Consider the following 72089-nt stretch of genomic DNA (forward strand, 5'->3'; position numbering starts at 1 on the left):
AGTTATTGCTATTTCGGCTGCTCTTCGGTATTGATTCCACAGATTCTTCCACAATTCTTACTCTCTGATGTTCTCTGCAATCTTTTCCTCTCCTGTGCCAACCTTTTCATCTCAGAGTAGCACTTGCAACCTATGCCATCAATTATTTGCTCGTTGTATTCCTATTTCTGTCTTCCTCTACAGCTTTTACCTTCTTCAGCTCCCTGTAGTACTGCCTTAATAAATGTCCTGTCGTCCCGTCCCTTCTTCTCGTCAGTGTTATTAGCCGCACGTAACAATCAAACTTGTTGTTCTATAGGCACATCTTGTTAGAGAAAAGATCCGAAGCGATTATCTTATTCTGAATTAGGATGAAGGTTAAACTCCCTGGCAGATTAAAACTGTGTGCCGGACCGAGACTCGAACTCAGGACCTTTGCCTATCGCGGGCAAGTGCTCTACCATTGAGCTACTTAAGCACGACTCACGCCCGCCCTCACAGCCTTACTTCTGCCAGTACCTCTTCTCCTACCTTCCAAACTCCACAGAAGCTCTCCTGCGAACCATGCAGAACTAGAACTCTTGGAAGGAGAGCTTCTGTGAACTTGGAAGGTAGGAGACGAGGTACTGGCAGAAGTATAGGTGTGAGGACTGGGCGTGAGTCGTGCTTCGGTAGCTCAGATGGCAGAGCACTTGCCCGCGAAAGGCAAAGGTCCTGAGTTCGAGTCTCGGTCCAGCACACAGTTTTAATCTGCCAGGAAGTTTCACATTAGCACACACTCCGCTGCAGAGTGAAAATCTCATTCTGGAGGACGAAGTTTGACCGAGATGGAAACGTCATGAAGCTCTTGAATCAAGACTGCTTAGCGCTCATATTAGTGGTGTACAAACCACTATGCGAATTAGTACTCGAGAAACGAGAATAAATACATATGTTGCATATTGATGTTTCTTCGCTGTGAACAAAGTTACAGATGCATTGAAGGCAGTTGTTTTCATAAACTGAGCCTGACGTAGTCGCGCGGACAATGACGTCATCCCACTGCAGTACGCCGCGGCACTTCCTGAACACGGCGGTTGACGTGTACGCCGTATAACATCCGGAGATGGTGGCCGCGAGATAGGGAAGAGTGGAGAGAGCCATCAGCATACAATTGCTTGGGCCGCGGATACACTCTCTCCGAGACGGCAGCGCCGCTGGTGGCCTATGCTCCTTGCAGAGAAAAGACAACAGGCAGTCTTTGCTGGGCTGCCACGGTTCACAATGTGTGCACAGTTTTCCATTGTTCACTTTACGTTTCTTTTTATGAGCACTTGAAACCAACAGATTCTGTTACTATGAAAGAGGACTAAGAATTCGTTGATACCGTACGTTAGTATGTTGCTGGTTGGAGATCCGGTACAAGACTCTACTCATCTCAATTACATTATCGGTACCGGTATATAGTGATAGAGCTATGTCGCGCAATGTATCTTGAGGCCTATGACATAAATTTAACCTCAAAATAAGTTGTGTATTACATCTTTAGACGTGGATATCCTAAGGCGTGGCAAAAAAGGGAATACCCACGAAACATTTTTGAACGTAAATGATTCGGGTTGCAGTTCTTTGTGACAAGTAGAACGGCCACCAGACTGCATTAGTACTGTGCGTCTTCTGTGTTGTTACCAAAGCTAGTAGTGTACACAAGATGCGCGAGCAGCGCCACGTGTTGAGTCACCACTGTGAGCTATACGGACATGCCGTGTACTCGTGCGTGACAGCGTTATCAGAACGTGGCGGTGTTGAAAGTGGCCTCGATGTAGGTCTCCATTTGCCGGGCATGTCTAATCGTGCAATATCCAGATATGTGGGACATTCGGATGTGACAGGGGCCCGATGTTATACCGTACGGACAGGCGAGGGTAGGCAGACTCTTCGTCAAGATCCCGGTCGACCGCGACAGACGACCACAAGAGAGGATCGCAGTATTGCGTGCCAATGACGTGGCAGTCGCTTCACATCTGAGCGCACCACCCGAGAAGACATAATGGACTTCTGTGTCATACCGCGCCATCGGTCGAAGACTACCAGCTGTCAGACTATGGAATTGCCATCCGTTGCATAGATTACGACTAACACCATAACACAAGGGACAGTTTTACTGGTGCTGTGATCGGGAAGCAGGAACGGCTAGTGAATACCGTAGCATTCTGTTCAGCGATAAATCGTGGTTCGGCATTTTCAGAATGACCATCGTAGGCGAGTATGGCGATGATCTTGAGAGAGGTTCCATTCTTCCACTGTTCTGGAGATGCACAGCGGTACTACTTCTGGCGTCAAGGCGTAGGCAGTCATTAAGTTTAATTTCTGGTGACACCTTTTAGTGATTGAGGGCACAACGGCACGCCACAGACATCTTGTGTCGTTATGTGCTGTCTCTCATGCCACAGTATTCCAGTGTCACTTTACAACATGACTGTGGACGTCCACACCTGGCACCTATCTCTGTGAACTGTATGCATGATGCTCAGGTACTCCTGTGGCCATCAATAACCCCCAGATGTATCTCTGATAGATGTGTGAGACGAGTTCGAACCTCAGTTCCGTCCCAGTGTCATTATCCAGGATTTGAACAACTAGTTACATCAGTTGTGGATCAAGTTGCTTCAAGAGAGGGTGCAACGGGTTTATGACTCCTGGTGGTGAAAAAACAATTCCATTGCCAGTATTTGGCCGGTAAGGGAAGAAGAGGAGGTGGCATGAAGTTGCTGATCGTCAGACATACCGCCAACGTCCTGATTTGACCTCTCCACAGTGTCTCATGAAGTTAGGGAATGTGACTCTTTTGATGGTGATCCGTTCATCGGATTGGGTCGTGAAGCTTGGCGGTCCCCAAGGCGCTATTCGTGACGAGTAGGCTAAGTGCTGGCAGCAGTTTTCACACACTACCTTCTCATCATCAAAAATTCGTTCAAATGGCTCTAAGCACTATGGGACTTAACTTCTGAGGTCATCAGTCTCCTAGACTTAGGAACTACTTAAAAACCTAACTAACCTAAGGACGTCACACACATCCATGCCCGAGGCAGGATTCGAACCTGCAACCGTAGCGGCAGCACGGTTCCGGACTTCTCATCATCAACATCATCATCATCATCTTCATTGCACCACAGAAAACACACACAAAGTACACGCATACAGTATTACAAATAATCTGTAAAGGGACAGGTTGTAAATAAACAAACGGAAAGTGGCTTTACGTCACCTGAACCGAATCAGTGCTTGCTCCCAGGCAAGAGGGAGTTCAAAATGGCTGTGAGCACTATGGGACTTAACTACTGTGGTCATCAGTCCCCTAGAACTTAGAACTACTTAAACCTAACTAACATAAGGACATCACACAAATCCATGCCCGAGGCAGGATTCTAACCTGCGACCGCAGCAGTCGCGCGGTTCCGGACTGCGAGCCTAGAACCGCTAGACCACCGCGGCCGGTAAAGAGGGAGTATGTCTTTATACTGACATGCAGACTCGTACGACCAAGTTCTCTGTAAATTTTTCTCGACTTTGGAATCAGTGAAATGACATCACACACCCTCTCAGCCTGCGAAGTGTCTTTTCACTTCCTCTTTTCCTCGTGTGTGCTTCACTTTCTTTGTCTGTCAGTGTATGCCATTTCTGTGCCCATGCAAATTACAGAATGTAAATTTACGAAATAACTTGAGATTATTAGAAACTGAATTACTGTGTATTGCTTTTAATAATACGAAACTGAAAATTTTAGGTTGAGGCGACCAATCTGCGTAGAAATCAGGCCAATAGATTGGGATTGTTCAACTTCAAAGGTGGCGAAGCAGAAAAATTCAGAGACGAACACGGAGGCCAGTTTTCCTTTCTTCCGAAGGTTGGACAGGGAGAACGGCGTGACGGCCACAGGCTATGGTGGACATGATGGCGTAAGTGAATGACGTATACACAAGAGGTTTCAAGTGAAGGCAAAACCATTAGTTCCGGAAAGGTGAGCCCATCGATTTCCCTGAACTAAGAAGTATATAAAACGGTGCGTCAAGAATTGAAATATTTGAAAGATACACAGGCAATAAAATTTCCGTGACATTTGATTGGAGAAGAAATAATCTTTCGTCACATTTTGTTCTAGTAAAATTATTCAGACTGAGTAACATAACAAAACTGACGAATAAGACGTCACTGAATGTAGGAAGATTACTTACTGGCGTATCAGGCCGCGTTCAGAGCAAAGCTTAACAGGGTGGCCCGATAGCATGTCGCCGGTGTCTGTCGAATCTGAGTGGCGAAGTACGCTGTGATAGAAAATTTTGGTCTTTGTAGACTGCCTGGTAAAGGGTACTTTTTACTAAATCATATATGAAAGTCGGCTCCTCTCCGTCTCACGGATGGAGCGTAGGAATAATCAATGCTTCTTCTTGGGCTCCTGTACATGAGTGATTGTTTCCATAATTTATCTACACAGACACGTACGGGGCTGAAAAAAAAAAGATTTATACGCTGAAAGATAGTCTTCCAGTTTTCCAAGCACGTTCTTGAGAGACGTATGACACATTGATTCGAATTCTGCAGGTTAAGATTTTTGCACGTTTCTGTTCCACTTTCTCTCCAGTCAGTCAAATCTGCGACCATTCGCGCCACCTTCCTCCTATTGACAATGTTTGAAAACTGAATAATAATTTCCGGCTCATTTTAAACCAATCTTTAAAATATTTTTAGCTTGGAAAAAAGAACACACAACTTGGGAATAGCTATGCAGTTCCAAAGCATTGACTGTTGCACAGCGAGCAGCGCAGCGCCGCGAAACGGCATCAAGTAAGTAGGCGCTGACCAGAGCGCCAGTGAAGAGTGCGGGCTGCGCCACACATCGGGGAAGACAAGGGCTCAGCGCCGCCTGACAACGCTGACTTAACCAGCCGCCCATAGCTGGTCCGCCCAGTTTGTATATTAAACATATGCAACCTCTTGGCTGTATGCCTTATATACTGAAAATTGCTCCTGTCAGCGATGTTCAAAACGCTGCCTCTCAATTTATTTATATATTTACAGTATTTTTTTCCAAAGAACCTTATCCTAGGGGGCATTGACCCGGTCGTCTCAGTCTAATTACGCCCTGCCATTCTAGCTGAATAGTTTGCTTAGTTTTGTGGTGATTCTTTTCGACACATCCTCTTGGAGTAAACAACATTTCGCGACGCGACGCAGTTCTATCCAATGAGGGTGTCTCTGCAACAGCCCACGCTGTTGCTTAGCAACAGTCCGAGACGAGGGGGTTGGCGAACAACATGAATGTGTCTGTTCGCGATCAGCAAATCTTAACAAAACCAAGAAATACAGAAAGAACGCGGAGCAACGACAGCAGCCAGAAGGTAAATCGTCAATAAACATCTGAGATGCGTCAGTAAGCGGCACCCAGGAAAATGGCGTCAAATCGACTCCCCCTTTCTGAGGAATCATAAAGTAAATTCTCGAAAGCACGTGCATGTAATGAATATGGAGGTATGCGACTCTGCAGCTATATTCAGCGCAATTCCATTCACGAAACAAATCATGCAAACTGTTCTTTGCGGCTTGTCTGAGGCAGTTACTGTTGGAGAAGCATGAATGTTACGATCGTGTAATTACAAGAAAATTGTAATACTCTATTACAAATTATACGAGTTGAGTATTAAGTTTACCCTTGAGTACAAAAAAAATATTTCTAAGGAACTACTCTACATACAGCTACGCGGTTTATTGCAAAACTCATAATGTTTTTTATGTATGCATTTCCGCATGCTCTTTGTTACCTGTCCATAGGACGTGTCTAGGCGATACACAATTTCTCTCCATCTCTTTGGCAACATTTATTCCATCACCGCCTATGCAGCATTTTGTATTCGTGCCGTAAACGTTTTCACATTAGGAAATGGTGAACTGAAGACTTTATATCAAGGAAACCGCATGAGAAAAGTCAAGAGGTGTTATGTCTGGTGAATTTGGTGCCCACGATTTTGGACTGTCTGTACTGTTCTCTCTGTCCGGTAACGTCCCATCCAGTAACTTAAGAACAAGTAATAGCCAGTGTGTCACGGTACCATCTGGTTGGAACACTAACCTCAATTGAAATTCTGTAAAGCAATGCCGAACCGCATCCATAAAAAGTTCAGGAGTAAAGCTAGCAGTTTTAAGAAAGAGCGCACAAATGATGGAAGTGAATGCGTAAAATCTTCAGGAGTTAAGCTACCATCTGCAACAAACCTTGTAGCTGTCTAACCCTGTACATTATCCTACGAATTCTACGTGACTAATAATCCCTGCCGGCCGGTGTGGCCGAGCGGTTCTAGGCGCTCCATTCTCGAACCGCGCGACCGCCGGGAATGGATGTGTGTGATGTCCTTAGGTTAGTTAGGTTTAAGTAGTTCTAAGTTCTAGGGGACTGATGACCTTAGAAGTTAAGTCCCATAGTGCTCAGAGCCATTTGAACCAATAATCCCTGTATTCGCTCTATTGACATTGTGTCATAAATTGAGTGGCACCGTAATATCTTGAAACACATGTTTTCCATGCACTTATACGTAACATATGTTTATGAGAATTTCTAATTACTATGAACGAATTTCAAACATTAAGCTGTATTTTTATGTGAAAAGTAATTTACCTTTAAATCCGCAGCTGTCTTAAAAACGAAATTAAATGTATTTTGAAATTATTGCTTCTGCTTACGTACTATGATATAAGGCAGGTCAGCTATCATCTTTCGCGACACGGTACTACGTACCATCAGTCCCAGTGCAGTGTGCCCAAATTGTCTTTGCTTCTCGTCTCCCTAACAATGAATCTATGAGGTCGCAGGAATTCCAGCTGCTAATATGTTGACTCTTATCACTGCCAACGTTTTACGATAAGTGAAACTGTGTGCAAGAGGCCTGACACTGAAGTCGTCGTTTGTTTAAAGCTGTTTTTCATTTCGGTGATAAGTAATTTCTGGCAGAAGTATCGTATCTTCTTACGCTATTGTGCATCCCCGGATCTAACACAGTAAATATTAGTGCTCTGAGAATACTCTCGCAGCAGCGACTGACGGGTGTAGCTGTTTAGATAGAAGTTAAAATGACTTCAGTCTGATAATCGCTTGTCCTTGGTCACTATCAACCTAATTTTTCGATATTGTGTGTAAAGATAATCTTCACTGAACTCATCAATAAATTTATATCATTTCAGATTCAGTTACAAGAAACATTTCTGTGATTTTTAACTCCGCATATTACGTCTGCTTTCACTGAGTATGGAAATGCGCTGAACACGGCTTAGTTTGCTGGCTAAGGTTCACTAAACGACTCCAATACCTTTACGTTAGAATAGTTTTCTAAATTAAATTTGACTTTTTAGTACAGGGAAATAATTCATTTAATTGGCTGATTTTACTACTTTTTCCAATTTAATTTTTCTTTATTTATTTCCATTTACTTCTATCGGGATACCTCATCCTCTCGTGCCCCAGGGCAATGCTTCGGTTGTCTCAGCCTAGTTACGCAGACGTTGGTACATACTGTGTGTCCCAGAAGGAATTCTCAGTATCCAGGGATATGACAGGAAAGATCATTCGAAGCAAAACAGTTCAGTAAACATGAGCTCTAAAATACATGCCTTAAGAACTAGAGCACTTCTTCGTCTTCGATGCTGTAGAACAAATCCCTTCTGCTTGAAGCTCTTTTCATCCATATTTTGGGAGGCGGCAGTACGGAGAAAAAAAAATTTAATAAACATGGGTTCTACAACGCAAACCTTAAGAACTATGAGCACTTGTTCAGTAAAAGAGATGTGTTTCACAGTGTCGAAGGTGAAGAAGTCCTCATAGTTCTTAAGGTATGTATCTTATACCCCTGGTTTACTAGATTGTTTTGCTTCGAATGATCGTTCCTGTCGTATTCCTGTATACTGACCATTCCTCCTGGGACACCCTGTATAATGGAAGACTAAGTAGGAAAAGAGACCTTTGGTTTTACAAAAGGGAAAGACACAACAGTTGCTATTGGACTAATTACAGTTCTTGGTGAAAGAACTGTAGAAGGAGGAAATTGAATGAGTTTGTGCTTAACACATCTAGAAAGGTCATTGACCGAATGAAGTAGGACAACATGGTGAACACTGTAAAATTGAAGAAGATAAACTGGGAGGCCAGATACTAACAAAGCAGTTGTGTACAAGACAGCAAATTACCATAAAGATAAGACGTGGTGTGACTGACTGGTTTAAAAAAGTAGGAGTAAGACAGGTTGTTGTCTTTCACCAGTTCTGTTCACTAAACATACAGACAGCGAAGATGGTGTGGCCGTGCGGTTCTAGGCGCGTCAGTCAGGAACCGCGTGACCGCTACGGTCGCAGGTTCGAATCCTGCCTCGGGCATGAATGTGTGTGATGTCCTTAGGTTAGTTAGGTTTAAGTAGCTCTAAGTTCTAGGGGACTGATGACCTCAGAAGTTAAGTCCCATAGTGCTCAGAACCATTTGAACCATTTGAACAGCGAAGGTACTTGGATTCTGAAAAGATGTAAAACTACTGGAGGTAATACTGAACCTAGGATATATGTATGCTATGTGTAACGAATTTAAATTTATGAGGGTCTTTTCTGGGATGTAGCCTTGTACGGGAGTGAGAAGTGTGAAACAGATAATTCAGCTAAAAAGAGAATAGAAGCTTTCGAAATGTTGAGCTACAAAGTACTGCTGAAGATTAGATCGTTTGGTCCAGTTGTTAATAAATAGGTACTGAATAGTATTCTGTGGGAAAAGGAATTGATGGCTGAACTTGAATAAAAGAAAGTATGAATTTACAGGAAACATCCTGACATCGTGAAGTATCAGTAATTGGCCAAATTGCTTCTGGACTGAAGTGTGGGGGAACAACTGCAGCAGGAGACTACGTCTTGAGTACAGTTCAGATGCATGTAGGTTGTAAGAAGTTACACAGACACGAATAGGTTAACACGGCTCGGACTAGTGTGGAGCGCGTCATCAAATCAGTCCTCCGACTGAAGACTACAACAACAACGAAATAGAGGTGTCCTATCGAAGTGCTGACTTGTTCGCTGCTAAGTATATTCGTCTACACATATGTAGTCGAGCGACGCTTTTTTCCACATTTGTTGAAACAGGTACATGAACAGCGAACTCTGTCGGTGGAGCAATTCACGTGACATACGGTGACATTAGGCACAGCTGGTGACGGCTGGGTTGCTTTCTCTGACATTCTCTGGAGACCCCGCTTACGGGCGCATCTCCCACGCCGCTGTTCCGCCTTAATAACTACCGCCAATACGCCGCGCGGCCGTGAAAGCTGGGAAGGAAGCAGCAGCCACCATTGTCGTCTCGCTACATAAGTCGTAGCTCCTGTCTCACCCATTTCCACTACTGTGTCTGGCAGTCTATGTGAATATCCAGTTGGATTTACCGCTGTATTTAAACAAAACTCTCGAGGTCATTAGAGACGGAACACAAGCTCGAACTAGGGAAGGATGGCGAAGGAAAGTTGCCGTGCTCTTTCGAAGAAACCGTCGAGGCATTTGCCTTAAGTGATTTAGGGAAATCACGGAAAACCGACATCAAGATGGCCAGATACGGGTTTGAACCATCGTCCTCCTGACCGTGAATACAGTGTGGTAATCACTGCGCTCCTCGCTCGGTGTGTGAGTTGAGAGATGTTGTATCTGTAAGAATGACATGCTAGTATTTTCTTCATTTTTATTTTTAGTAAAGTTATTTAGTTTTCTAAGTGCAAATATATTAGTCTGCCTATGGGGTGCGTTATTTGTGACGAAGAAAAGACTTAATACATATGAAGCACAAGGTAAAAATGCTGAAAGTTTGGAGTAATCAGTTTAGTAACTAAGTTTTCTTTGTAAAGCAATATCGATATTTTGTCTCATATACTTCACCTGTCTTTCCCTTCTTCATCTTCGCTCCTCCCAGGAACGAGCTGTTAAGTTCCAAGTATTAATGTAAGTTTCTTTAAGTGAGAATAGCGCTCATTTTCGTTTAAACATTGCGTCATGTTCTTTTATGTTGTATCAATAATACCATTCGTATGTTATTGTCAAGTATTACAGTGGAAGCGCGGGTGAGTCTTATTGTTCGAATAGAAATAGCCTGCTTGAGCGATATCTGCTAGCCGCCACTGCGGCCTTATTAGCGAGATAACTACGAATTGGAGTAATTACGTAGCACCTGTTTGTAATTAAATTCTCGAAATCAGATTGCTCAGTGCGTACGAAATTGTCGCACTTAAGATATTCCAAACGTCATCTGTACCGAAAATAGAATGTCAAGTCAGTTATTCCTAAAGAATAATATCTCGTGACTAATAGGAATTCCATATGTAGATCTCAACTCCCCCTTTCTAAATGGAGAGTTAAACAGTTATTTGATTTATTGCACACATGACATAACTTTCATGCAAAATTCCCTCCCACGAGCTCAAATAGTCAATACTGAACATACCATACGAAAGAAACTCCCTACAGGCCTGTAGATTGGCACTCAGTATACACAGATCTTTATCTCAATAGTTTTTATTCCATATGCGTGTCGTGTTTCACAAAATTCATCTGCAGATCTGTGATACAAACACAAATGAATCAGCTATTTACGAAATGCAAACCGAGAATCGAGAAAGAATTAAAACGTGCCAGAGCTATAAGTATAACTATGAAATAAACAACAGTCCAACAGCTCAGTCAATTGACGATGTACTCAAAGTACTGTAGTGTCAACTGGCAACTGGCCATCAGTCCAGTGAAGTGGAAAAGGAAAATTCGTAGTCATTAGGTGCATTAGGTGGTGGGAGTTTTTCACCAAAGGTGTTAAAATATAGCTTATAGATGCGCATGATGCGATTCTATATACATAAAAAGAAGATAAATTAAAAAAACAAATAAACGACATAATGAAACCACTAAGAGCCACTGTAATGAGTGGTCTCTTGAGATCGTTATTGAAGTATACGGAAGTAGTGGAGCACTAATCTAAAAAAAATGGTAATGACAAAGTTAATGCCAACATTTAACCTTGCAGTGATAAGTATGACCTCTTCATACCTTCACTTACGTTTGTGTTTGTATTGCACCGAAAACACCTGCAGAATAATGCAAATGTCGCCTGTATGATCGGTTTTCTTGGTTTCCATTTGTAAGTTGCTGGTGTGTGTGAGCGACTTTGGTGGTTGTTTCGGTAGAATATTTAACTGAATATTTCAATATGGCCCTGCATATCCGACACAGTCAAATGGTGAGCCATCAAATGGTTCAAATGGTTCAAATGGCTCTGAGCACTATGGGACTTAACATCTATGGTCATCAGTCCCCTAGAACTTAGAACTACTTAAACCTAACTAACCTAAGGACAGCACACAACACCCAGCCATCACGAGGCAGAGAAAATCCCTGACCCCGCCGGGAATGGAACCCGGGAACCCGGGCGTTGGAAGCGAGAACGCTACCGCACGACCACGGGATGCGGGCGGTGAGCCATCAAAAAACCGATAAAAAATTCATCTGACTTCGAAATTAGACAAGGATCTCAATTAGTTTATTACGTGTAAAATCAGAAGAAATGTTTCAACGACAATTTAGACAAACAAGCTACTATTTTGTCAAATCTGGACAAGGCATCGGGAATGTGATTCAGATAGACACGTATTTGGATAAAAAATTTACATTTGCGGAAGACGTACCTTGTTTTCCGAAGATTAATATATAGAGATAGAAAATACTACAGAAGGAAGTACGCATGCATACATTGCCGGGGCTGCAAGCACGTTGAATATCCAATTGCAAAGAAGTCTTCAGAATAAAGATTGAAATCTGCACGCACCCCCCGACCACACACAGATCGCTAAAAAGACTCTGTTGTCCACCCACGTCCACGAGATACAATCTGTACTGTGAATGTAGTCGGCCGGCGCCAATGCGGCTTTCCTTCTCAGTCCCACCCAACGGTCTGACATGATCATTGGCTCATGCGTGGGCGGCACTTCCACCAGTATTAATGGTGGCATGTTTCCTGCGGGTCTTATTGCCCCTATTGCTCATCCCCTAGTCCACGGCCAAGTGCAAACTGCTTTCATAGTGAATTCTCATTTAGGTGTATTTGCAGTTGAACATAGAGGAGTTGCAATATAATAAGTTAAGTACTGGCCGTCACTGGTGCTGACAAAAATTTCTTTTTGCAGTGAATATTAATTTAATCCGATTTGATCTGACTCTCTCTTTTGGGCTTTGCATCAGTTACCTAACAGTTTGTAAAACGGTCGCGCAACACATCACTTGCTGTTGACAGCAGTGTTGCCCACTTCACTCCTCAGCCTCCAGCTTTCATTCATTAGTACCAGATAATGCATTGGGCCTCTTTTTCCAGCAGTGTTACTCGTACATGAACTTTGATACACAGCAGTATGGATTGGTTTACTGATGAAGCATCCCGTGATAATGCTTCTCGTCTATGGCTTCACTGAAGGCACTGCCAGAGTGATACAACGAAGCTACTGGGAGCTGTTACCGTAGCGATGGGAACCACATCTCAGTATTTCTGCATCTCTGCATACGCACCAATGAGAAATTAGATTCTTCCATGACATTAAGAAAATACTGACTGTGTGAGATACGCCAGAATACCAAATCTGGGAGGGAATATGTTACATGCGCCTAGCGTCAACCACGCCACCAGTCATCGGCACCTCTGCACTCTAGGTAATCAAGTTTTCCGATTTAATACAGCTGCTCTCTTGTCGTTCAAAGAAGGTGGAGTCATTGGAGCCAGTGGAACTCCTTTGTTCAGTGAAGTTTGCAAATTGTTTCCTACAGCCATGTGCATAAATCGAGTATTTTTCTTGCTTTTCTGTTGTTTACAAATGGAGCCAAGTGTACAATACAGGGCATATTCATTATTAGGGATATCGACGTACATGATGACAAAAAGTCACAGATACTTGTGTGTCACTTCTATCAACAAATCTGCCCTAATGATTTGTGGGGTGCTATTATTAACAATTAGGTTATTGGCCTCCATAAATTGTCCTCTGACTTCCTACAAGATGTGCTGTTCAGAATTCGTCAGATTACGTACTTCAGTGTCAACGAATATTGCATTCGATGATAAAAACCGAAGATGTCGAGTTTGGACAACTATGAGTCGGTCTCGGTAGTCCTGTTTCCTGACCAGATTGGTGTCAAGACATGACACCAGTGGAATTCATCTTCTGAAAGACTGGGGGAGCCTAGTTTACGAGCCTTTCGTCAATACCCTGCTGTCACCACCATACACCGCGCCAATGGCACCACCAGCAGAAGTTAGTGTTTATGTACGCTTTTCCATAAACACGGAACAAGACTTTGCTCACGTACACAGGCGTAGACGAATATACTCAACAGTGAACAGGATGGGGCACTACTGCTGGAACAGAAATTGGTCGATAAATATGAAAAACTTAAGCAATATCAGAGAAACAATAATCTCAGACTGTTCAGGATTCCATAGAAAAGCAGGGAGAATAGTAGACAAATTAGAGACGAATGTTGTCTGCGTGAAACTAGGCCTACAGGCGATAGTGAATGACATTGACAGAAGCCATAGAGTGGGGCATAGAACGCCAGGATCTACAAATAATCTCAGAGTTTTCGTGATTCCAGGGGATACCAGGCAGAGTACAAAGAGTACAACTGAATTAGTGACGAGTCTTGTCCGCGAGAAGTTGGCCTGCAGGTGGCCCCGAATGACATTGACCGAAGACATGGAGTGGGATGTAAGACGCCAGGATCTACAAAACTTAGACCAATAATAGTGAAGATAGTGTCTTGCAGAAAAAGATCTAAAATCTTCAGAGCAAACAAGAAACTCATGAAATCATATCCGGTAATACTAGAGGATCTCATCTCTGAAAGATTAAGCATTTTGAACATCTATGTTTTGAGATTTTGGTAACAAACTGTATGGACAAATGACAGCAGGATAATGGTGAAGACCGAAAATGGGAAAAGATCGATTTGCAATGCAAATGAACTCTAAAGCCGGTGATTTAGGAGCTAAGAATATGTCAGCTCTTTCTGCCACTGGTTTTTTTTATATTTTTATTGTAGATAACAGTCAATCTTAAGTTAACTAATGTGGTAACTGTTTAGTTTTACTTTATTACTAATTCCTGTTTTTTATGGTTTCTTATTTACTTTGTCAATTCCAGAACCAACTTAGTCTTACTTCTATTTTCGTTTTAGCAATTTTTTATCATATTATTGTTGTTACTCATCAGTAGCACCATTTATGGTACACTCTGTTTCTTTTCCATTTATCTTGCTTTCAATAACGTTGTGTACTGATGATTCTAGCTCCGTTTAGCGAATTTCTCTTCCTCTCAACAGTCGCCTGTTTAATGACCGCTGTAAAGCCTCCTGTCCTTGCTACAAAACCTCCCTCCTCCCTGGAGATATTTGCACTTTCATTTCCGAGTACCCACACCCTTGCAAACATCCTGCACTGTACACTCTTACCTCATCAATGCTGTCACAGAGTGGCTGATTTCCAGCCGCGGAATTCTCTTGAGCTTTGCACCTAATCGTACCGAACTCTGCAACGCGCATAAAAATGTGTCACTCTAATAATGAGGATAAACAGGTGGAATATGTGTTCATAGAGGTCAAATCTCAACAGAAAGATCTTGACATGCGCCCTCTACAAACCACCTATCCTAAAGTAGGTGGGTTCGCCTGCTCTGAAACTTCCCTTTCGAACCTCGAATCGACATATGAGCCTATACTTAACAGATCATGACAGTAATATGAATTTTCTGAACAATGGTCTTTTCAGGTTCAAATTTCAGCAGATGCTTTCTTCTTCAAACATATCACAGTTTCAGCTTTCTGTTGCACATCATACGAACAGTTGTCACACTCTCCTAGTTCTATTAACAACGAAATCTCCAAACAGAGTAATTAGTACCTCTTCAGTATGTGCACCTGGTATGTCTGTCCATGACATAGTTTTCATGACTTACTTGTTAGAATGTACCAAAAAGAAGCCACAACAACTGACTACATAACACAAATTAAGACGCATTAATTTATCTGAACTCGCAACTGGGGTGCAAGTAATAGTTTTGGGGACGTCTTCTACTCTGATTTCGGACATAAACGAAAAACGTTTGGATCTGCTAACATACGTACTGAACTATATGACAACTATGCTGCCTTGAAGTCCGGAAAAGTAAGATGGAAACTTGCACCTTGGGTAACTGAAGAACTAGAGTGGCTCACGAATCTCAGGCACGCTACATATCGGGAATACAAACTGCACCCCACGCCTGAAACTCATATTGTTTATCCACAGATGCGGAACAGAGTCAGTCAAGTTGAAACTTTCACATGTCCATACATTAACCGACCACGGAAATCGATCAAGTGTCCTATGGAAAAACCTGTGTGGTCTTGGTATAGGCAAAGTGAAAGGTGCAGCTGATCCAACAGTCCCAGCCGAAGAATTGAACCAATACTTCATATTTTCTCACAACCGCATTTCAGCCACAAATGAAACGCGGACTCACTGATGACTACATAGGGATAAACGGCTGCAGCCACGAAAACGTCTATCTAAAGAACGTTACTTACAACACTGCCAAAAAAACTATCATGCAGGTCAGATGAGCGTCTATCGGACACGGTGGCATCACGGTCCAAATGATGAAGCTTATTATTGACCCACGTTTGTGCCCCACTATAACAGATACCTTCAACCACTCCTTAACACGAAATATTTCCCCTGAGGCCAGGAAACACGAACTAGTTAGGCCACTAGCTAAAGAGGACGTTGCCGCAAAACCCTATGATTACCAACCTGTTTTCATTCTTCCTGCACTGTCGAAGGCCTTAGCATATACAGGGTTATTACAAATGATTGAAGCGATTTCACAGCTCTACAATAACTTTATTATTTGAGATATTTTCACAATGCTTTGCACACACATACAAAAACTCAAAAAGATTTTTTAGGCATTCACAAATGTTCTATATGTGCCCCTTTAGTGATTCGGCAGACATCAAGCCGATAATCAAGTTCCTCCCACACTCGGCGCAGCATGTCCCCATCAGTGAGTTCGAAAGCACTGTTGATGCGAGCTCGCAGTTCTGGCACGTTTCTTAGTAGAGGAGGTTTAAACACTGAATCTTTCACATCACTATGCGTGAAAATTGCCCGCACGCGTTCAACCGTTTCTTCGCTCACTGCAGACCGACCCGTTGATTTCCCCTTACAGAGGCATCCAGAAGCTTTAAACTGCGCATACCATCGCCGAATGGAGTTAGCAGTTGGTGGATCTTTGTTGAACTTCGTCCTGAAGTGTCGTTGCACTGTTATGACTGACTGATGTGAGTGCATTTCAAGCACGACATACGCTTTCTCGGCTCCTGTCGCCATTTTGTCTCACTGCGCTCTCGAGCGCTCTGGCGGCAGAAACCTGATGTGCAGCTTCAGCCGAACAAAACTTTATGAGTTTTTCTACGTATCTGTAGTGTGTCGTGACCATATGTCAATGAATGGAGCTACAGTGAATTTATGAAATCGCTTCAATCATTTGTAATAGCCCTGTATAGGCCGCGACCAGCTAACAAATTACTTAACCACATTATTGAGTTACTGTGAGAGACTTTCTAAATGAAAATTCTGATGAATGGATGACAGACGGGGTACTATTGAATGTCCTCCACTATCCTTAGATGTCACACCAATGGATTTTTCAGTCTGGGATACTTTAAAAATTAACGTTTATTTCGCCAAGAATCGTGATGTTGAGCATCTGAAGCAGCGGATCCAATCAGAATTTAGAAACCTTCAGTCCCAGAAGTTTTGCGACAAAATTTGTAAATCAGTGTTGAAAAGATGCAATGTTTGTCGAGAAAAGCATGGAAACCACTTCAAGCATATTTTTCAGGTTCATTGAATTTTCCATGTATTTCCTTTTGATAATCAGTTTGTATTTTCATTTGTTCATTGTAATTGTACCAAACGAATTTTTGACAACTGTCTTATGGCCCAAGCAGCGTTGTAGTACCAATTTTCGGAAACTTCCTTTCTTCTCTATTTCTTCAGACATTCTCTTCTTGCTATATTCTCTCTATTTAGTGCATGGTTTTTAATACTTAAATACGAATATTAATCTACTATTTTTTTAATATCATTTTCTAGCCTACTTCCCTCAACATAGCCTGGTTTAGTTAAACTACATTCCATCGCTTTACTTTCGTTTGTACTCAAATTACAATCTATTTTTAAGACACTATCCATTCCACTCAGTTGCTCTTGTAAGACTTTCGCCATTTCTGTCAGCGGCAGACAGTGAAGTTCCAGAACTACAAACCTGTCTCACTACCTTCTCAACCAGTACTTCTCTTCCATGTCTTTCAACTGCTACAACAACGGTCTCATTTCTATACAAGACGGAAATAACATTTTGCTACCTTCAAAAAACTCAACGCGTGTAATCTAGTCCACATAGTCAAAAGCTTTCTCTACGTCTACAAAAACTATAAATTCAGGCCTGCCATTCTTCAGACTATATTCTAAGATAAATCAGACTGGCTTTTCCGACGATCTCAATATTTCTGATGGAATGTCATATACCCCAGGGATCTTGTTTCCAGTCAGGTCATTCAGTGCTCTATCAATTTCTCCTTGCAGTATCATCTCGTACATTTCATCTTTCTTTGTGTAATATTGTCTAACATATAGAGCCTTTGTTTATTCCTTCTACTATTCAGGCTTCTGTTATTTGCTTAGTACTCGCTTGCCATCTGAGCTCTTGACATTCATACAGCAGTTTCTTTTTTTTTTTTTTTTTTCGAAAATCTTCTTCCATGCTTTAACTGCCTTGCATTTGTCCTCTAACCATTCCTGTTTGGCCATTTTGAATTAATTTACTATATTTTCGCCGGCTAAAAACATAACTAATGTTGCCATTCCATGAGAGTGAGTGATTATTTAGTCGCTGCATCTGTGCATACAGCTGAACATCGATGTAAAGGTCAGTAATAGTGCTGTGAATACGTGTACAACACTCTTTGTGGATGTTTTTATTGATATACTACTAGAATGTCGCATTAATCAAATGTTGTGTACATTTAATTACGGTGAGTGCTTCACTATCCCGAATGAGATAAACACCATATTATTTGTCACGTTTATTACACGCCTCAATTACGTAAACAGTTACCATTAAACTAAGTCCACTCCACAATATTTGTGTATATCTGCGAACGCGTGAAAAATACAGACTGACAATCGTTTTCGGCCTGATCCCTTATCGGTTGTCAGAAGGCACTTCGTTGCGAGGTATAAATATAAAAAAATTCCTTAATGACTATTCCTTTCACACCCCTGCAAGTGCTTTTCAGACGGTTCCTTTGTTAATAGTTAATATGACTTTTAATGTTATTCGCATTGCAAAATGAAATTAATTTAACTAATGGAAGAAGTCCTCTTACTTTTTCCTGTATTACGTTGCACATGCAGAGATATAATTCCGTTCTCAGATTGTTTCTTGTCATCTATAACACTGATCAACGATTAGTTCAGTTCGAGTACAAAGGAATTGAAAATCGGTTTTGGCGTGTTCTTAAGGTTTAGTGTGAGCTGTTACAAATTATAGACTTTTAAACAACGAAAAATGCGACAGCTAAGAGGCAATTTAAAACGTAACGAGGAAATCCACTTGCGTTTTCTCTAAATAATCGAACAAGGTAAAGGGCATAACTTTTTCTTCTCCCATGCTTCAATGAATAATTATGGCCCTCTATCTTTAAATACAGTAGTAGATATGTCAATTGGATAGATGAATTGCAACTACAACAAACATCTGGTAAGATAATTCCATATAGAATTTTAGCGAGGGAATTCTAAGTATAGCATTACTAGTCAATATTACATGAGACAAACAGATAAAATCAAGAAGACCAAATTAAATACTTCTATCCATATGAAGTTCTACACATTCAGTTAGACCAGCTCTTAAAACTCCACCGCATGCTACTCTGCTGAAGAATATATACATTAACGCTTCAGCGTCAGTTATAATTAAACAGAATGGAATGAGACGTGAGGCTACGAAATTTCGTATCACAGCCCTGAGACCCGTTTACAGGACCCTAAATCTAGGAAAAGAAGCAGAAACTGGTGATAATGGAACATTCTTAATTCTTTTTGCTTAAGACATTCTATTCGCTCAAGCGCAAATAAACTTTGACTAGTAGACCTGGGCGAATAATTCGCACTCGATTCTGATCAGTCATCGATAAGTATGCAGAAATGGAGAAATAAGTAAATGCAAATATTTATTAATAAAATATATTATATTTTGAATAACGGTAATAAATATTAGTCCCACTGTAAAAAAAATCTATATCATTACCTACAATATGGTTAATTAAAACATGAAAAGCAAATATTGCCTTAGAATAATTTTATTTTTTGAAACTTCTCTATTTTACGAAATTTGTTTGAAAACAGTGTTAGCGGTCATAATGTGATCATTGTTTCCTTTTTGGTTGTAAGTGTCCTTAGCACAAACCTAAATATCACTGAATGGTCGAACTCGTGAGAAAGCCACGTATAACTGTCCAGTGCGAAGAAACTGATCGAGTATATGTAATCATGCCCTACGAAGCGTCTGACCTTGTGCTTTATTGATAGTGATAGAGAACGCTATTTTTAGTGTGAATTGTTTTATCATTTGGAACGATATGATTGTATCAGAAAGTCTAAAATTATTATCATGTACGAACACAGTTTTGAAGATTTAATGAACTAAGGAGTGGTGATTTACTCGCCTAAGTGACTTACCACTAAGCCTGCAACATTAATTAAGCCCTGATCTCCGTTAAGCTTTCTAATTAATGTAAAAATAGCATTTTGCTTTAAAATCAACGGATAAGTAAGTAAACCGGACGGATTTTTCGAATTCTACTGGATACAATTAAACGTTGTTTATTTCTTAAAGTTTGATAAAACCAGAACTGAGATAAGCCTTTGCCTTCCGAGATAAAAAAAAAAAATTTAATGGTGTGGAACGCCCTCTGGTTGAAGGTCTCCCTCTCAGTCTGCAAACTGTGCCTGGCGGCATCGTGAAAACCAGAAATACACAAGAGCAGACGGACAGTTTTTGGTTCTTTTGTAATTATTCATTTGTTTCCAGTTAGGTCATTCAGTGCTCTATCAACTTCTCCTTGCAGTATCATCTCGTAAATTTCATCTTTCTTTTTGTAATATTGTCTTATATAATAAGAAATAAATTTTTTTGCCTATACTTACCTCTAACGGTAATGCAGGTTAATCGTATTGAGTTGGGAGAAGTGTAACGTCACGTTTCAAATGCTGTCAAGTAAAAGTTAAGCAAACAACAGTCAAATTGAGTTATAAAAGTAAACAGTATTATCTTTGAAGAGGAACACTGCTGTAATTCAGTTTATTAGCGTATTACATAACTTTTGCTTAAAGATAGTAAACAACTTCAATCGCTGTTGTGCACAATAGTAAAATCAGACTGGCAGTAGATTGTACCTTCTAAATCTTTTATATCGACGTGTATGACCGAAATCGCGTGATAGACTACCCTTCTTAAGAAATCTAAGCAACTACAACTGCTGTCGTGCATGTTAGTTAAACAGATTGTCAACAGATGGCACATTCTGCGTTGTTTCTATAAAAATATTTTCTATGTAACATTTTTTAATTAAAATAATACCTTTAAACTATTTGTCTATTTTTCGTCATTATTGCTGGACGAAGTCTTGAAAATGATGTAACATTCGCTAATTTTAATTAAGTCATACGGGAGGTATGGTGTACTGACAAGAAAAACACCATTTACAAATAGAATATATAGTGATTACGGACGAAGAAACTTAATAGAGAAAGTTTGAAAACAGGTTTGAAATTTTTTATAGTAAAACTATGAAACATACCTGTTTTCAGAGTGTAATTATATCAGATTTGAACATCCTTGACTCAAAGTATTTCACTCGTAGCCCAAAAGAAAACTACCTTCACTACTTTTGGTTAACCATATTAAGCTTTCAAAATTTATGTTTCCATTGCGCTCGAAGCGCAAAATTTTACAAACGTTAAGTATTCCCTATGTTTGTTTAGGGCAGTAAGACAGAGGCTTTTATTGCGAAAACCAAAAATGAAGCGAACAGTGTGGAAGTGATTATTGTTAATTACTAGAAGAATGAGGCACACAAATCCATGAACCAGGGAACAAACAGGAATGGTGGATATAATTAGATTGCAATGAAATTTTAACTGAGGTGGGCGGAACATGTAGCTATGCAAATAGGGTAGCTGATGGGCCAAGAACGCACACTGTTGGTGGTGGTGGTGGTGGTGGTGGTGGTGGTGATGATGATGATGATGGTGATGACATTGATGGTAATGATGAGAGTATAGCAACAAAATTCGTTTCACCTGATAAGAGAAAGGCGTATGAAAATCGTATCTCAAGGATTGTATCAGTATTTAGAAGTGAGAAATCACTGCAGTTTTTGTATGATCTTCTAGATACGTAACCACTGTTTTGCACAATAATAGCCGTGTATGTCTAACATATTTCCTTTATAAATAATTTTGTTGATGAATGGTTTTGTCCTTAGATATACGTTTCGTTTCTTTCTTACGGTTCTGTACCCCTGTCGATAAGAATGGAACCCTGATAACATCACTTTCTTGTCTGTATGTCCGAAAGTTAAAATTCTTTTTTTCAGGAACGGATAAACGTATCAGCTATGGTCTAAGGCCGCTTGCCAGTGAAATAAATATAAGCTTCTATGTCAATACAACCAAAAAATATGGCATTTATTTCACATATGTTGATACTCGCAAATTCACTCATCAAAATATGTACGGTGCTTCCCATTGACTTAGAATCATGACATTTTGCAGTAAGCAATGTTTAAAGGTAAAAGTAAAGGAAAAATCCGAAAACTGTTAATCCGTAGTAATATCGCATGAAAAAGTATTTATTTTGTTATTTGTTACGCAAGTGTTTGTCTGTCCGTCCCCCTGTTAAGATGCGATCTTCTCATGAACGGGTAGACATACCAAGTTGAAATTCACGTCACATGCTAAGGCCGTATAGTCCCTTGGTGGTGTAAAAAACTCATTCAAATTATAGGGTACTTCCCGTTAACCTAGAATCTAGAAAATTGGAATGAAGCAGGATTTTACAGTATAAGTAACTGAAAAAAGATATTGTTAATTTGTAATAATATCTCACAAAATATCTCTTCTGTCATTTACTGTCCGACTTCAAACATAAAATTAAAGCACTCTCGAAAGTTTTGGCGTTCCCGTGACCGATATCATGTCATTGTCAGTATCGATAACAGGCAAAAATCGTTAAGATTCTCGATTCCTGAGATGGATATATGTAGAAATAAGTTTGTACTGAATCCTCAGAGTGCGACTCCCACTCACATGTGGCTGTTATTTTTTTCAGTCTTCTGGCTTGTTTCATGTCGCCCACTGCAGCTGCCTCTCTGTGCCATCTTCTTCACCTCAAAGTGTTGTTCCAAATTTCATGAAGATTTTAATATTATTTTCCAAGCGACTTTCAATAGCGATCATATAATTTAGGAATATGGATGACACAAGGCAGTATTAATATTTCTTTGTTATTACTACCGGTTTCGGTCACAACATTTCCTCGATTTGAAAAAAGACTAATACAATACTACTCACAATCTTCATAACTGTGCATCTTTAGCGAAATAGTAAATGTTTTAACGCGGAATAAGCAATGATCCATTAAAAAGCAATTTCTAACTGGTCGTAATGTTTTAAGAAACCGAATCGAGGTTATAAAGAGTAGACTGCGAAATTACAGAGCTTATCTGAAGAATGTAAGTTTCAGTGCAAAAATTACACCCGTAAGAAGCATTTGGCAGGTTTTACAATTCAATACGTGCTAATCAAACACCCGCCGTACTGTACGTAAAATAAATGGTTGCTTAGCTTAAGGAACCAGCCTTCCCAAGTCTGCCATTAATTTGGGCACGTGAACAGACGCAGGCATCGGTTGACGCGGTACAGTGCGATGATGCCGACATGTTCACCACTCGTCAACAGCCACCACGGCGTGGCAACTAGTGTGGCCGTATGCAGAAATCACAGGTCGTTCAAAGATTGCGAAACAGTTTTCCTAACGCAAAATTTAAATCTTTTACATGCTATATAGGCAGCCACTAGCGAGAAAATTCTTTCTTTCTAGACTCACACTCCAGTTATTTCAACAAGACAGGGCACAAGACGAAGCACGAAGCTGATCAGTCATTGTAATAAGACACTCAGACATGAAAAAGCTATTCAGAATAAAACTTCAAGAGATATTCTCAAGGAAGGTGAACAAACCAAAAAAGCAATTGATACAGGCTCATCATTTTCTATAATCAACTTACATTCGTATAAAAAATTATGATCGTCAAGATAAACAGAATTTCAGATTTTGTTATTTAGGTACAGCGACGAACAGTTTTCGGATAAAGGTCAATTTACAAGTTACTTACCAGACAAGTAAGATTCATAGTTGTCATTCCACAAAAAGCCATAATCTTTCTGGGCCTTGATCTGTTCAACACACTAGACTTCACAATTCATGAAGGGGTGATTCAGAATCTTACGTTCCAAAGGAAAATTTACAAAAACTCTTGCAAAAATGTGATACTTTTCAGGAGCAACGAGTAGCTTTAAACAACGCCAGACATGCATCGCTCTGAAGGCGAACAGTGTGTCAAATTTTTCTGGAGCATATCACATTCCGTTTGGTTTAAAGTATAAAGTCAAACAGGAACTTGATATCCTCCAGGCTACCAAGCGTCATAGAATCCATTATCAGTAGTCAACAGGTGACCACACAAAAACTTGAAGGCTCATTTCGGATCTTAGGTGACTTCAAATCGACAGTTAATGCATAATCTTTCATTGAGCCGTATCCAATTCCGAAACGATAAGAACTAACACCTTAATTACCTGGCGATACGTACTTTGCAAAACTTGATCTCAAGTCCCCTGCGGACGGAAAAATGCACAGATCCGTGGCTGTAATTACTGTAATTGGTCTATACCGATACACAAGATCATCATTTGGAATAACCGGTGTGCCGAGTTGGTTCCATCGATATTTAGAACAATTAATTCGCAAAGCTCTGCAAGTTGTGAACTGTCTGGATGACATCATTGTCTCAGGAAAAACTTCGGCGGAACTGTTACGTAATTTGGAATCTGTTCCGAAAATTCTGCCAGCGGAAAATTTGAAGTGTAACAAAGACAACGGCATATTCTTCCAGTCAAAAATACAATACTTGGGACATTTATTGTCTGCACACTGCTTCAGGCCGCACTGGGACACACTAATTTCTAAGGAAGTTCGTCCCACCGTTGCTTCGATATGTGAATCACTTCACAAATTATTACGCAAATTCGTAAAATGGAATTGAAACAGTAAATGCCAGTGTGCATTCGATAAACAGAAACAAAGTTGTTAGATGCTAAATGTTTCACGACGTATGATCCACATAAAATGTTTGGAATTAGAGTGGGTGCAGGCGATAACGCATTCGGGAGCGTTTTGTTTCACCGACAACATCGTTTTTAAGGCCCAGTACGTTCGTGGCGAAAACACTGACGATCGCTCAGAGGAACAACAGAGACAATGAGACGGAGGCTCTTGCAATTATTTTCGTAGTTGCATGAACATATTTACGGTCATAAATTGATTCTCCGATTGGGTCAAAAATACTATTGCAGCAATGGGCGCCACATTTGCCAAGTTATAACTAAGGAATAATTTTCAAGTCCACTGCTCAAGACGTGGTTCATGGTGTGGGTTCCTGTAGTCATGTCCTAGTTCATGAACCACGGGCAACGTATGAGTGGCCAAGTAAGTGGTCCCGACAGTCGGGGTACCAGTTACTTTGGAATAAGGCTGAGCATCTCGGACATATTCTGAGTCGTGGTCACCTTTGTGCTCATACGGCAAAGACTACCAAATCCACCGGTTAGTCTCTCAACCGTTAGGGATAAAACCCAATGGGACTCGGGGCAAGTAAGGCTAGCAACCTACTTCCCTGGTACTATAAATATGATGCTGGCAACAATCAGAGCAAAATGCCTCGGACCTTTGGAGTTGATGGAGTCCCACCTCTAACTGACAAACCAGGGACTCCTAAGATACGACTTCGCAAACAAATGGTAATGAGATGGGGAGCTATTAATATCAATGGGAGCTACTCTGGGAAGAAGGTAGAGCTGGCAGAGGCTGCAAGTAAGATGGGGCTGGACGTTTTAGCTGTTAATGACATTCGGGTAAGGGGTGAGAAAGAAGAGGAAGTGGGAGAATACAAGGTCTACCTGTCAGGAGTCAAAGCAGGAATAGCACAATGGGGTGTAGGGCTTTACATCAGGACAGAAATGGAACCCAGCGTAGTTGCAATAAGGTATGTAAACGAACGACTGATGTGGATAGATCTGACAGTGTCTAGCAAGAAAATTAGAGTTGTGTCAGTATATTCGCATTGTGAAGGGACAGATCAAGATAAGATGGATAGTTTTTATGATGCACTCAGTGATGCAGTTGTTCGAGTAAAGGACAAGGACAGTGTTCTGCTCATGGGTGATTTTAATGCCAGGATTGGAAATCGAACAGAAGGGTATGAAAAGGTTATGGGTAAATTTGGAGAGGATATGGAGGCCAACAGGAACGTGAAACAACTCTTGGATTTCTGTGCCAGTATGGGCTTAGTAATCACAGACTCCTTTTTTAAACATAAGAACATTCACCTGTATTCTTGGGAAGGCAGGGGAACCAGATCTGTCATTGACTATATAATAACAGATCAGGAATTCAGGAAGGCTGTGAGGGACACACGTGTATTCAGGGGATTCTTTGATGACACTGAACATTATTTAATCTGCAGTGAAATTGGGATTGTGAGGCCGAAAGTGCAGGAGGTCAGGTCCATATATAGGAGGATAAGAGTGGAGAAACTTCAGGATAAGGAAATCAGGCACAAGTACATAACAGCGATCTCAGAAAGGTACCAGTTAGTTGAATGTAGTCAATTACAGTCATTGGAAAAGGAATGGACAAGGTACAGGGACACAGTACTAGAAGTGGCTAAAGAATATCTTGGAACAGTAGTGTGTAAAAGTAGGATGAAGCAAACAGCTTGGTGGAATGACACAGTTAAGGCAGCCTGTAAAAGGAAAAAGAAGGCGTATCAAAAATGGCTACACACTAGAGCTCAGATAGACAGAGAGAGTTATGTTGAAGAAAGAAATAAAGCCAAACAGATAATTGCAGCATCCAAGAAGAAATCTTGGGAAGACTTTGGAAACAGGTTGGAGACTATGGGCCAAGCTGCTGGAAAACCATTCTGGAGTGTAATTAGCAGTCTTCGAAAGGGAGGTAAGAAGGAAATGACAAGTATTTTGGACAGGTCAGGAAAACTGCTGGTGAATCCTGTGGATGCCTTGGGCAGATGGAGAGAATATTTTGAAGAGTTGCTTAATGTAGGTGAAAATACGATCGGTAATGTTTCAGATTTCGAGGTAGAACGGGATAGGAATGATGATGGAAATAGCATCACATTTGAGGAAGTGGAGAAAATGGTCAATAGATTGCAGTGCAATAAAGCAGCTGGGGTGGATGAAATTAAGTCGAAACTCATCAAATACAATGGAATGTCAGGTCTTAAATGGCTACACAGGATAATTGAAATGGCCTGAAAGTCGGGACAGTTTCCATCAGACAGGACAAAAGCAGTAATCACACCAATCTTTAAACATGGAAACAGAAAAGATTGTAACAACTACAAAGGTATCTCTTTAATCAGCGTTGTGGGTAAAATATTCTCAGGTATTGTTGAAAGGAAAGTGCGAGTATTAGTTGAGGACCAATTGGATGAAAATCAGTGTGGGTTTAGGCCTCTTAGAGGTTGTCAGGACCAGATCTTTAGCTTACGGCAAATAATGGAGAAGTGTTATGAGTGGAACAGGGAATTGTATCTATGCTTTATAGATCTAGAAAAGGCTTATGACCGGGTTCCTAGGAGGAAGTTATTGTCTGTTCTACGAGATTATGGAATAGGAGGCAAACTTTTGCAAGCAATTAAAGGTCTTTATATGGATAGTCAGGCAGCAGTTAGAGTTGACGGTAAATTGAGTTCATGGTTCAGAGTAGTTTCAGGGGTAAGACAAGGCTGCAACCTGTCTCCACTGTTGTTCATATTATTTATGGATCATATATTGAAAACAATAGACTGGCTGGGTGAGATTAAGATATGTGAACACAAAATAAGCAGTCTTGCATATGCGGGTGACTTAGTTGTGATGGCAGGTTCGATTGAAAGTTTGCAGAGTAATATTTCAGCGCTAGATCAGAAATGTAAGGACTATGGTTTGAAGATTAGCATCTCCAAAACGAAAGTAATGTCAGTGGGAAAGAAATATAAACGGATTGAGTGCCAAATAGGAGGAACAAAGTTAGAACAGGTGGACGGTTTCAAGTACTTAGGATGCATATTCTCACAGGATGGCAACATAGTGAAAGAACTGGAAGCGAGGTGTAGCAAAGCTAATGCAGTGAGCGCTCAGCTACGATCTACTCTCTTCTGCAAGAAGGAAGTCGGTACCAAGACTAAGGTATCTGTGCACCGTTCAATCTTTCGACCAACTTTGCTGTATGGGAGTGAAAGCTGGGTGGATTCAGGTTACCTTATCAACAAGGTTGAGGTTACGGATATGAAAGTAGCTAGGATGATTGCAGGTACTAGTAGATGGGAACAATGGCAGGAGGGTGTCCGCAATGAGGAAATCAAAGAAAAACTGGGAATGAACTCTATAGATGTAGCAGTCAGGGCGAACAGGCTTAGATGGTGGGGTCATGTTACACGCATGGGAGAAGCAAGGTTACCCAAGAGACTCATGGGTTCATCAGTAGAGGGTAGGAGGAGTCGGGGCAGACCAAGGAGAAGGTGCCTAGATTCGATTAAGAATGATTTTGAAGTAATAGGTTTAACATCAGAAGAGGCACCAATGTTAGCACTGAATAGGGGATCGTGGAGAAATTTTATAAAGGAGCTATGCTCCAGACTGAACGCTAAAAGGCATAATCAGTCTTAAATGATGATGATGATGATGATGATGATGATGATGATGATGATGATGACTGGTCAAGACGCTGACGCAAAAGTACTTTCATGACTGCCACCAGGGCAGCACTAAAATGTTGGTTTTCAGCACATGTCTGTTTCTGGTTAGATGAATTCTGCCAAGACACTATGCAAAATATTCCTTTGAATTGAAAAGTTTGTGTTAAATGATCGAGTTTTAACTAAGGATAAACAGTAGATTCAGGCTGAGTGACCTTTAAATTGAAAGGTTATAAGTCAACTTAAAACTAAATTCTGCTGGCATATGAGCAACGTTCTCACTGTGACCAAAGGTGTCGTTCTGACACACTCAAAATTAGGAAAGACATGAGTGGTTAGTCCCAAGTTTCTTAAATCCAAAGTACATCAGATGCTAAACCGACGCCGCTGGGGCGTAATTGACGCCAAACACGTTGTCATTTACCCTTGCTACTGGAAAAATATAGATAAACACACAGAATCGATACTGGCTAAATGCCACTTAAAAAATACAAGGCGAAGCTCGCCTCCGCAATGTTTTACGTGGCTACAAGCATCAGAAGTCTGGTCACACTTTTACGTCGATATAGCAGAACTTCTCTATGGAAGCGTTTGGCTCACAGTCCTCGAATAATTTTCAAAATTTACATTTTTGTGGTTCAGATATGACTGATTACGTCAATGGAAACAGTTCAAGCTTCTTTAACGATATTTTCCGTTGAAGAGTTCACGAAAGCAATTGTCAGCATATAGCCTACGTTGCTAGCGTGTAAGACGGCTACCTTATGCAGCAATGATTATTCTGTGCTAGAGGGTTCGCTTCTTGCTACCTTGAACGTTGAGTGCAAGACTTGGTTTAGTGAATACAACGCTAAATGAATCTGCAACGAAACGCGTTGCTCTTCTTTGGATCTTCTCTATTTCGTCTTCCAATACCGTCCCCAGACTGACGAACAATATTCAAGTATTCATCGGAGTTTTAAAATCTGCATCCTTTGTGGATGGACAACATTTCCAAAAGTTTCTTCCAATGACTCTCAGCCCTGTGTCTGCCTTACCTGCGATTAGTATAAAGTGGTATTTCCACCTCAAATCACTATGTGTGCACACTATCAGGTATTTTATGGACGTGACTGCATCCAGTGATGGTTCTGCAATTGTGTAAAAATTCAATAATGGTTCTTTTGCTTATTTATGCTTAAAACGTTACATTTCTTTACGTTGAGGGTCAACTGTCAATTCCTGGACTAAGCGTCGATCCCCCACAAATCTTGCACCATTTTGATACAATTTTCTAGCTTTGCGACTTCTCCGTACACAACAGCATCATCCGCGGAAAGCCCTAGCGAATTCCGACTTTACCCACTACGATATTTGTACATTTAGAGCAAGCCCGGAAGGTAAGACAGTACCTGATATGATTTGTGCGCTACCTTAACGATTTTGATACTGCATTCGTGCACCAGGTGGGCTGAGTGCTGATGTTAAGCGGCTTTCTACGCTCGTCTAGGTCTCGAAAACACAAGACGCTAATAGTTGCAATACTTGCACTCACAGGATATCGTTTCACAATACTATCTCTTTCTTACGTGATAGGTATATCGATCTCTAATTAAAATAATCGTAATTGGCAAATAGTGATGCACAGCAATCTATCATTAGCAGACCTGCACCTGAGAAACAATCGTGCAAATGGTAATGCACTTTTTATGAATGTTTCAATTCTACCGTCGGAGACCACCTCCAATGGTGGATAGAGGAAAATCCACCAGATATGGTTAGAGGCTGATATCGTGTTGTTTGGGTATGGACAGCCAAAGACTAAAGGAAGAAAAGATGAACAAATATCGCCTGGTGCAATAAAATTGAGCACTGACGCAAAGGGCTAGCTCGTAATTCATCGCGAAACTTCGCGCATTAGAAAGCCTGTAAAATAACAGAAGAAGACATTGGTAGCTGTAAGTGCTGCTGAAACGTTTGAACACTACTCAGCCAGAGGTAATAATAAAATGGAAACAAGTGAAATTACTTTCTGTTAATATGTTAACGGAAACCGAATCAGTATCATGGAACAACGTATGAGGAGTAATGGACGACAACCTGCGTTTATCGGGTCATGCTACTCTGCTCCTGTGTATTGGATAGACAACCACACGATTTTTATGCAAAACGTCCCGTCGTGCCGTCGTGAGTTGTAGTTTGGTTTTTTTTTTTCTTTTTTTTTTTCCAACAGCTGAGCATCACAGTCAGCTCACGGACTACTTGCGCGAAATATTTAAAAATTATGTGTATAAACTTCTTCGTGAATCCCCACATTATTTCCTGAGACTGGCCCTTGTGTACAGACAGAAAACGTAGCAGAGGACTCTAAATTATATAACGAGGTGACCACTCATCCATAGCCACGGATGACAGAAGACAGCCCTCAGTACTAGCAACCACTGATGGGTATTCCAGAGGCCTTCCAACACCGTTCCAACCTGGAGTGCAAGCTGCTGGAAATTAAAGTTTCGTTTGGGGTAGACGGACTACCAAACTGGGAGCCAGGATCAGCATTCAACAAGGCCTCAAGGCCTCCAACATCGTGGTACATCTGATGGGCAGTGACCTCTGAGTGACAGAGTACTCCCGTGTGTGTGGTAGACATAACACATATGCTCTGTAGCCTCTGCCATCTGCTTGCAGCGCTTCTGACGGGGCGCTTCCTCCACATCAAGGGTGGCAACCCGCTTACTAGAAGCTGCCGGTCTGGGCACTGGGCTGATGCAACGAACTACGGCAGACTGATCCATCCACTGTCTTCAGCAGATTCTTCGCCAGCTTACTAAGTCACCAGCTGCCACCAAAGATACGAAAACGAGTTGTATGCAGAAAGATGAATAGAGTTATATATAGTACCTGTACTATGCTTTATTGTTTGTAGAGACGCCATATAGGTTCCTTATTCTTAATTCAAACAGAAAAGTAGGGGTTTCCAGGCCGATAGTGAGCGACACCTACAATATGTAGCTCTTTACAGAATTTTAAAAAAATCTCAGTAATGTTGACTGGTGTAAAAGGTAATAATTAGACATTTACTGCTTGAGCTAGTGCAGAGGGAAAACTATTCACTGTATGGGCACCACACTTTAAATAGGAATGATGCTCAGGCTGGATGCTTCAGGATTTCTGTTGTTAAAAGTGTTAGTGTTGAGAGAGGACAAGTTACTCTCACCTATTTTCCATATACAGAAAATTATTAAAGATTTTGTCACAACCTGACGCACCTTGAGCTAGACTCTAGAAAGTTAATGGCCTGAACAGACATTGATGGAGCCTGGTAGGATGCTAAAAGCATTAGGTATTTTTATGATTCTTAACCCGTAGAAACGACATGTTGGAAGTTGGAAGTAATTGGCGGCGAACCCATCCCTCAGTAAATCTTGCTGGACAGGCCCACATCATACAGGACAGACAGAGCAGCTCCTTGCTGAGACAGGTCTCCAGCAGAACAATGCCACAATACCTGCACTGGCGCCAGCTGAAGCCTGGGCTGGGGAGACAGACTGAAGGAAAGTGTCTACACAGTGGAGTCATAAACTGGTCACTGTGTGCAGAGCCTCATGTAATAAAAATTCAGAAGTTTTCATGTTTGCCGACACTGCAAACAGGCCTGTGAACCACTTCCATCAGCCACCTCGGTTGTATAAGGAACTTTGGCGTCTGAAAAACGTTTGAACATAGAATCCTTATTACACCTCATCACTAGGACTAACAAGCTCCAACGTACAGATAAAGATTACTATTAAAAACAGTTTTTAATAGTAATTATTTACAAGACATTGATCACTGCTGTTCCCATAATGCATTCAATAGTACAGATAAAGATCTATAAGATTTAGATAAAGATCTATAAGACTGTATCTGTTCGCTTGGTGGTGTGGCAAGCAATGCCACTTCAGAGAAAATCATCTTCCCCTCTGTGAAAACATAAAAAAGCCAGTAATTGGTGGTTTCCTTTTTTTTTTTCAAGAGATGAAGGTTTTGTAACTCTTACCCTGATCCAAAATGATTTTGTGCTGTCGTGTGGGAGGGGAGATTTAGCGCCTCTAGAGCCCTGTGATTGGCTCAAGACAGTGCGAAGGTGGTGTCGTTCGTGCACTTTGCAGAAAAACGGAATTTTTTCAGAAGAGGTGTGAGGCACTCGAGTGCTGGACTTTGGCCTGGTAGGACACTTCTGGTCGATGCTCTGGCATGTGTGGTTGGTGCTTGGAACCTGTCCTGAGACTGAATTCAATTGCGAGTAATTTAGAAGGCGGAGCCTGTGGTGGAGTTCTTACTGTAACGACAGAGTGACTTCAAACGTCTCGGACTACTCACTTGCTGAGAACACACTTATTCGTTTTTGGTTTATCTGTCTTGACGCTTGGTATCCTTGTGCGCTATGTCGTATAAGTGAGCCAAATTCGTCCTTGTTACGACCAGTGAATGGTTGTGTCACACACTGAAACCTACCCTCATTTCAAGGCTCTGGTAGAGAATAAATTGCGATCCGCCTGCATGATCGCTAGACCGTGTGATTTTTTTCATTTCTTTCGTGGCCGCGATCGATTCGCAGGTGCCGCCTCGCGTCTCGCCTCCGCCACATACATCTCGCCAGCTGGAAGTTACATCGCCGCACAAAGCAAACTCGGTAACATACTGTTGCTCCATCCTTGTCAGGGCGTACAGATCTCAATCGCCACTTGCTCTCAGCTGCACCCATATAGAGCAAATTCAGTAGATTTGAACAACCAAAGTCTGCTCAGTGTCAGATCAATTCTTGCAGCGGTGTACCGTAGGTCTCTAGAAGAGCGTAGCGTTCCAAAAGATTGGAGAAGGGCACAGGTCATCCCCGTTTTCAAGAAGGGACGTCGAACAGATATGTGGAACTATAGACCTATATTTCCAACGTCGATCAGTTGTAGAATTTTGGAACACATATTATGTTCGAGTATAATGTCTTTTCTGGAGACTAGAAATTTACTCTGTAGGAATCAGCATGGGTTTCGAAAAAGACGATTGTGTGAAACCCAGCTCGCGCTATTCATCCACGAGACTCAGAGGGCCATAGACACGGGTTCCCAGGTAGATGCCGTGTTTCTTGACTTCCGCAAGGCGTTCGATACAGTTCCCCACAGTCGTTTAATGAACAAAGTAAGAGAATATGGACTATCAAACCAATTGTGTGGTTGGTTTGAAGAGTTCCTAGACAAGGAACGCAGCATGTCATTCTAAATGGAGAGAAGTCTTCCGAAGTAAGAGTGATTTTAGGTGTGCCACAGGGGAGTATCGTAGGACCGTAGCTATTCACAATATACATAAATGACCTTGTGGATGACATCGGAAGTTCACTGAGGCTTCTTGCGGATGATGCTGTGGTATACGAGCATCGAGAGGTTGTAACAATGGAAAATTGTACTGAAATGCAGGAGGATCTGCAGCGAATTGACGCATGTTGGAGGGAATGGCAATTGAATCTCAATGTAGACAAGTGGAATGTGCTGCGAATACATAGAAAGAAAGATCCCTTATCATTTAGCTACAATATAGCAGGTCAGCAACTGGAAGCAGTTAATTCCATAAATTATCTGGGAGTACGCATTAGGAACGATTTAAAATGGAATGATCATATAAAGTTGATCGTCGGTAAGGCAGATGCCAGACTGAGATTCATTGGAAGAATCCTAGGGAAATGCAATCCGAAAACAAAGTAAGTAGGTTACAGTACACTTGTTCGCCCACCGTTTGAATACTGCTCACCAGCGCGGGATCCGTACCAGATAGGTTTGATAGAAGAGATAGAGAAGATCCAACGGAGAGCAGCGCGCTTCGTTACAGGATCATTTAGTAATCGAGAAAGCGTTACGGAGATGATAGATAAACTCCAGAGGAAGACTCTGCAGGAGAGACGCTCTGTAGGTCGGTACGGGCTTTTGTTGAAGTTTCGAGAACATACCTTCACCGAGGAGGGATACCGACAATCCTTCTTTCCACAAACAATACGAGACTGGAATAGAAGGGAGAACCGATAGAGGTACTCAAGGTACCCTCCGCCACACAACGTCGAGTGGCTTGCGGAGTATGGATGTATATGTATATGTAGATTTTGTTATCCATTTTTTTAGTGCCAGAGTACTTGACTCACTTCTGCCACCCAGGATCCTTGTCCATTGTACTCTTACACCAACTGTTAGTTGTTTACCGTATTCTATCAAAAACTTGCTTAGCATAATTTATGTCTGTCTTTGTTTTGGGAAAATAAATATTGTAAGGTGATTAAATTTTGCATACATTCTCTGTCATTTATATAGTCCACAAAGGGTAAACTTTCAGTGTCATGACTTGATGTCAGGCATCTGTTCTGGTGCGGCGACTGTGTAATCGAAACACAAGCATCAGTGTGCATTACAGGTGCAGACTGTCAACAAGTGTCTGAACAAGGTGAACAGGGCTTTACTCGTAAAGCTGTTTTATCGAAACAACATCAACTGTCCTGATCTTTGCGAGCACCGACACACAGAGATATGCGGAGAGGCCCTTTTCCCGCTCCCGGATTGAAGAACATGGCGATTCGAAATTGCTCCATTGCTCCATGGCTGCGAATTCTAGACGCAATGTGCAATTTTCAAGCAGTGCTCGAGGTGTGCCACGACAGCCGAAGTATCCATGATCCACTGTTCTAAAAGTACTGCGAACAGTTTTGAAATAGTATCTGCACAAACTTCACGTTACTCGCCAATCTTTGCCATGTTATGTTTGACATTGTAGTAGACTTCGCTCATACTCTTCTTTAAAGGATTGACGTTGACGTCATGTGGACATGTAACATTTTGCAGAATTATAAAACACACCTTACGCTGAGGTGGTAACCGCACACAACTGCCACAATTAGGGATCGTTACCACCAATGAACGTTCTTGAAGTTACCCTACATAGCGACGTGTCACTGGTTGGTGTGGCTTCAGGACACCGTTCATGATTGGCCCATTTCTCTTTGAGCAAGTCAGACCCCAAGGACCACGGATATGCAACGTGAACGGCATACGTTACTACGATCTGCTTCGCCAACATGATATACCTATTCTACCAGAGAGGGATGCTTTGGGCTTAACTGTTTTGAATCACGATGGAGCTCCGACTCACATTGCTCGTGAGGTCACTCGTTTGCTCCGTAGCTCGTTTGGAGAAATACGAATCACCGGCCGCTTGTCCCAAATTGCAAGGCTGTCAAGGTCACCAGATCTGAACCCATGCGATTTCTGGCGGTAGGATAGTTCACGTATACATGCCGACGTCGCAAGCTGAAGATGAATAGATAGAGAAAGTGTATGAGAATATTGAAACGGTAATACAGTACGTAAAGAGGGATGAAAATACAATGGTCATGGGGGACTGGAATGCAGTTGTAGGGGAAGGAGTAGAAGAAAAGGTTACAGAAGAATATGGGCTTGGGACAAGGAATGAAAGAGGAGAAAGACTAATTGAGTTCTGTAACAAGTTTCAGCTAGTAATAGCGAATACTCTGAACAAGAATCACAAGAGGGTGTACACTTGGAAAAGGCCCGGTGATACGGGAAGATTTCAGTTAGATTACATCATGGTCAGCCAGAGATTCCGAAATCAGATACTGAATTGTAAGGTGTAACCAGGACCAGATATAGACTCAGATCACAATATAGTAGTGATGAAGAGTAGGCTGAAGTTTAAGACATTTCTCAGGAAGAATCAATACGCAAAGAAGTGGGTTACAGAAGTACTAAGGAATGACGAGACACGGCTGAAATTCTCTAAGGCTAGAGATACAGTAATAAGGAATAGCTCAGTAGGTAGTACAGTTGAAGACGAATAGACATCTCTAAAAAGGGCCATCGCAGAAGTTGGGAAGGAAAACATAATTGGTTGCCGTGCGGTTCTAGGCGCTTCAGTCTGGAACCACGTGACCGCTACGGTCGCAGGTTCGAATCCTGCCTCGGGCTTGGATGTGTGTGATGTCCTTAGTTTAGCTAGGTTTAAGTAGTGCTAAGTTCTAGGGGACTGATGACCACAGATGTTAAGTCCCATAGTGCTCAGAGCCATTTGAACCATTTTTTTTAAACATAATTACAAAGAAGGTAACCGCGAAGAGACCATGGGTAACAGAAGAAATACTTAAATTCATCGATGAAAGGAGGAAGTACAAAAACGTTCCGGGAAACTCAAGAACAAAGAAATATAAGTCACTGAGGAATGAAATAAATAGGAAGGGCAGGAAAGCTAAGACGAAATGGCTGCCGGAAAAATGTGAAGACATCGAAAAATAAATTATTGTCGGAAGGACAGGCTCAGCATACAGGAAAGTCAAAACAACCTTCGGAGACATTGAAAGGAAGGGGTGATAATATTAACAGTGCAACGGGTATTCCACTGTTAATTGCAGAGGAGAGAGCAGATGGGTGGAAAGAATACACTGAAAGTCTCTATGAGGGGGAAGATTTGTCTGATGTGATAGGAGAAGAAATAGGAGTCGATTTAGAAGAGATTGGGGATCTAGTACTATAATCAGAATTTAAAAGAGCTTTGTAGGAATTAAGATCAAATACGGCAGTAGGGATGGATAACATTCCATCAGAATTTCTAAAATCATTGGGGGAAATGGCAACAAAACCACTATTCACGTTGGTGTGTAGAACTTACGAGTTTGGTGACATACCATCTGACTTTCGGAAAAGCATCATCTACACAATTCCGAAGACGGCAAGGGCTAACACGTGAGAGAATTACCGCACAGTCAGATTAACAGCTCATGCATCCAAGTTGCTTACGAGAATAATATACAGAACAATGGGAAAGAAAACTGAGGATGCGCTAGATGACGATCAGTATGGCTTTAGGAAAGGTAAAGGCACGATAGAGGCAATTCTGACGTTACGGTTAATAATGGAGGCAAGACTAAAGAAAAATCAAGACACGTTATAGGATTTGTCGACCTGGAAAAAGCGTTCGACAATATAAAATGGTGCAAGATGTTCGAAATTCTGAGAAAAATAGGGGTAAGCTATAGGGAGAGATGGTTCATATACAATATGTACAACAACCAAGAGGAAATAATGAGTGGACGACCAAGAACGAAGAGCTCGTATTAAAAGGAGTGAAGACAAGGCTGCAGCCTTTCGCCCCTACTGTTCAATCTGTTCATAGAGGAAGCAATGATGGAAATAAAAGAAAGGTTCAAGAGTGAAATTAAAATTCAAGGTGAAAGGATATAAATGATACGATTCACTGATGACATTGCTATCTTGAGTGAAAGTGAAGAAGAATTAGATGATCTGCTGAACGGAATGAACAATATAAGAGTACAGAGTACAGATAGAGAGTAGTTCGGAGAAAGACGAAGATAATGAGAAGTAGTAGAAATGAGAACAGTGACAAACTTAATAGCAAGATTGATGGTCACGGAGTAGATGAAGTTAAGCAAGTCTGCTACCTAGGCAGTAAAATAACCAATGGTGGAAGGAGCAAGGCGGACTTCGAAAGCAGACTAGCAATGGCAAAAAGGACATTCCTGGCGAAGAGAAGTCAAGTAATACCTAATACCGGTCTTAATTGGAGGAAGAAATTTCTGAGAATGTACGTCTGAAGTACAGTATTGTATAGTAGTGAAACGTGTACTGCGGGATAACGGGAACAGAAGAGAATCGAGGCATTTGAGGTGTGGTGCTAAACCAGTCAAAAGACTGATGACAAAGAAAAGAAAAAAGTAGGTTACCTGAACAGGACGCTAACACACGTTGGAGGTTGAAGCTGAGCATGGCGAGGGAGGTACCCACCTGAGATGTTTTGGGCAGCTGTAGAGCATTCTCTAGTGAGACTCCACCGTGGATGCAGAAGGTCGTCAAATCGAGCAATATTTGTAACCAGGAACGTAAACATGGTACGTGTGGCATCGAGTATCTTCACCACCCAGAGGGCGTTTGGCAACGGAATTGCGAGTTTCCTTGAGACGCCTATGGTGGTCGTGTGGAATACGGCGGACGCAATGGAGCACGCCCTCTGAACTACGCCTCTAGTGTCTCGGTACCTCAAGCGCCCTCTACCATCACAATATAGGAGGGCCGGCGGTAGTGATCTTGTGGACATCGTGATATCTGGACTGTTTGTAATGAATCATCTTACACTTGTATTTCTCCAAGTTAAGTACACCTTCTGTTTGTTGTGTTAACTCATTCGCTAATCATTTCTGCTGCTGTCCAGCTTTCCTACGACAACAGTTGCCCCTCCATTCTGTAGGCCACCTCTAATTACCGTTTTATACAAAGCTGTACACAACAATACGCAATTAACAAATTTAAACCCTCATGTTGAAATTAAAATGTGTTTATTTCAGTGGTTTAGTCAGTATTTATCTTCCTCATACCCTTACAAATGTTTCCACAAAGTTTCATTGTCCTACAGTCACTCGTTTTTCATGTGGAACCTCTCATGTAGCGAGAGTTTCAATTATAGCCACTCTGTACTCGAAACTTTTGTTATGGAATGTTGTGTCACTCTTCACATTCAACAAGGAGGAGAAAGTGTTCTTGTATAGATATTGGGGACACATTTCCGAATATCTTAAAGCTACAGATTAGTAAAACGGCTTCGTGGTTACGCTGCTTGACAAAACTGTGTGTTAAATGCGTACATCTAGCATGATGTTATTGCTGAAACGAAAACCTATTATGATTTCTTCATGAGAATTAAGTGTACCGAGTATCCAGTGACGCAAGCGTCAGTCTGCGGTAACCATTTCCTTCCTTACAAAATCAGATCTCGATTGACGTGTTTCTGATGAATCAATTCACAGGATGTTTCGTTTCAATTCGATTCGAATCGAATCCACATTTTATAGATACTGTTTCTCTATAAACTGATGGGTTCTCTGTCGGTTAATCTCGTTCGCCTTTTATATAATGTGCAATCAAAAAGTGTTCTTTCGAAGGTGTACAGTCCACAACCGGTATAGCAGTCAGGCAAAATTGCCGTGAGCGTTAAGGCAATCGTTCCAGCAGTGCAGCACGTTGAAGATACCCCTTTGGTAAAACGCCGTGTCCTGATGCATGAAGAAGGCCTAACTGCCTGCGGCACACCTTCGTTCGACAGTAATGGTCGGTTCTCCAGGCCTTTTCAAGAGAGTGAATCAGTGATAATCGAAGAGGGAGAGATTAGGGCTGTAGGACGGCTGCTCAAGTGTCCCCCACCCGAATTGGTGTAACTTCTGCTGTACGACGTTTATGATACAGGGACGAGCGTTTTCATGAAGTAACAGCACCTCTTGGCACACCATTCCACAACGGTGGTTTCCGAGAGACAAGCTGCCTTATACGCAGTCTTCATTCTCCGGTTGATTTCTACCGGTGTTTGTTCTTGGACAGCGAAGAAAAGAATAACAGCACGCTGGTCCTGCTCTGGACGCATTTCACAATAACGTGGCCATAGTTCACGTTTTTACATTTACCGCGTGCGTGCCGTAAAGGCACGAATGTCACACTAATCCCTTGTCTACAGGTCGGTGATTATATGCCCCCATCGAAGTCACTGAACTACCATGTACGGTGCAGCAACATCCTAAAATGAAAACTTTTTCATCGCCCTTTATAAGGCGAGTACAGCGCTGTGAAGAGTGCAGCCACATGTGAACCTGTCATATTTTTCCCATGAGCGAGCTGCAAGTAGGAGCTGTAGCAGATGTTCTCAAATCATGTTTATTCATTTTCATGTGCGTAGCAAGAAGAATGTGTTTCGGACGTTGTCTTGGCGTAACCTCTACAAGCGCCGATCGTTTCACCTCCGCTCGCCTTTACTTTCCAAAAAGCACATACTTTCCTTTAATCCTCCGAATACTTATAAGTGTTGTTTTCCAATCATGCTATTTCCTCCTCTCTTTCAGTCTGACTAGCATACGGTAAATCAACTGCTATCATATATAAGTACTCTGTTTCTTCAATGTGAAAATAAAGACGGAAAACACAATGAATATATTCTGTACAAATGTTTCGTGAAAACATAAACTTAATTACGTATTCTACTATTCTACACCTTCTTGTCTGGCACACTGTAATTGTCGTTACATGAAGACATTACCGATCAGGAATTTCTCGCCTTTTAACACGCTAGTGTCCTGAAAGACGTTGATAATTCCTACAGTAGTTCCTGAAATTTCGTACTGCAACAGTTTCACATTTGACTGGCGAACAAACGTTCTTTCAAGTAGGCAAAATACGCACACAATTTATCTTGATTCTCCCGTTGTGTCAACTAGATACACTACTGGCCATTAAAATTGCCACACCACGAAGATGACGTGCTACAGACTCGAAATTTAACCGACAGAAAGTAGAATCTGTGATATGCAAATGATTAACTTTTCAGAGCATTCACACAAGAATGGCGCCGGTGGCGACACCTACAACGTGCTGACATGAGGAAAGTTTCGAACCGATTTCTCATACACAAACAGCAGTTGACCGGCGTTGCCTGGTGAAACGTTGTTGTGATGCCTCGTGTAAGGAGGAGAAATGCGTACCATCACGTTTCCGACTTTGATAAAGATAGGATTGTAGCCTATGGTATACACAACGACGAACCTGGGTGCACGAATGGCAAAACGTCATTTTTACGGATGAACCCAGGTTGTGTTTACAGCATCATGATGGTCGCATCCGTGTTTGGCGACATCACGGTGAACGCACATTCGAAGCGTGTTTTCGTCATCGCCATACTCGCGTATCACCCGGCGTGATGGTATGGGGTGCCATTGGTTACACGTCTCGGTCACCTCTTGTTCGCAGTGACGGCATTTTGAACAGTGGACGTTACATTTCAGATGTGTTACGACTCGTGGCTCTACCCTTCATTCGATCCCTGCGAAATCCTACATTTTAGCAGGATAATGCGCGGCCGCATGTTGCAGGTCCTGTACGGGGTGTAATATTAGTAATTTTCGCCTCACAAACATTAATATACGCTCAATAGTAAACGCCTGATGGCCTAAAGTTATCGAACAATTGTAAAGTAAAAGAAATGAACCATCGCATAGCATCGACAGAAACTATTATTCTTTATCTTTGCCGTTCTTGCGCGGTGCCAGTAAATCTCTATGTACATGTATCGATTAATGGTATAAAAAAGAATTCTGTTGTTTCAAGACAAATGAGGCTTTTGGCGCCTCACCTTTTACTGATTGTATTCCATGAGAGGCGGACGCGGACTTGCTGCGTTCCGCAACTGCATTTTATATTTTATGTGAAAATATTTAGTGAATATGCTAATTGTTATTTTTTTCCAATCAGAAAACATGTAGTTTCTTGTAACTGATATCGAACAGACAGCGTCAAGAGGACATTTTGACTGTTATGTATAAAGTATTTAACCACAATGGTCATCTATTGTAATTTAATATGAAAAGGTACGTAGCATTAAAAAAAAAGTGTGTTAAAGATAAGTGTGCTTATTTTCGTAAATTAACCTTGATGAGTCCATCTCCTTATTTACTTAACTTAATTATTTTGTGTTACTTCATCATCAGAAATTACGATCACGCTGATGGGCCGAACGCAGCATGAGGAAGAAGGAACATTATTGTTTTCCTATTATTTCTGAACCAACTTTTTTCTTAATCGTGTAGTGTTGCATTTCTTTTAAAGTCTATAAATCTTCTGGTCCCTTAGTGTTGATCCGGGTATGACTACATCGCGACTATAAAAATGCACAGAAATGATAATGTTTCTTCCGAGCGATCTCAAATATATATATCAATATGCTGCTCTTATTCAGGTATTTAATGGTCAACGTATGTTATTATAATAGCGTAATAAATCCCTGATTCTGTTGCCAAGTGGCCCACCAAAATATTCACTTTTTCGACATTAAAAAAAAGTAACAATTCTTTTTATTTTTGTCCCCCAAGAGCAACGCTACACTTGGCGCCCGAACAGGGACTTGATCAAAAAATCATTTCATGTATGTGTTTAAAAAATTTTCTTTGCTTGTTCTAATAACTGTGTCATTTTTTCATGTGGATGCAATTCAACCGAGAAAGAGAAGTGGGAAAACCTTTTAATTAATTCAGAAGAACGATTGATGAAATTACCAAAAAACGCGAGTATCCAGCTGTATCATTATCAAGACAGCCATAGTAAGTCAAATTTTTATACGCAGTAGCCAAGCTTTCGTAGTGACGTAGCATCTTTCGAGTTGATCAGAACGTAAACCTGTCTTTCCTTGCCTTGAAACAGCTTTATTTCAATTTGTCCATAGTCCATTCTTATGTAGTTAAATTCAGTGAAAGTGTACCATTGTTGTCAGTGCATAAAAAAAATTACGATATGGCGGATAACTACGCTCAAAACTGGTAAAACGTGTGATATTTCATTTGTTTGTAATTAGTAGGAACCATCTTGTCTTCTTGGCGTAAATGAACGTCAGTTGTTACCCAGAGTTAAAATTTTATCTTAGGTCCCAGTAAGCCATAGCACTACGTCACAGACAAACGACTGATGGCAGTGACAAACAATATCTGTAGCATTTTGACGTTTGACAAATAATTCATGAACATGGCTGACGGTAAACAGCGGACACAAACAAAACCAGACGACAGCGGTGATGCGAATGGACCTCACTATCCATTACGATCACGCGCGATAGGTACACGAGCGGAGGCAGAAGCAGCCTCGACCGAAGTTTTAGAAGCTGGTCCTAGTGTGCAAACTATTCCCGCTTTTGAAAAAAATGACTTGGCTGCAATGATCGAAGCAATAATGGAACGCAAGTTCGAAAGTCAAAGACAGAGAGAGGCGCAAAGACAGGAACGTGAAAAGCAGGAAAAATTAGATGAAAAGGCCCGCGAAGAAAAAGAGAAGGCCGAAAGACGGCATAATAAAAATCAGGTCCTTACAAATCTGTGCAACTCAGTAAAAGAAGACATAAATTCAGTAAAAACAGAAATAAATTCGGTAAAAACAGACATAAATTCAGTAAAAACAGATCTGCAAACGGAGATAAATGACCTAAATACACGGTTAAATTCGGTAAAGGCCGAACTAAAGGCAGACATAACAGCTGATTTAAATACCCTGTTGGGTAATGTCCAAAGCCAAATCAGCAGTCAGATCACGATCATGAGGCTAGAAATTGACACACAAGTAGAGTCAAAAATAGAGGATATTTCAAAACGGTTAGATGAAAAAATCGAAGCAGCCAAGGGGGAGATAAATTCAAAAGTGATAGAATATCAAAAACAAGCTGCGACCTTAAAAGAAGATTATACTGCAATCTCTGATGAGGTCAAAGGAGTTAAAACCGCGGTAGACACGATCGAGAATGTTGTTGATGATCTTTCGAAACAGATTGAGACTCTTAATGTAGAGGACCAAATAAATAATACTGTTAAGGCACATGCTGAAGCATTGTCTGATCACTACCAAGAGTGGATTAAAAACAAAGACGGATTCATAGAAAACAAGGTCAAGAACGAACTCAGGGAAACTGTCAAAAACATGACCTTTGAAATATTGGCAGCCCCTGGAAAAACAGGAGACACGGTGATGTCAGAATTAGGCCAGATAAGACGAGCGTTAGCTCAAGATTTACCTGAATGGCGCCAACAGATAGTTGATGAAGTTCGTACACTAAAATGTCAAGTTGAAAATTCCCCACCTCCCGTGTCAGGAAACTGGAATAATTCACCACGAAGTAATGAACAACAGCAGGTACATTACCGTTCACCATTTGTTAACGCTCAAACTCATAGTTCTATAGAAGCACAAGTTAACCAGAGTACCAGCCCATCCACTTTTGTCAGTTTGATGCAGGAGGAAAGCGTGATCAAACATCGTATTTTTCCGACCTTTCACCCACAGAAAAGAGAAATTCATCCTATAGTTTTCCTCCGAAATTTTTCAGGAATTTTCCCGAGTAGCTGGAGTGACCGCCAGCGAATTCAATTTGTTAGCGGATTTATCGTAGGCGATGCTGCCTTATGGGGAACCGAAATGGTCGACTCTTGTAAAAGTTACAAAGAGTTTGAACAGATGTTTTTAGCTAAATTCTGGAGTTCTGGTGTGCAGCAGCGCCTGAGAAAAGAGGTTTACAACGCCGAAGTGTTTGACAGTAAGCGCGGTAGTTTGAGAAGATATTTTGAAAAGTATTTAGCGAAAATCAAGTTCTGGGATTCGCCGATCACCGCCAAAGACGTTATTATGATTCTAAAAACTAAGCTACCGATTGCGATCAGAGAAAAGTTAGTAAACGTGTCTGAGGACGATACGGACACTTTCCTATCTGTGTTAGACTCGTTAGATCTGATTTACGAGGACGCTAGAGTTGATGTTGGCAACGCCCACTTCAGTGCAGGCGGCCAGCACAATACAGAATACGCAGGCAACAATGGTGGCCGAGCGAAAGCGCGTCACAGCGACAGCCAGTACCAACCCCACAACGGTTTCAAAAATAAACGCACTACGTACTCCAACAGCAAATACAAAAATAAGTACAATTACGGCCAGAGATACAATCCAATATATAATTCGTCACCACCTCAGTACGAAAATACACATTATAGCACACAGCCCCAGCAATATGGAAACACGCAACCGATCAACGGGAATTATCAAAACGATCAGTCTTACGATTCAAATCGACAGTGGAAAAGAAATAAATGGCATAATCAAGGTGGAGACCAATGTACACCTTTCACTAACGGTTACAATCAACACAAGCCACAGCAAAATACTTTTCAGCCACAAGCGAACGGACCTTCGGGAACTCTGAAGCCTAAACGCCCGCATAATACGCAAATTTATTATGCGCAAGCGAATACGCCAGGACAACAAGATCCGTTTCCAACCGAGTTCGTACCACAAAACCAACACCAGTTCCAGACGGAAGAAACATTAAGAAATATAAATCAGCAGGAAAGTAAGCGTCGAGCGGAAAATTAAAAGCAGCACCTTTGAGCCTCCTAGAGGATGCTGCAGGTTTGAATGGGGGCACCCTGTCCCTTAGTCCACACGAAATTAAAGCAATTAGGTATGACAAAGAGACAAACTTACGGGATGATCTAGTAGCAGACACTGAGACGAAAGACAATGATGACGTATGGGACGAACAAGTTCAAGCTTCCATAAGGGTATCAATTGCCAACATACCTGTAACAGCTATTGTAGATACAGGAGCTAATATAAATGTCTTATCTTTATGTTTATTTAAGCAAATATCCTCTGTATGCAAAGTTTTATCACTTCCAATTCAAGGTTGCACCATATCGGGAGCAATTGGTCCACTAACACAACGTGTAAATCTTCAGACTCAGCTTCAAATCCAGATAGAGTCTATTTCAGTAACGTGCATTTTTCTTATTGTTAAAAACCTATCAGTGCCATGTATCCTGAGTATGGAATTCTTGAGGCAGACGAAAGCTAAAATTGACATCGAGTGTGGAATCTGTACTCTAGTAGCGAGCCAGCAACAAGTAACTGTAAATTTGTTAAGAAGTAAGGTGAAGACAAACTTTGGGGTGCTTCAAATAGCAGTACGGCCATGGACTAAAAGACAACAGTACAGTCAGACAGAAGACATGACAGATCTTGAAAGTGTTAATGACAATGAGTATAAAGACCTAATTCCCGGTCAGAATGAATTATACGGTAAAGCTAGTGAGTCCATTGAATTATCCAAACAACAGAAGAATGAGCTTTACAATTTGTTAACAGATTACGTTCAAGTATTTTCTAAGAAACCTGGACTAATAAAAGGCTTTGAATATCGAATGGATGTCCTGCCCCATTGAACCTACTGTAGAACAAGCTATTCCATTCCATATGCGAGACGCGAAGCTGTCAAGTGCGAGATCAAGAAAATGTTACGCTGGAATGTGATAGAAGTATCTCATTCACCTTATTCGAGTCCTTTATTGTCTGTGCTAAAATCAGATGGTAGCGTAAGGCTAGTCCTAGATGCAAGATTAATCAATAAAATTATAGTACCCATAAGAACGAGACCAGAGGCTCTTGAAGAGCATCTGCAGAAGTTTCTTGGAGTTAGTTATTAGTCAGGACTCACTTTAAACCATCCCTGTTGTTAAAGAAGAATCGTAAGTGGCAACACATTTATGAAGGTCCCTTTGTGATAATGAGGAAACCACACATTGGTAGCTATTTGTTATCTGACCCTCCCACGAATAAAATCAAAGGATTGTTCCATCAGGATTTAAGAAAATTTTATAACGCCAGGAATTAAGTTAATTTAAGCTGTAAGAAAATTCTAAGGTATTGGAGATCAGGATTAACCAATGAGTAACAAGAACGGAACTGAACTGACTACGGACGTTAACCGGTGCTGAAAGGAAACCTTGTGTATTAAAACAACGCGTCTGGAAAATAAAATACAGAATAAGTTGCAGACAAGTATTTACATGAATAGTCTTTATGTAAACAGGAGGACATGTCCTAGAGGCGATTTTCAATTTTAGTTATAAGTTAGTATGTAAGGAAAATGATGTACTCGAGAGGTATTAATTAGCCCCGAGGTACTAAAATGAGGAAAGAGGAAGGAGCGAATAATGCACTTCTCTCGCTAAATAGTAATTTGAGAATGAGCAGGAAGGAGCGAATAATGCACTTCTCTCACTAAATAGTAATATGAAAATGATGATTATATGTGCTTAGTATTAGTAAGTGAAATTTAATCGAGGACAAATTAATGACCTGTTTTAAAAGGAAATACTTAAACGTCCAGACAAAATAGGAAAGTTGTAAGAAAAGATTCGATTCCATGAGGTTATTCCCTATTTTCAAATGTGACGTAAATAAGGCACCACCTGTTAGCGTAAAACAGTCGGTAGATTTAACTTGTAAATTCCAGCACAGTGCTGTGCCAGCGATAAAATAACATCTCTTTGAAGTGAACAGATACCTAGGATTAAGCATGAACAGATTGATGACGCAGTGCAATTGTTCTAAAAAAGGCCTGACGTTAACCTTAAGTAAAAGCGTGATGGAATAAAAAGGAAGTTTATTATATAACGCAAAGTAAGATGAGTCCAGACTATAAACAAGCTGAGTAAAAGAACATATGAGTAACATGGTTTATTATGCCAACTTCACGGTACTATTGAGCATTAGCGATACTGCAAATTCACAAGCTAGCAGCACATAGAATAAGGATCTCGCCCAAGCTTCACAGGTAGCGACAGCAGCAAACAACACTCTAGTGAGAGGCTTATATATACAAATGATAATTAATACCCAAATGCGTAATGCATAAACTTGACTTAGTCTAAGAAATGAGCAAAGAGTAGTAAGCAAGCTGCAGCGAGATACATATTAGATATACATGCTTGAAGTGATAGATTTTATTTTAAGTGTGCACTGCAATATTTATTGTTTTCTCTGTGATTATGTGATTATTGAATCCCTTTCCTAAGTGCAAATCCTTTAAGATCCTTGATCCTATCCACTCCTCAGGATCAACTTGTAAAGATGCACGTGTGCTTAGGAAGTGAGGCACTACATATAAAAATGAGTAGGTTCGCGACGCGTATATTGCTTTTGTAATGCGCAATGTAAATTAAATTTTCGACCTGGTTGAGGAGTAATTTAGATTCTGTCGACGATCCGCGAGTAGGCCCGCTTTTCCCATTTTTTTTCGACTGTTTGTATTTCTACACGAAACTCAGAGGCGGAATTGCTATTTTCAAATCTGTCCTCGAACTTTCTTTAAAGACAAGCACATACGAGAAAAACTTTTGACACTAAATAAGACGAGCACTAAAAAAAAAAAAAAAAAGTATTGGTCCTACAAAATGAATAAGCAAGCGTGATAAAGATTACTATGAATGAAATTAATCTGTAAAGGAGATTGGAATGGATTTGGTCAAAGAAAAAGGACTTATAATAGCCTACCTGTGACCGTAGGCATAAATAAAAAAAAAGACTAATTAAGAAACAATTGTTTTGATTCAAAGTGGTTAATTAGATTATTTCTCGATTTAAATGAACTCTTGTAAATATTAGTATGTAAATCAACTTGTAAACACAGTGTGATGTTATGACGCGAGAATTTCTGTTAATACACTGTTCACGCAGACGCTCACCACAGTGCAAGTGAAGTTTTAAAGTTCGACGATTTTCAGTGGCAGTATTCTACTGCACCATATGTGTGAAAATTTCGTTGATGTGTGCAGTGTGTAACAATCAGTGTCATTCCACACATGCAGTTGCAGCGGTAGCTACCACTTACCTGTGAATCCGTAACTGGATAGTGGACAGGAAGTGATGTGAGGCAGTTTCGGTGGCAGAAGCTCCCTCCAGCAATCTAAAAAAGCACAAAGCCACGATCCGCCGAACAAAAGCGACGCACGGCACCTCAAGTGCGAAATCAACGCTCTGCAAGAAAGCTCCGGTCACGTGCGCGCGCACAGACTGAATTTCAAGATTGCTCGCAACAGTGGAGGCGGACAGCCACCACGTGACGAAATAATGTAAACGTTCAACCGCCAACACAGTTGCTGTGCGCTACATTCTGTAGTAAAAACATTCACACCCAGTACTGAAAACATTTTGTATGTATCATAAACCTTCCGAGAGACTCTAAAATAGAGAAGTTAACGTAATTATTATAATGACTGATTGTACACAGAGACAAGTCACAAGGTCACCTCTGAACACTGTTGAAATGTAAACCTTGACGAGAGGTCACGATACGAATGAAAATAAGCACACGAAAATACGTCAAAGGATCCGATCCTTCCTATATCCCATCCCACATGTATATAAAATTAGTTTTGTAAGCTATTCTAATATAAGACATTTTATCTGTTTCATATGTGAAATAATTCGGAGAGCCACACTCGAGCCCTGAAAGTGAAAGATATGGACTTCCTTTTCGAAGCCATCACCAGTGGCCGCTCTACAATCCAAGTCTATCATAAATAGTGTATGTGCGACGAAAATAAATGTATAATTAAGTGCGACGACGGACAAGGCAATCAATCGACAAGACGATGACAATATAATGAATACTGTCAAAACAGAAAGTTGTGTACCAGTTGTGATAGTCAAATTACTTTTGCAACGATGAAAAATGAAGTCTGACTCTATTTCCTTATAAATTTTGTAAATATGTGTACTTATAGCCTTAATTTTAAGAATCACCAAGAAAGACTGAATCCATGCAAACACTGATAGAAAACAGAACAAATTCACAATGATCCACCGTCAGTAATTACAAATTGAAGCGTTAATTCTTTTATTATGGAATGAATGTGAAATGAAATTTTTAATAACCTGTATGTTACATCCGAAAATTACAAATATTCCAATGGGCATGAGGATGAAAGTAATACCTTCGGTATTCCTTCCCTCCTCATGGGAGGCAGTGTAATATTAGTAATTTTCGCCTCACAAACATTAATATACGCTCAATAGTAAACGCCTGATGGCCTAAAGTTATCGAACAATTGTAAAGTAAAAGAAATGAACCATCGCATAGCATCGACAGAAACTATTATTCTTTATCTTTGCCGTTCTTGCGCGGTGCCAGTAAATCTCTATGTACATGTATCGATTAATGGTATAAAAAAGAATTCTGTTGTTTCAAGACAAATGAGGCTTTTGGCGCCTCACCTTTTACTGATTGTATTCCATGAGAGGCGGACGCGGACTTGCTGCGTTCCGCAACTGCATTTTATATTTTATGTGAAAATATTTAGTGAATATGCTAATTGTTATTTTTTTCCAATCAGAAAACATGTAGTTTCTTGTAACTGATATCGAACAGACAGCGTCAAGAGGACATTTTGACTGTTATGTATAAAGTATTTAACCACAATGGTCATCTATTGTAATTTAATATGAAAAGGTACGTAGCATTAAAAAAAAAGTGTGTTAAAGATAAGTGTGCTTATTTTCGTAAATTAACCTTGATGAGTCCATCTCCTTATTTACTTAACTTAATTATTTTGTGTTACTTCATCATCAGAAATTACGATCACGCTGATGGGCCGAACGCAGCATGAGGAAGAAGGAACATTATTGTTTTCCTATTATTTCTGAACCAACTTTTTTCTTAATCGTGTAGTGTTGCATTTCTTTTAAAGTCTATAAATCTTCTGGTCCCTTAGTGTTGATCCGGGTATGACTACATCGCGACTATAAAAATGCACAGAAATGATAATGTTTCTTCCGAGCGATCTCAAATATATATATCAATATGCTGCTCTTATTCAGGTATTTAATGGTCAACGTATGTTATTATAATAGCGTAATAAATCCCTGATTCTGTTGCCAAGTGGCCCACCAAAATATTCACTTTTTCGACATTAAAAAAAAGTAACAATTCTTTTTATTTTTGTCCCCCAAGAGCAACGCTACAGGGGCTTTCTGGATAAAGAAAATGTTCGACTGCTGCCCTGGCCAGCACATTCTCCAGATCTCTCACCAATTGAAAACGTCTGGTCAATGGCGGCCGAGCAACTGGCTCGTCACAATACGCGAGTCGCTACTCTTGATGAACTGTGGTATCGTGTTGAAGCTGCATGGGCAGCTGTACCTGTACACGCCATCCAAGCTCTGTTTGACTCAATGCCCAGGCGTATCAAGGCCGTTATTACGACCAGAGCTGGTTGTTCTGGGTACTGATTTCTCAGCATCTCTGCACCCAAATTGCATGAAAATGTAATCACGTGTCAGTTCTAGTATGATATATGTGTCCAATGAATACCCGTTTATCGCCTGCATTTCTTCTTGTTGTAGGAATTTTAATGGACAGTAGTGTATTAGGTACTATCTGATTTTTATTTAAGGAAAATGAAGCTCAAAAAGATTTTTGTGCCATTTTCACAAATGTTCACTGTGTGAACAATTGATTACACGGCGCACGTCCAGTCAATAATAAACATTCGGCCCACATTCTCTCTAAAGTGTCCATATCGACTGATACGTCCTCGTTTTTCACTGATGTTGGGGTGAAGCTGAGGTGTGAAAACGACGCATTTGACGTAGCCCTGTGTGAAGTCCGGATAATGTGGAGGCCGTGCCAGCAACCGGAGATTGCCAGTTGATTCACAACCAACCCATCGTCGTGACAGTTCAGCGACCAAGAACTCACGAACATCACTGTGGAAGTGCAGTGGAGTGACGTCTTGTTGACGAATGAGGTTATCACTATCTTCTCCTGTGTTGTGTAAAAAAAAAAAATTTTTAGTTGCTGTTTGCATACATATAATCACGTAAAACTTGCCTCAATATTAACGTTTCTTATAGTGCCTCGATAGTGTCTAGATCAGATTGTATAACGCTGCAAATTTAAAGCAACAAATTAACGTCAGTGTGTGGAGCAGGAACGCGACAGCCACGCACGGTCACGGCTGGTACACGGTGGACGGCCCCTCGGTGTCAGCCGGTGCTCAGTTTCCAGTCCGGCAGCCGCGTGACGCGCGCAAATGCCCGATGGCCCGTGCCGGCCGCTGCTAATGACTCCGCCCCTGGCGCTGATAGCCAATTAGTGGCGGCCTCGTTACACACACGACACGCGGCCCACATACACCCTCCGACCAAAATTTTCAGTCACTGATTTTATTCCTGCTCTACACGCGACGTCAGCGCGGTAATTTCAGTGGTCTCTTGAAGTGACAATTGTAAACATCAGCTGTACGTACCACAAGTTAGTTGTGAGCAGGCGTCTTTAAGCACTGGACGTGTGACTGTATTGTGTCACAAATTGCAGTGGAGTGACATCTGCAAATCAAGTGTTCAAGAGCTTCTCCACAAAGTTTTGAAGAAGAGAAAACGGTAAGAAAATTTGTGGTGCACATCTTGAATCCCAGAAAAAACAAAAAGTGGTCGCCTGTCCCGACGTGATTGAAATGCAAAACAGGAAAAATTCTTTTCTGAAAAAAACAATCACGGGTGACGAGACTTGGTATTAGCAGTAGGAACCTATCAAGAAACGACAAAGTGCACAAATTCACAAAATGATCAACGACGTAACTGACATTGAAGCCAATGCGAGGCATGAGTTGCACATGATCCAAAAGATGGGCTTTTTTTGGCAGTTTCACGTGGTTGTATGGACATCCTGTGCATATTACACAAGTCGGAAAGACTGGGGTGAACACCCAGAGCACTAAAATCACCATCTTAAAATTAATCTTTTTTTCTTTGATTAATCAAACTTGGAAACTTTTGGGATGATGGTACAGAAATTACCACAGAGACCCTTTGCGTGGAAAGGTACCAGCTTACAAACAGAGAGTCTTTGACATAATATTCATATTCTTCCTACAATGTTTTTCTGAAGGCATTGTATGTAACCGAAATTTTTCTGTGTGGACACAGTAATACACTTGCGAACAACGTATCGTCTGATGTGATACCCTTAGAATAGTGGTATCAAGGTACAGCAGCCAGTGTCTTTTAGTTACACATAATCAAAAATATAATCGAATCTAATCATACAATGAAGGCTTTCACGACCGGATGGTACTGTTGTTGATAATTCTTCCGGGTTATATGGCAGTGGTCCATGGAATACTTCTATTCCTAACGTTTCGTCCAATACTACGTTGGACATCCTCAGAGGTATGCCTGGTTCTGTTGAGTCCTGCCGAGTCGGCAGGTTATATGGCAGTGGTCCATGGAATACTTCTATTCCTAACGTTTCGTCCAATACTACGTTGGACATCCTCAGAGGTATGCCTGGTCCTGTTGAGTCCTGCCGACTCAACAGGACCAGCCATACCTATGAGGATGTCCAACGTAGTATTGGACGAAACGTTAGGAATAGAAGTATTCCATGGACCACTGCCATATAACCCGGAAGAATTATCAACAACATAATCGAATCTATATAAAGAACTGTTCAGAACACTGGGTATTTTAAGTAAAAGCCTGTGAGTACATTTAGTGGTCAAGAATAATACTGATGGTAATTCTAAAATCAGCTCTGTCCATCAACATGGATCAAGATCTAAATGGAACTTACATTTACCAAGAAAGAACAAACGCCCAGCGGTTCTAGGCACTACAGTCTGGAACCGCGCGGCCGCTACGGTCGCAGGTTCGAATCCTGCCTCTGGCACGGGTGTTTGTGATGTCCTTAGGTTAGTTTGGTTTAAGTAGTTCTAAGTTCTAGGGGACTGATGACCTCAGATGTTAAGTCCCATAGTGATCAGAGCCATTTGAACCAAAGAACAAACATAAAACTCAAACTAGAATCTCTTACCTAGGAATTGCCGAAAGAGATTAGTAGTAAGTACTCCTTAAACAGTTAATTAAAAGTACCTACCTGTTAAGGAATACATGTATACAGTGAAGGATTATTTAGATAACTCAAAGTAGAGATTCAGTAAAAACGTAACACAGAAAATAACGAACATAAAATGCAGAAAGGGACGAAGAATTCCCGTTGGCTAATCCTTAAGAGGCCCCCAAGGAATGATGTTGAAATCTGCGATCTAAAGATAGATCTCGCTTTAATTACACAAGCAAATAAAAATACAGAGCAGAATAAAAGAAGTACAATGACCTACTCCTTATTCAGAAGCTCGCTCAATAATGGTCGAAAATAGGAAGAAACTGAGAGTTACCAGGCATTAAAAATTAAATTATGAGGAGCTACGAGAATAAACGTGTATTTCATAGGTGAGAAACGGCAGACGATACTAAAATAAAATATGTATCTGAATTGACTAGAGAGAAGCATAAATTTAACAGAAAAGTTTATACCTATATTTAAGTAATTTTTATTGATCCCACAATATCAGAATTGTTTCGATTTATCGGTTTGGGGAGATCGTATTTGGGGAGTCACAGCAACCAACTTCAAATTACGTTTCTACCACGACAGATTACTGTCAAATTATTGTATATTCAGTTACAACGCTGAAACATAAATCTTTGAGCAATTCTTCCAAATTATTATAGAGAAATTATGTACATATGAGGGAGGAGTCTGTGTCTTCCAGAATATGATGCTTTGAATAAACAGGTAGGCCCTACTCTGCAATCCACTGCGAAAGACAAAGTGAGGGGAATGGAAGCAGAGATTTATTCGTATCATTCATCTACAAGGTGTTCCACAAATGTTACGACAAACCTCGAAGGGTTGTAGAGAGTATCATGAGGAACAAATCGAGGACAGGAAATCGTGCGCAGGCCGGAGTGACTGAGCGGTTCTAGGCACTACAGTCTGGAACCACGCGACCGCTACGGTCGCAGGATCGAAGCCTGCCTCGGGCATGGATGTGTGTGATGTCCTTAGGTTAGTTAGGTTTAAGTAGTTCTAAGTTATAGGGGACTGATGACCTCAGCAGTTAAGTCGCATGGTGCTCAGAGCCATTTGAAACATATTTTTGAAATCGTGCGTGGTAACGTCACACACCTACGCAACAGTGCGTCGAAGTTATAAGCGCCAGCAATTGCCACCAGGCCACCTCTTCGGCATCAAACGTGACTTTCTACGCTAACAGACCGTAGGCGGAAGGCCTTGCAATGTCGTCTGTTATTCAGGGATCGCGACTGATTGCTACGACCGCCAGTGGTTGTTGTCGCCTATGAACGCAATGCTCTGTTGCCTTGATGGATTAAGGTTTCGGACACAGGTTTCCATCTGCAGTTTTTTTTGTCCTATTTATCGAAAAACATTGAGATTTTAGAGGGCTCCATCTGAAAAATAAACTGCAGGTGGTGACATATGTCCAAAACCGTCTGTATTCATTCAACATTCATTCAACACTGTATTCATAGGAAACAGCTTCTGTCTGCGCACCAGCCAGCTCCATCATCTCCACTGGCCATCGTGGCAAACATTCACGATCTCTCAATAACAAACAACTTTGCGAGACGTTCCGCCTGTGGTCCATCAAAGTACACAGTCACGTTTTTTGCCGAAGGGTGACCTAATGGTAGGTGCCGGCACTTAAAACATCGACGTTCTGTATCGCCGTCGGATGTTTCCGGCCACGGGGTCCTATCCCCGATTTATTCTGCAAAACACCGTCTACAAACTCTTCAAGTCTGTTTCAACATTTCTGGGATGCCAAGTGTAATAAAACGTCCAGGCTAGATGGATACGCAGTTTATATAAGACCAAAGAAGCAAAAATAAAAATTGAAGACGCAGAAAGAAGCGCCCGGGTCAAGAAGGGTGCATGATAAGGATGCAGTATTTCGCCCTCAGTGTTCAATCTATACATACAGGAAACATCAACTGAAACGTATTAAAGGACTAAGATTTAGAGTGAAAGAACGTCAATCACAACATTATATTGTTATCATCAGTGAAGCGAGGAGAATTGTAGGATATGTTGAATGAACGGTCTAATGCGCATACGCTACAGACTGAGAGTATCCTAAAGAACGGTGAAAGTAATGAGGAGTAGCAGAAATGAAATTAGTGATAAATTTAACATCAAAATAGAGGACCACAAAGTAGACGATGTGAATGAATTCTGTTACGTTGGAAGCAAATTAATACCCAACAGACGAAGCAAGTAGTACATAAAAAGGGGAATAGCTCAGGCAAAGAGGGCATTCCTGACCAAAAGAAATGTATTAGTATCGAACGACCTTAACCTGAGGAAGAAATTTCTAAGATTATAGGTTTGGAGCATAGCACCGTATGGAAGTGAATCATGGACTGTGCGAAAACTATAAAAGCAGAAAATCGGAGGGTTTCGGACATGATGTTATAGAAGGATATTGGAAATTGGGTGAGCTGAACAGAAATGACAAGATCCTTCCGCATCACCAGCGGGGAGAGGAATTTTGTGATGGACGTTGACGTGAAGAAGGTACAAAATGGCATTATACGCGGTGCGATTACAAGGCATAACTTCCATGTTACTTGAGGGAACAGCATAGTTAAAAAATTTAAAAAAAAACTCTGTTTTGTGAAGCGATTTGTCATACACTAAGAAACAAAATATATTATAGAAATATTTGACGTGCCTTTGAATTATGTTCGAAATCACGTACAGCAGCTGAAATGCTTATACACTAATGATGTAAAGTGCCTACTGAATTAAATTCCATCTGACAAATGTCCTCTAGTACTCTTCAGAATTATATCACTCTGAATTAAACATTGAACTATAAATTCTGACTCGGCACCTCATTAGCTGCACATGTTTTAGAGCATCGTTTAAAGGCGCCCCAAATGTTTCTCTAATCTATTTCATTTCTCGTTTTTACAAAACTTATTTCACAAAAGTTTTGACTAGTTTTTTTTTTTCAAATTCCTTCGTTTTCAGTTTTTGTTGAGAAACCACGGAATTTTATATACACTCCTGGAAATTGAAATAAGAACACCGTGAATTCATTGTCCCAGGAAGGGGAAACTTTATTGACACATTCCTGGGGTCAGATACATCACATGATCACACTGACAGAACCACAGGCACATAGATACAGGCAACAGAGCATGCACAATGTCGGCACTAGTACAGTGTATATCCACCTTTCGCAGCAATGCAGGCTGCTATTCTCCCATGGAGACGATTGTAGAGATGCTGGATGTAGTCCTGTGGAACGGCTTGCCATGCCATTTCCACCTGGCGCCTCAGTTGGACCAGCGTTCGTGCTGGACGTGCAGACCGCGTGAGACGACGCTTCATCCAGTCCCAAACATGCTCAATGGGGGACAGATCCGGAGATCTTGCTGGCCAGGGTAGTTGACTTACACCTTCTAGAGCACGTTGGGTGGCACGGGATACATGCGGACGTGCATTGTCCTGTTGGAACAGCAAGTTCCCTTGCCGGTCTAGGAATGGTAGAACGATGGGTTCGATGACGGTTTGGATGTACCGTGCACTATTCAGTGTCCCCTCGACGATCACAAGTGGTGTACGGCCAGTGTAGGAGATCGCTCCCCACACCATGATGCCGGGTGTTGGCCCTGTGTGCCTCGGTCGTATGCAGTCCTGATTGTGGCGCTCACCTGCACGGCGCCAAACACGCATACGACCATCATTGGCACCAAGGCAGAAGCGACTCTCATCGCTCATCACGTCTCCATTCGTCCCTCCATTCACGCCTGTCGCGACACCACTGGAGGCGGGCTGCACGATGTTGGGGCGTGAGCGGAAGACGGCCTAACGGTGTGCGGGACCGTAGCCCAGCTTCATGGAGACGGTTGCGAATGGTCCTCGCCGATACCCCAGGAGCAACAGTGTCCCTAATTTGCTGAGAAGTGGCGGTGCGGTCCCCTTCGGCACTGCGTAGGATCCTACGGTCTTGGCGTGCATCCGTGCGTCGCTGCGGTCCGGTCCCAGGTCGACGGGCACGTGCACCTTCCGCCGACCACTGGCGACAACATCGATGTACTGTGGAGACCTCACGCCCCACGTGTTGAGCAATTCGGCGGTACGTCCACCCGGCCTCCCGCATGCCCACTATACGCCCTCGCTCAAAGTCCGTCAACTGCACATACGGTTCACGTCCACGCTGTCGCGGCGTGCTACCAGTGTTAAAGACTGCGATGGAGCTCCGTATGCCACGGCAAACTGGCTGACACTGACGGCGGCGGTGCACAAATGCTGCGCAGCTAGCGCCATTCGACGGCCAACACCGCGGTTCCTGGTGTGTCCGCTGTGCCGTGCGTGTGATCATTGCTTGTACAGCCCTCTCGCAGTGTCCGGAGCAAGTATGGTGGGTCTGACACACCGGTGTCAATGTGTTCTTTTTTCCATTTCCAGGAGTGTATATATATATATATATATATATATATATATATATATATATATATATATATATATATATATATATATTCCAGTATTACTAAGAGTATGTAGATCAAGAGAAAGTAGAGAAGTTTCAATTTATGCTGTGATTTGATGTCTTTGCCCGTTCTCTTACACAGCTAGCAGCAACTGTTCGCAAAATATTTCAATTTTCCTTCAAATCAATAATTAAGTTTTACTTAATTACCTAGATTACTTTCAAACAATTAAACCTGGTCAATTTGATACCACATTTGACAGATTTTCGCTCTTCATTTAACTATGAAAATTCGGACAAAATTCCATTCTGTAATTTCTAGGGACTCTTGTTTTCGCTCAGCTCATATATTTGACCAAAAATATGGGGGAAGACAGAGAATGGAATAAATCCGACAATTACGAACGCTGGACCAAGCACCGCTCTGGAACAGAAGAGGAATACGCTACGGGCAACATTAAACGAATCAGAACACTAATGACCTCAAAAAAAAAAAAAAAAGATTGAAGGAAGAACAAATGCGATCTATGGTATCAGATATTAGCCACATAACGCCAAGAAATATCGACAAAGGAAGCAACTCCGGAACAACTGCAAACGGTAGAAAAACACAACAACCACGCGTTCATTAACTTTTCACACAGCCAACACATCTGTCTTTCTTTTCTGTCGCGTTACTGTCGTCTCAGACGCATACATAACCGATTTCACTTCCGTCTTCATTTCATTTGCTTTTCGAATGTGCGCACATTGGCGGTACAAATGAAAAGCACATCCATGTCCGAGAGGGGATTAGAAACCGAGTCCTCTGTGCTGAGAGGCAGTAACGCTACTCCGAGACGTTAGAAGCCGGCTGTAAAACCTCACCTGATTCGGTGCTGGGGAGGGAAATGAGAAAAAGAAGAGAGAGAGAGAGAAAGAGAGAGAGAGAGAGAGAGGAAGGTTGAGGGAGAGGATACTTGATCTCTTCCACTCACGCCGCAAGCCTGGTGCCTCGTACCGGCCAAACAATTGTCTGTCTGTGTCTGCTGTTTACAAGCCCCGACGCGGTAGAGGTGGAGTACGTTGTGCAACTTGCCCTAACCTCATTCCGTAGTCTCAGAGAGTCTTCCTCGCAGATTACTTTCCTACGAAACTTTCTCCTCTGTCTTTCTGTACAGCTCCTTACTATATTACACTCAGATAGCATGTTTCGCTGTAAAACGTTGTTGGATGAGGCCATCTGCTGGAAGACGGCAGCCCCATTAAATAAAATAATAGCGTTATTCCTCATATTCATGCATCACCAAATTCATCGTAAAAGTTACTAAGAAACTGTTCAGTTCACATGCATGAAGTGAAATGTGACAGCATAGGCAATAGTTTGCATGCACACCTTACTCAAATTATTGACCAGTTTATAATAAAAGAACGTAAGAGCAAAGCGAACTGTAGTATTGCTGTTTCCAGCCTGATACATGTGTATTCAAATATTAATGGTCTTGTGATATATTTTGTTTTATTTAATTCTATATAGCAGCTATTTATGGAAGAACTGCAACCAGCCCGTAATTTAGTGAAACTTCAGACAGCAGGGTTGCAGAGTAAACCAGACAGCACTTTTCCTACTTCCACACCAGTGGGAGCATTGCTTTATTCATCAGTCAAAAATGGTAGGTCATAAATAAAAATGACCTATCTTTCAATGTTACTTCACTTTGAAGTACAGAAGGTAAGAGGGTGACAAATGTCTTCCGATACATTATGCAAAGTAGAATAAAGGTTGTTTCGAAAGTTCTGAAGCTGTTTTCGCTCGTATCAGATTGTAGATAATTCTCTGTAGGAATCGGAAAACGAAAACTGTAAATTAACACTTACGAGTGTAGTTTACATTAACTGTGAATGCCAGGGTGGATCACCGTGTGCTCCGTAATAACTGTAGGAGTATACAGAGGTCGGTTATAGACATAGAATTATAAGGAATTAGAAATACGAAAAATGGACATACACGACACAGGGTTTCGCCTTGAATATTTTCTAAAAATACTTTCTGTTGATAGAAGGACAATGTGATCGAGATCTATAACATAACGCTGCGTTAAAGTTGCAAAGAATTGGCTCATTGCCTTTATGAACTGAACCTAACATATCATATTTTCTTGTTTGCAGCAGACGACCACATGAACTGGTTCTCGCAGACACCATAGTATTTAGTGCTCTTAGGAATTTAAAAGATTGCTTCTCAAGACACAATTAACTAAACAATCCCAGCGGAAACAGCATAAATTGAATGTGGCAAAATACTTCGAAATGAGTGTCTGCTGGTGTGCAAAACGCAAGGACGAAAGTAAATTTCGCCCCTTGTGTCAATGGTAAGTAACATAGCCTGATGAAAAATGTACCATATACAGTGAGTCACTAACTATTACTACCTGGAATAACTGCGAAAGTATAATAGTAGCTGAAAAGTTTGTGGGAGAAATGTTGCATGGGTCAAAGGGGGCCATGATATGACGTTGGTTTTTTGTTGCTAGCTGGGGTCGCGTCAGAGATATAAAGATCAACTTTGTTTTTCTAAATGGTATGCTATAGTTTGGTACTTCTTTCCTGATAGCGACTATCGATACGAATCCAACTATGTATAAAAGTAAGGTCTTTGAAGGTCAACGAAGGTCACAAAGGTGGCACGAACGTCCATTTACAGAAGGTGTTCGAAGTGATGACCATTGCTACCAATGCAGTGCTGCAATTTCTATGGATTTAGTGGTATTCCTTGTCACATAAGCACTTATCGAAGCACATACTCTGACAATTCTCTCTCGTATATCGTGCAAATAGTAAATATTCACCGAATACGGCATATCCATCTAATGTGCCATTGACATGTAAGCACTATTCGACGGTTTCACATTGTAACACTAATTGGAACGGTAAGACTAATATCATCGAATCGAGCGATTGTGAATGATGTATTCCTTTGAAGAACAAGTAGATATGCTTCTCATTTACGGAGAATGCCAACGAAATTCAGCGAGAGCTAGAGACTTATGCGCTGAAAGATATCCTCAACGTACTCACCCTACACGTCGTACATTTAAATATGTGTATGATAAACTGAGAGCAACTGGATCTTTAACGCATCGGAAACATATTCGGCAAAGTAAAGTTACTAAGGAGGAAACGGAAATTAGTACTCTTTCCACTGTGGTTCGAGATCCTTGTGCTAGTGCTTGTCAGGTCACAAGGGAATGTGGCATGAGCCAGATTAGTGTTGTTCGTGTTCTGGATTGCCATAAATATTATCCTTACCTTATCAGTCTCCACCAAGAATTAACTAGTACGGATTGTATGCGTCACATTGAATTCTGCCAAAGCGTTCAATTTCAGATTCAGGGGGATGACAGTTTTATTAATCTGATTTTATTTACTGATGAGGCTACATTCACGAATCATGGAAATGTTAATTTTCATAACATACATTACTGGGCAAATGAAAATCCATGTTGGCTGCGGCAAGATAAACACCAAAAACCGTGGTCGGTGAATTTATGGTGCGGGATTCTGGAGGACAGTATTACAGGCCTCTATTTCATCGAAGGAAATCTTAATGGTTGGAAGTACATCACATTCCCGCAAAAAACATTAGGCCTGTTAATGGAAGAAGTATCTTTAGGAACAAGGAACAGAATGTGGTATCAACACCACGGGCTAGAAATGAGTTGCAGAGACAATTCCCAACTCGTTGGACTGGACGCGAAGGAGATGTGTCGTGGCCGGCTCGTTCGCCAGACTTGACACCTCTGGATGTCTTCGTGTAGGGGTTCGTAAAAGATATTGTTTATAAAGACGTTCCAACTACACCTGAAGATATGCGGGAGAGAGTTGTCAGAGCATGTGCTTCGATAAGTCCCTATGTGATAAGGAATACCACTCAATCCATGACATGAAGATTACAGCACTGCATTGATACCAATGGTCATCACTTCGAACACCTTCGGTAAATGGAAGCTCATGCCACCTTTGTGACCTTCGTTGACCTTGAAAGACCTTACTGTTACACATAACTGGATTCGTCTCGATAGCCTCTATGAGAAAATAAGTACCAAACTAAAGCATCCCATGACCTTCATATATCTGAATCGACCCCACCTAGCAACAAAAAATCAACGTCATATTATGGCCCCCCGTTGTTCCATGCAACATTTCTCTCACAGACGTTTCAGCTTCTGTCACATTTTGGGAGTTATTCTTGGTGGCAATAGTTAGTGGATCACTCTGTATAGAAAGAACTGCTACAGTGGGGTACAGAAGGTAACAGAACGAAATACGCAATGAGACGAACAGAAATGACACTTTTATTCGGAGCCACTAACTACACTAAGGTCACAGCGAGGATCGGCTGACGAAAATCATTTTCGAAGATACTGAGGTCAGTACACCCATACATGTTTATACTTCCCTACACCAACACACCTGCGGGATTTTGGAGGACAGTATCACACCTGCACCACTGAACGGTGCTGGAGGTTCCCTCAAACAGCTAGAGGTGGGAATAAGCAGTGTACCACAGGACACCGTAAGACACTTTTATTCAAAGTCAATAATGACACTGAGGTCACCGCAGTTCATGATGTTCGCCTAGAGGAAACCGTTTTCAAAGATGCTGAGATCAGTACACCCATGTAATTTATACCTCCTTACACCAACACACAACACACGTGCATCACCGAAATGATCATGTTCGACATTTGTGGAGGTACATTCGTATGGCGAGAAATGGGAGCACGCAATGTACCATAGACTACTATCGAACATGGTCGTTTAGGTGGTCCAGGCGTTATGGTGTAGGCAGGCATAACGTTGTATGGCCGCACTAGCATCCAAGGCTTTGAACATCTACATCTACACCTACATCCATAGGGAGGGTACCTTGAGTGCCTCTATCGGTTCTCACTTCTATTCCAGTCTCGTATTGTTTGTGAAAAGAAAGATTGTCGGTATGCCTCTGTGTGGGCTCTAATCTCTCTGATTTTATCCTCATTGTCTCTTCGCGAGATATACGTAGGAGGGGGCAATATACTGCTGGACTCATAGGTGAAGGTATGTTCTCGAAGCTTCAACAAAAGACCGTACCGATCTACCGAGCGTCTCTCTTCCAGAGTCTTCCACTGGAGTTTATCTATCATCTCCGCAACGCTTTCGCGATTACTAAATGATCCTGTAACGAAGCGCGCTGCTCTCCGTTGGATCTTCTCTCTCTCTTCTATCGACCCTACCCGGTACGGATCCCATACCGGTGAGCAGTATTCAAGCAGTGGGCGAAAAAGTGTACTGTAACCTACTTCCTTTGTTTTCGGTCTGCATTTCCTTAGGATTCTTCCAATGAATCTCAGCCTGGAATCTGCTATACCGACAATTAATTTTGTGTGATCATTCCATTTTAAATCACTCCTAATGTCTACCGCCAGATAGTTTATGGAATTAGCTGCTTCCAGTTGCTGCCCTGCTATATTGTAGCTAAATGATAAAGGATCTCATTTTCTATGCATTCGCAGCACATTACGCTTGTCTACATTGAGATTCAATTGCCATTCCCTGCACCACGCGTAAATTCATTGAAGATCCTCCTGCATTTCAGTAAAATTTTTCATTGATACAACCTCTGGATATACTACAGCATCATCCGCAAAAAGCGTCAGTGAACTTCCAATGTTACGACACTCCCCTGTGGCACACCTAAAATCACTCTTACTTCGGAAGACCTCTCCATTGAGAATGACATGCTGCGTTCTGTTATCTACGAACATCCAATCGCACAATTAACCTTATAGTCCATATGCTCTTACTCTGTTCATTAAATGACTGTGAGGAACTGTATCAAACGCCTTGCGGAAGTCAAGAAACACGGCATCTATCTGGGAACCCGTGTCTATGGCCCTCTGAGTCTCGCGGACGAATAGAGCGAGCTGGGTTTCACACGATCGCTTTTTTGAAACCCATGCTGATTCCTACAGAGTAGATTCCTAGTCTCCAGAAAAGTCATTATACTCGAACATAATACGTGTTCCAAAATTCTACAACTGATCGACGTTAGAGGTATAGGTCTGTAGTTCTGCACATCTGTTCGACGTCCCTTCTTGAAAACGGGGATGACCTGTTCCCTTTTCCAATCTTTTGGAACGCTACGCTCTTCAAGAGATCAACGGTACACCGTTGCAAGAAGGGGGCCAAGTTCCTTCGCGTACTCTGTGTAAAATCGAACTGGTATCCCATCAGGTCCAGCGGCCTTTTGATATCTACCATTTTTTCATCTGTGCGACAATCTAGAGAAGGAACTACATGATACAAAAATGGCTCTGAGCACTATGGGACTTATCTGTGGTCATCAGTCCCCTAGAACTTAGAACTACTTAAACCTAACTAACCTAAGGACATCACACACATCCATGCCCGAGGCAGGATTCGAACCTGCGGTTCCAGAGTGAAGCGCCTAGAACCGCAAGGCCACACCGGCCGGCCTACATGATACACTAACCAATTAATGTTATCATGACACTATATTCATTCGCCATGTGCGTCTTTTCAGGGCTGCATACGGCCTTGACTTCATTTTTATGGATGACAATTCGCGACCTTATCGAACATCGCAATTTGAGGAGCTTTTGGAACGAGAAGATATTCGGCAAACCTATTGGCCTGCCCTTTTCGCCGACCTAAATCCCATCGAGTACAGGTGGGATACATTGGGGAGACGTACTGCAGTATACCCAAATCCACCAACGATCATCCATCAGCTATCAACTGTGCTGGTGGGGAAACAGAGCGCCCCGCCACAAGGACTCCTCACCAACCTGGTGGCCAACATGGGAGCACGTTGCAGAGCATGCAGTCTCGTTCCTGGTGATCACGCATCCTGTTAACAATTACGTCTAGCCTTGTAATGTCCGGGGCACCACCATGAATCACGGTGACTTCAGTGTAATTCTTACCTTTAAACCACGCCAAATATCAAACAAATCCTCACGACCGTTACAGCGGTTATTTAAAGCAGAGCTCATTTGTATCCTCATAGTTGTGCTATTAGCACCACTCTTACGCGGCTGGCGCGAAATTTGAGTAGACATATTTCAGCTGTAGAAAAACGGCTACCAACTTCCGTTTACGTCGCACGAGTCCTTCTCATTGTTGCGATTTTTTTTTCCATCAGCGTATTTCGCCAGTAGCCGTTCCACGCGACCAGACTGTCAGAGATTTGTTCCCATGGTTTGCGAAATACTTACTTTCCTTTCCTCCAAATTGAGCTCCTGAAATAGCTGCCTACTAACACCTAGTACCCTATTAACTCTATGTACCCAGAAGTACGGAAAATACACAGATCCATATCTTGTGAATCAGCGATAGCAAATAACAGTTTACCAGAGATGATAACTGAACGCTTTGCGATGGTTGCCGTGCAAATGCGGGCGTGGAAGGACTCCACTTGCTGAAATGAAACTGTTCCTCTCCTCTCACGAAGCAAGTTCTTTGAAGTACGAAGGACTGCCAAGAAGCTTGTCCAGGTCCTCAATATGACATGAAAGTACGTTAGCTGGTTAGACAGGAGACAACCCAAAGTTTATAAACCTTCCAAATCTTTGCATTCCTGCGTGACACATTGTTATACTACATGTACCAAACAGACAATCAGTGGAAATTATAGTTTTTCTCCCTCAATAACATCAGTTACTTTCTTTTTTAAACATTAAGTACAGAAAGTGAATCAGTGTCATTGCGGTCCTATATTTAGCCGTTAATCATAAGAAAGCATGGTGCTCTATTCACAGACACGTCCTGGCCAAACTTAACGAGACGCATTCCCTTCCCACCAGCCCCTGGAAACTTCATTTGCATAATTTCGTGTACGCAAACGAGAGGCGTCCGGTTACACGCCAATTACTGCTGAGTTCTTTTCTGTTTGGAGCTGCCAGCAATCACGAATACCATGATGCCTTGCTGAGTCGCTAACTGTGAAGCACTGCAGCCACAGGGTTTGTTAGCGAGGCGTCTGGATCCGGAACAACACTATACAATCACTGTCCGACATCTCTCTGAGTCTATCCTGTTTTTCTGCAGCAGAGACTGATCAATGGACGATTGACATTGGTCCTGAAAGTAGGAATATACTTTTGCACCCTCAACGATTATACAAGGTAATGTGAATATTTTATGAGACTGGAGTTATGGTTAGGTTAGGTTAGGTTAGTGTTTAACGTCCCGTCGACAACGAGGTCATTAGAGACGGAGCGCAAGCTCGGGTTAGGGAAGGATTGGGAAGGAAATCGGCCGTGCCCTTTCAAAGGAACCATCCCAGCATTTGCTTGAAACGATTTAGGGAAATCACGGAAAACCTAAATCAGGATGGCTGGAGACGGGATTGAACCGTCGTCCTCCCGAATGCGAGTCCAGTGTGCTACCACTGCGCCACCTCGCTCGGTGAGACTGGAGTTATGCTATCAGGCTTTCGACGGAATGTCATCCATACAGTCTCGAAGATAGCACGGACAGGTAAATGTCAGAGGTATTTCACAATCGGTTTAACAGCCAGTAGAGCCAATTGCAGACATAAAATCTGTAAATGAGTCCTTGACCATGTTATGGCACTTTATTTGTAAAGATCCGCTTTGATCACATAAACTGTACAATTCGCAGTTACAGGGTTCGGCATTTGCCGTCTTCAGATTTGTGACACATAGGTATTTGCTTAAAAATTGGACGCAAAGAGGTCATTACCAGCTTAGGTTCTTACACCACTGATTTTCTATTTGTAACAGGTGGCAATGAACGAAATCGGTAACTGTGAATTGTAAAATTTATGTGATCCTTATAAATAATATAGCCGAGTTACTCACCAGAATAATATTGAGAATAATGACAAAGAAAATTCAGGAACTGTTAGATGACGATAACTATTGGAATAGCAATGGCACCAGAGCGGCAGTTCTCACATTGTGCTTGATAATGGAGGCGAGACTTAAGAAAAATCAATACACTTTCGTCGTAATTATCTACTTAGAAATTCGTAGAAAAACTGGTTTTAGCTGTAGGGAAAGAAGGGTAACACTCAATACGTAGAAGAATCAAGGTAGAGCAATGAAAATAGAAGAGAAAGACAGAGGTGCTTGGATTACTATTCACCATGCATATCAGGGAAGCAACAATGGAAACATAAGAAAGTTTCAGGGGTGGAATTAAAATTCAGGTAAAAGAAAATTGAAAGTAAGGTTTTCTGTTGGCGGTGTTACCATCAGAGAAACTGATGAACAATTATAGCTCCTTTTCAGTTCAATAAACTTTACCAACAACTGTACACTTTAAGATATTTTATTTTATTTCGAACGCAACCAGTTTCGGCAATTCATTTTGCCATCTTCAGGCCCCATACGCTTTTTTCGAATCAACGAGCTTATCGTATAGCTCCATGAAACTGGATATCGTGAATCCCAATAGTTGTGCATCTGATTCATAATAAAGCGTGACAGCAACTGAGCCCACCTACAGTGGACTGTTGCTGTCACGCTTTCGTATGAACCAGCTACACACTAATCACAGCATTCCTCGAACACACGACAAGTCGTGCAGTTTCCAAAATGCTCTTGCCGAGCCTCCAGGTCATGACAATATGCCCGGTCAAACTCAGATACGTGGCTCGCCTTCCCCATTCTCCAAAGGGACAGCACGCCCACTGATACTACATGCACCATGCCTGTGTCTGACTAGCACTCATTCCTCGCCTGGACGGGCTTATATCGATAGTAGGTATTGGTCATAATGTTCTGGCTGACCAGTGTACGTTCCCAGGAAATGCTGCAGCAAAACGTGGATGATTAACTGGGCTCAGACATATTGTATCGACGTTCGGTTGCATCTGCATTATTTATATTATTATTTAGCCAGTATAGATGCGTCACTGGTGTGCAGAACTTAAGGACGAAAGTAACATTCGTACGACCTGTCACTGCCTAGTGCATCTCACACATGCGCCAAGGAATTTAAATCGAGGGAGCGGGCAGACCAGTCCAGTCACCAAGTATCCTCTCTTTCCAGGAGCAGGACTGTTCGATGCGGTCGCGCGCTGCCACCCATAAAAATGAAGTCATAATCCAGCAGACAATTGAGGACGTAGGTGGCAAGTCACATTCTGAGATGTAAAGGTTGCCACAGGATAGGTATTCGTGGCAGGACGCATCAAATTAGTCGGCAAGTTGATGACTCGAAAAAGACAAAAGGTCAGGAATTACTTCCACGGTACTAGAGGGAAGACAGAAAATGGAAAACATACAACAAATGATTGCAGAAGCTGGGTGCATGTGCCATTCTGAGAAGAAGGAGAGGAATTCGTGGAAAGTTCCATCGGACCAGTCGGAAGGCTCACGACAAAAAAATGCTAGCTTTAGTTACACCACAGAGCACGATGATGAAGTGAATTCTGCATCAGTAGTCATAGAGAAGCTGAAGACGAAAGAACAAACACTCAGCAGTAACACTGTAACTGTTCTGTAATCAAAAGATAGTAAAAGAGTAATTAATTGTTTCTGCGCTCTCTACTCCGCAAGCAAAAGTGTTTTGATACATATTAACATCTGTCCATTTGGCTGTTCTTCGTCTGATAGGAAATAATGATAGAATGTCTAATTCTGTAGGAAAGAAAGTGAAATGCTGAAAGTACCTGTTCTTTCTTTTATTTAAAATGTTGTACTTTAATGAACGCTTACTGAAAGGTTAAAACAGATTGAAAAAGGAAAACAGCGGTACATGAAGAGTAATGTGGAAGTTGTTATGGGCACCACTAACGACAGTTCTGCACTACCAGGAAGAGTAGTGTCCCACTTACGGCGTCAGTCAGTTTTCGCGCCTCGTATAACTACTTCACTGGAACTATGGGCACAATTAATCGTATTTAACTAACTTTCAGCTGTTGCCAATAATGACAGAATGTGGAATGAGAGTACTTCCCCAGTTGAGATTTATTGCTGGTTGTAATTCTTGCGTAATAAGACGTTAAACAAATGGCTAGCAAGATGTAGTTTCTTATTCAGAAACACGTTTCTTGCTATTTTCAATACATTTATATCCTTTCTACTTAAGCCATTATCACCTACAGCTTTTAGCATGTGAGTTCTTTAACCATTTCGCTCAGCATCGCCTGATTTAATTCGACTACCCTCCATTTGGATCGCCTTACTTTGTTGATATTCATCTTATACATCTTTTCAAGATACTACCTATTCAGTTCGACACAATCCTCATACGAGATGGCCATTTTTCATATGGTCGTCGGTGTTTTTGGGCTTGTTACGTCCGTTTTGCACTTTTCATAACAAGGTGGAGTGTTTCACAACACGGTATCTGCTGTGCAGGTTTTCCTCGTCTTCGCTCAAGATACGTAATTCCCACGTCTCAACATCTTGTGTATTTTTAGTTTCACCCTCGTGTTTTTTTTTTTTTTAATGGAAACATGACATGCAGCTGAAAGGCGTCAATTTTTCAAGAACACGATTCGCTTTGTGCATTTCTTTCCTATGTTCTACTCCTACGATTTTTATAAACATCATGAGTTAGTGGCGTAGAGGCTGTTACGTACTAAGTGCGCATAATCTGTTACGTACTATTTTTCTTTTATGGCTTAAACCACACTGCTCGACATATTTTATTGTGGACATTGGACCATAGTGACCAAATAAATCATTCAGTACTGGGATCAGATTTTGTTATTTCAGGACTATCGTGACTGTGTAAAACAAATATACACACGTAACAAAAAGTTTGGCATCACCTCGGCTCCGAGAGTTCCGGAACCTGTACAGAAAATTAAATACAGATCAACATACACATCATTTCAGCCCTTTTTATTGCTCATGAAAACCACATATTGGATGTTGTACCATCATACAGCGAGATCTTCAGAGGTCGCAGTCCAGACTGTTGTACTCACCGGTAACTCTATTATCCAGTAGCACGTCCTCTTGCAGTGATTCATGCCTTTTATTCGTCGTGGCATACTATCTACAAGTTCATCAAGGCACTGTTGGTCCAGATTGTCCCAATCCTCAACTGCGATTCGGCGTAGGTCCCTCAAAGTGGTGAGTCACGTCGACCACAAACAGCACTTTTCAATCTATCCCAGGCATGTTCTATAGGGTTCATGTCTGGAGAACATGCTGGCCACTCTAATCGAGCGATGTCGTTAGCCTGAAGGAAGTCATTCACAAGATGTACACGATGAGGGCGCGAATTGTACATGAAGACGAATACCTCACCAGTACGCTGCCGATATGGTTTCACTATCGGTCGGGGGATGGCATTCACGTATCCTACAGCCTTTACGGCACCTTCCATGACCACCAGTGGCGGACGTCGGCCCCAAATAATGCCACCCCAGCAGTGAACCTCCACCTTGTTGTACAGGCTGGACAGTGTGTCTAAGGCGTTAAGCCTGACCGGGTTGCCTCCAAACACATCTCCGACGATTGTCTGGTTGAAGGCATATGCGACACTCATCGGTGAAGAGAACGTGCTGCCAATCCTGAGTGGTCCATTCGACATGTTGTAGGGCCCATCTGTACCGCGCTGCATGGTGTCGTGGTTGCAAAGATGGACCTCGCCATGAACGTCTGGAGTGAAGTTACGCATCCTGCGGCCTATTGCACACAGTTTGAGTTGTAACACGACGTCATGTGGAGGCACGAAAAGCATTATTCAACATGGTGGCGTTGCTGTCAGGGTTCCTCCGAGTCATAATCCGTAGGTAGCGATCACCCACTGCAGTAGTAGCCCTTAGGTGGTCTGAGCGAGCCATGTCATCGATAGTTCCTGTCTCCTAGTATCTCCTCCATGTCGGAACAACATCGCTTTGGTTCACTCCGAAGCGCCTGGACACTTCCCTTGTTTACAACCCTTCCTGGCAGAAAGTAACAATGCGGACGCGATCGAACCGCGGTATTGATCGTCTAGGCATGGTTGAACTACAAACAACACAAGCCGTGTACCTCCTTCCTGGTGGAATGACTGGAACTGATCTGCTGTCGAACCCCATCCGTCTGACAGGCGCTAATAATGCATGATTGTTTACATTTTTGGGCTGGTTGAGTGACATCTCTGAACAGTCAAAGGGACTGTGTCTGTGATACAGTACCTACAGTCAATATCTATCCTCAATCTGGGAACCGGGGCAATACTTTTTTGATGTGTGTATAATAAATATGAGCGAGTGAACTTCGGAAAGTTATTATGGCAGAGCTAGTAACTTGTATTGAATGATGCAGTACGCTTCAAAGCCTCAGATACATGACACTATTTTTCACCAAACGAGGGGGTACAGAGGTTAGCACACTGGACTCGGGTTCCAGAGGGCTATTGTTGAAACCCGCTTCCAGCCATCCTCATTTCCGTTTTCCGTGATTTCCCTAAATCGCATCAGGCAAATGCCGGGAAAATTTCTTCGAAAGGGCACGGCCGACTTCCTTCTCCGTCCTCCCCTAATCAGATGGGCCGATGACTTCGCTGTTTGATCTCCTTCCCCAAATCAATCAAGCAAACAACACAATACTTCAGCAGAGTCTCCAAGTCTCTGTAAACAACGGTCAATAATTACTATCAATCGTTCAATTCATCGAAGACAGAAATCCGGTGCTTGGTCACGGAACCATTAGAGAGTCACTGTGTGAACGTCTTCATCGTTGAGAAACCTATTTCCCGCCAGATATTATTCCTCGATTGCTTGGACATTGTCCTCTTTGATCAACGTCGATGGCCTTCCTTCTCGATCAACGTCACCATATCGTGTGGCCTTGGCTCGCTTGTTAGCACCATTTCACTCTGGCTGAACACGAATTCGCACATGGCCCATACACCTTCAAAATTTCACGGTGGATCTGTGCGCAATTTAAACGTTTTGCCCATAAGAATCACAATCCCGCGTTCATCAGCTCTGGAGTATGTTTCCACTTGTTGCGCCACTTCACTCCCACACTGTGCTGAACCTATTATCCGTACCGCAGCAGAACTGTGACAGAAGGGAAACTGGAACATGTAATCCATTCTGGCAGTGTGGCTTTCTTCTTGTGCAATGGACTTTGCGTGTAACTACATGTGTAGCTCACTCTTTGAAGTAGCTACGTATATGACACTCTGTTTTACTGCT

Source organism: Schistocerca piceifrons, chromosome 1 (genome assembly GCF_021461385.2).
Source record: "Schistocerca piceifrons isolate TAMUIC-IGC-003096 chromosome 1, iqSchPice1.1, whole genome shotgun sequence".
Lineage (NCBI taxonomy): Eukaryota > Metazoa > Arthropoda > Insecta > Orthoptera > Acrididae > Schistocerca > Schistocerca piceifrons.